This window comes from Gadus chalcogrammus, chromosome 6, assembly GCF_026213295.1.
Source record: "Gadus chalcogrammus isolate NIFS_2021 chromosome 6, NIFS_Gcha_1.0, whole genome shotgun sequence".
Taxonomy (NCBI): Eukaryota; Metazoa; Chordata; class Actinopteri; order Gadiformes; family Gadidae; genus Gadus; species Gadus chalcogrammus.
The window spans coordinates 9796619-9865597 of record NC_079417.1 but is presented as its reverse complement, the minus strand read 5'-3'; the positions used below and the strand labels follow the sequence as shown (position 1 = coordinate 9865597).

At 44.0% G+C, this 68979-nt stretch overlaps 2 protein-coding genes across 2 annotated transcripts; one reads left to right on the top strand and one right to left on the bottom strand.

Annotated features, from left to right (window-relative positions):
• The first annotated feature begins 17747 nt into the window (after positions 1-17747).
• On the top strand, positions 17748-22556 carry ccnh (cyclin H). Its single transcript, XM_056591561.1, has 9 exons — positions 17748-18000; positions 18111-18221; positions 18328-18401; positions 18683-18896; positions 19259-19422; positions 19678-19748; positions 19849-19954; positions 22189-22255; positions 22391-22556. Exons 1-9 carry the CDS (start codon positions 17884-17886, stop codon positions 22409-22411), a joined length of 945 nt encoding a protein of 314 aa, XP_056447536.1. The 5' UTR covers positions 17748-17883; the 3' UTR covers positions 22412-22556.
• On the bottom strand, positions 18706-50139 carry rasa1a (RAS p21 protein activator (GTPase activating protein) 1a). Its single transcript, XM_056591560.1, has 26 exons — positions 48909-50139; positions 33704-33856; positions 31955-32090; positions 31405-31475; positions 30603-30720; positions 30224-30255; positions 29527-29579; positions 29193-29343; positions 29020-29098; positions 28694-28817; positions 28397-28553; positions 28139-28226; positions 27966-28046; positions 27722-27879; positions 27510-27586; positions 27212-27384; positions 26463-26622; positions 25982-26124; positions 25396-25511; positions 24962-25048; positions 24739-24806; positions 24537-24625; positions 24233-24310; positions 24000-24134; positions 23603-23682; positions 18706-21759 (listed from the first exon to the last, which is right to left on the bottom strand). Exons 1-26 carry the CDS (start codon positions 49418-49420, stop codon positions 21711-21713), a joined length of 3168 nt encoding a protein of 1055 aa, XP_056447535.1. The 5' UTR covers positions 49421-50139; the 3' UTR covers positions 18706-21710.
• Between the last annotated feature and the right edge of the window lie 18840 nt (positions 50140-68979).

Genomic DNA, 68979 nt, shown 5'->3' with positions numbered 1-68979 from the left:
AGTTGGCCATTCCCATGTCACAACCGCTTGACCTAATCTGTTTGCTTAAGGCCCGTGACAAGGTCCCATTGTCGACCTCCTCCGGACAAGAGCGCACATGCCGGTCAAACCACTGTCGTCGCCAGGGGTCAAAGGGCACGGCCCTCCCCCCTTCCCCTGCCAGTCCCAGGAGGCTCATTCTGTCGGCTCTTAGCCAGGGAGTGGACATCGTTAATGGGTGAGACAGGGGTCACAGAGATACGGACACAGGACCAATAGCTCACGAACACACACGTACACTTGGGCGATTCATCACATAATATAATTTGATCGTGGAACTGTTTCGATGACATTTTTTTGGTGATAAAAAATAAATAGATGTTTTTATAAATATTTTTTTGGTAATTTGCATTAAGCAGGACTTAAGAACTAGCATGGATCGCTGCCAATGTCAACAGTGCAACAGCTTCCAAATGACCTTGATGTTCTAAAAACCCTGTAGGCTGATTCATTGAATTTTAATAAAGTACAATAATGTACAGGCCTAATAGCTATTCCCTGCTTTTCTGTTAAAAAAACGAAAAAGAACAGCTACTTACAAAACTCAACGTCATCAAGCACATTATGGAAAGGGGCCGGGGAAATGTGCATGGGGAGCGATTATGGATGCAGAAATGTAGGTTGAGGACGATAATTACCTCCGCAGAAGAGGCTTTTAGAGGGAAGGTCTTTGACTCTTGGGTTTAACTACTTTGCATGGAAAAACGAGGCTAGAAGTAGTACGTTTCTTGACAACATTTAAGTTTACCATATTAATGCATATGGTTTGCTACGTCTATTTTATGCATACAAAGAAATCATTCCATCTTGAGAACATAAGTCTCCCACTGCCTAACTTGGGACTCTCTCTTCCTTCCTACCGGTTTTCATTCCCGTTGTCAGTCACCATGTGCTCATCATCATCCTCTTGTGTTTCAGGGGCCATAGAGGATATGCTTGGCTGCACTCAGTGCCCTTGCCCCCTGACTCATAAATCTACATGCTGGGGAGGTTTAAAAGATCTTAGCATGAAGATCGCTCTCACAAACAATGCCCTTCATCTGCTAATGGAAGCCAAACATGAACATTGTGGATCAATGCAGGGTTTAACAAGGTGGGAGACTGTTCCCTACTGATTTGCATTTGACCCTTAGTGCAAAGAAAACTTACCAGTGATATAGTTCAACACTAAAATCCACTATACTATTAATACTACTACCATTATACATCATTACATCATTCGTTTTACTGACAATTGATTTGGCACATGTATTTTTTATTAAGATTTCAGTGATGACTCAACAAATGTAGACATTACATATTTCAGTGGGACCTAAGTTTATTAACATTGTTTTCCTTTAATATTTGAAACTATAGTCAGAAAGTTTAATTCAATTTTCTCTACAATAACTCTATTTGCAAAATTAGAGGTCAAGGGTTAAATGAGTGAGATCAGGGAGTCGAGGACCTCTGTCCTGGGACCACTCAGATCAATGAATGGGTGTTAAACATGTGTGCTTAATAGGGCATTGATTGGTTCGGAGACATATGTCAGATGGGTGGATTGGTGGTCAGTCCTGCTCGGGATCATTTTGCAATCATGCTAAAATTGAATAAAAACCACTGGTTTGCTTTTAAGATAGCAATAGACTGTTGTGGTTTGAGAATATTAACATACAAGAAATAGGGCGGCAAGAAATACAAACAAAGCAGATGCATAGCGAAGCATTCATAAGTCGATAACACTTTTAAAATTATACTTCAACTATATATTCTCTTTAAGACTATAAGATTCTTGTTTTCCTCTTCATCCCTATATTAACACCTTTCTAGCAGTTTTGGGCCACAAAAAAAAAGATCCAGGCTCTTTAAACCACTTGGATGTGAAACTATAGACGACACAGTCTTACCAACTAAACATGCCTGAGGTATGATTATAACCACTCCCAATTCTCCGGCCTCTTCGTACTGTTCCAGTGCACGGCCCTCACCGACGAACACAACCAGGTCCCCTTCAAAAAAAAAGACAGAAAAGAAAGGACAACAAGGGGTATGGATGCAAAGGATAGGAGGGGGGGGAAAAGAGTCAAGGGGGAAAAAGAGAAAAGCACTTTTGTGCTTTTCAAATGGATGGGAAATGATTCGCTGGGATTTGCTGACAATTATACGGTGGGGTTTAATCAATTCTGCCCATTCACAGTGTGGAGAGGGCTGATCCCCCGGCACAAAGGACCCAGCCGTGGGGGGGCGGTACCTGAGAAAGCGCCGTCCCGGTGTAAGTAGCATGGGGCGACACTCCCCTCCTCGCACATTGCTGCGGAGCATATGGCCCCTCTCTGAACTTATTAGCCTGCGGATTAAGGCCGATCGTAACGACCCAAGGGCCAGTGGCCGCCCCCCTCCTCGCCCTCCTCTTTACTTACCCGGCCAACCTCCCTCACACCGGGAACGCGATTGACTGACAAGGGGTATTGTGTTAGGCACCTAGATGGCCCCACCCCTCACTTACCCTGTCACATAGTTAAGTTTGATGAGGTTATTTAGCACTCTGACCACTGGACCCCGCGAGTCGCGCAACAAACTGTGGTGTCACGAAATAACGTGTAGCCGTGGTTTCCACTTAGCATAGGAAGCACACGAGCTCCCTTCAAAAGTGTCTAAATCATAATATTTCAAAGTCCAGCCTTATCGCTGAACCGATATGGTAATGCTACCTCGGCGTTGGCTAGCTGCTTTGCCGTGGAGTGGATTAAGTGCACCTGAATGCGATCATACAGATTAGACCTGTACATATGAAGTCTGATTAGCATCTCATTGCATCTTGACATGCAAGCCCCGCATGAGAGCAGACATACTGGGACCGAAACCTCCATTGGCCGTGGGTTGATTATAGGTCAATTATTCATCAGAGTACTTAGTGGTGGTCTGAGAGTAGGAATTAAGAGCTTGATGGCTACTGTGAAGGGACCTGGTGCTGAAATATGAGGGTGTTAGCAGCACTCAACAGGACCTTGGGTCTATGGGAGGTGAGGCCGAGGGAGGGTGGCGGACTCGAGCTCTCTGGCCTTCCTGTGCATTCATGGAGAGCGATTTGACAAGGAGGGGGGAGCCTTCCAATCAAAGCCCTCATTTGATCTTAAACGTGGCAGGTGATCATGGGCCTCTTTGTGTGTCGGGCCATAGGGGTCTGCCCCCCCTGGCCTAACGGGGCCATACCTGGCGCCCTTCAGGACGCCTCCTTTAGGAGGCTACGGAGGGAGGCGGATTCAGCCCGGGGTATCCAGCCCGTCACAGAGCCTCACCTGGGCCTCAAGGGGAGCGGGTGGCGGGGTCATCCCTGGCACCGCACTGCCGAGGATTCTCCACACCTGCTTGGCTAATCCCCTCACACAGTGTGAGGAGCACGAGGGCCCAAAGGTCAGAAGAGGGAGCGGAGAAGGCCATCCTTCTGGTTCTCTAAGACAGGATTAGAGGCACAGCAGGGGGGGTGGGGGGGGGGGGGGGGGGCTTTTCTTAAGGGGCCCTGGATCCCACACAAAGACGACACCGCAGAGGACATATCAGAGAGGACCAGATGAAGACGCAGAGCATCAAGCGTCGTTCCCGTGTCTCCTGGGCGTTGCGTGGGATCCGTGACCCGGTTCACATTACCCCATCAGCCGTCACCCTTCAGCCAGCTATGGCCAGCGGAGCCACACTGCTGAATATGGGAGTGGACTCTCTGCGATTTCCAAAAGGCTGTTCCTCTTGTTTCCAGACTTCAAGACTGGTTTGTTTGCTTTAAAGATGGAGGCCTCGTTATAGTGGAGGGCAGAGGCGGTTGATCTTTAATGAGAGGGGAATTCCTGTTCCTCCCCCAACCCCCTCTCTGCACTGCAGGATAGCTTTCTACACCTTATCTTTGACACCACCCCTGCCAGCGGGGGTGGTGTCAAATGTGTGTATGCCGTCATATGGGCGGAGGGATTGCTTCTCCTGAAGACTGTGCCATCGAGAAGGGCCGATGAAGGCTCTTGGAAGTGATGAGGCTGAAGCAAGTCAGCCCTAGCCTTATTAATATGGGAAGCAAAAGGACATCATTTCCACATGGAGCATGGTTGAGAGTAGGAAGCACAAACGGCATTTAAGATACAGGAATGGCTGTCCTAATATGAAGGTTTTTTTTCTTACATATTTCCTGAAAACTCCTAGGGAGGATCAATAATCCTTCTCTCTACAGCTCAGCATTTCTGACCCGTGATGGTCTCTGGGGAATAAAGAGGACCACATCAAAACCATTTCTCAGGGGAATGTGGATGATGGTATGGTGCTTTGAGAGCTATTTTAAGCGCAAGGAGATGGATGAATATGTAACAATAAATTGCATTTATAACCAAACCAAACCTAGCTGAGCATTGCAGGGATTGTTCAATTCAAGATATATTTAATTAATTGCGATACAAACACAAGAACTGCATACTGCAAAGAAAATATCCAAGACCATTAGGTTATAGCATTAGACGTCAAATACATCCAGGATTGGACAGTATTGGTGGATTATTTTTGCTGAATCCTCGTCCAGTTTTGATTAAGTATAGTTGGTGGAGGTCATTCTGTGAGGCTAATAGCATCTTGTTACCCCCACATACACAAACTCCACACACACACACACACACACACACACACACACACACACACACTCTCACACACACACACACACACACACACACACACACACACACACACACACACACACACACACACACACACACACACACACACACACACACACACACACACACACACACACACACACACACACACACTCACACACACACACACACACACTGTAGCACTCGGCTACCCCGCATCTCGGTGTGTGCCAACTCAAATCACGTTAGCCAGGCAAATCACGTTAGCTCCTCTTTAGCGTCAAGCACACTTTTAATTCAGAGCATCACTTCATCAACAGCAGCCTTGTTGGCAAGCCGCTGCTCCAGGTGTCAGTCCCTCTGCACTGATCCACATCCTCATGGGTCAGATGGAGCACACTACTCGCCAGCAAGCATGCGATGCGTCTGTGTGTGTGCGTGTGTGTGTTTGTGTGTGTGTGTGTGTGTGTGTATGGTGAATATGCCTCTGTGTGTATGAGTGTGTAGGAGCATGTGTGTGTGTGTGTGTCTGTGTGTGTTAGGTTGATATGTGTGTGTTTGTGGTCCATATGCATGTGTGTCTTCGTGGTGTGTGTGTGTGTGTGTGTGTGTGTGTGTGTGTGTGTGTGTGTGTGTGTGTGTGTGTGTGTGTGTGTGTGTGTGTGTGTGTGTGTGTGTGTGTGTGTGTGTGTGTGTGTGCGTGTGCATGTGTGTCTGTGTGCGCTGTCTGGGTCCGCAACGCCAATCTGGGATGACGGGGAACGGACGAGCTAGTGACAACCAGGCGTGCGGCCCCCCTCTCTGGCTCGTGTTGGAGGGTCCGTGCGCGCACTCAACCCCCTCTCCATGGCCCTGCGCTGTCAGCCAAGGTCGAGTGTATGACAACAGGCGGATGTTTGTGCTGTGAAGACCAGAGGATGGGCGTGGAGGGGTGGGGGGGGTGGGGGGGGCGTGGAGGTGAGGGGGGAGGGGGGTCAGATGGAGGAGGTGAATGGGAGGACAGGGGTGGTGTCATGGCTGCCAGTCTACTTCAGGCACACTGCGATTGGGCGAACATAACCACCGTGCGCTTTCATTTTCACCGCAATTTCACACTCGAAAAAAGGACATGGAATTGAAGAAAAGACAAATGCTATGTTTTTTTTTCTAGGTTTTGAGGTGTTATTGAAATATTTTTAATGTACCATTGAAGCAAGACCATTAAAAAATAGAGGTAATATGTACATTTTCCATGGAAAATAATATGTTAAATCTTACATGTGTAATAACATGAAAACCATCATGTTATGAGTCATTACCATAGATCACCATGTTCCATGCCCATATTCTCAGCCTCTGTCTTACCCTCACAAGCGTGTCTGAAAGATGGTACGGGTATTTGATCCTTCTAAGGAATAAAGGAGGTGACAGGAAATCAGAAGTTAGCCCAGTTGAACTCAGAGCTTTAAGAAAAGACCCCTGAAGCTCTGATCCTGGATTGGCCCTCGCTCCCATCCCACTCGCAGCCTGCTAGGGAAATGTAATGTCCATCTTGTAGGGAGAAAGGGAGACCAAAGGGCTAGGGAGTAGAACTAGATGCAAATAAAGGAAACAGAGATATGTGTTTGGTCCGAAGTGGTTTTTCCTCGGTTCTTGGGTTGCCTGAGGCTACCCTCACCTCGGCTAAGACCAAATAAGGCTTTCTGAGTATATTGGAAAGAGCACAGAGCCCATGCCAATGAAAGGGCCAGAGGGGATTTAGCCCGCAGGACAGAGATAAAAAGATAAAAAACACAACTATAACACAACATTATTCATTCTCTGTCACGGGATGAAGGGAATAAGAAAACTCAATCAATATGTAATCTTTGAAACACCTCAGATCAGTTATTTCATTTTATTCATTGAATATTTCATTGCTATCTTTCTAATGTTTTGCTGCTAGATTTCCACTTGAAGCCATGGCGGCAATTTCTAAGGCACATTATATAGGCGCTCTGTACGGTGATGTTCCCGAATATAGCCACGGCCATGGCTGACTCATAGAGGTGTGTGTGTGTGTGTGTGTGTGTGTGTGTGTGTGTGTGTGTGTGTGTGTGTGTGTGTGTGTGTGTGTGTGTGTGTGTGTGTGTGTGTGTGTGTGTGTGTGTGCGTGTGTGTGTGGGGGGGGGGGGGGTCTGATGGTTGGAGGCTAAGAACAGCAGAGTGGGAGGCAGAAGGAGCACAGGGGAGAAGTTAAAGAGGCAGGGAGGCTACGAGGCCCACAGTGTAGGCGGACGGCTGGGCCTAAAGTGTGTGTGTGTGTGTGTGTGTGTGTGTGTGTGTGTGTGTGTGTGTGTGTGTGTGTGTGTGTGTGTGTGTGTGTGTGTGTGTGTGTGTGTGTGTGCATGATAGGTTGTGTTTGTGTAGTTGCATGTGGGTTTGTGTGTGTGTAGATGTGTGCAAGGACACACGTGTGTAAGTGCCTTAGTGTGTGTGTGTGTGTGTGTGTGTGTGTGTGTGTGTGTGTGTGTGTGTGTGTGTGTGTGTGTGTGTGTGTGTGTGTGTGTGTGTGTGTGTGTGTGTGTGTGTGTGTGTGTGTGCGTGCACGCATGTGTGCGTGCACGCGTGTGTAACTGCATTGATGTGTGTGTCTGTGTTTGTGTGTTGGTAGTGTGTGTTTGTGTAATGGGCAGTTTAAGGTAGTTGGCGTGTTGTGATTACCTTCCACTAGATGAAGGAGTCAGTGCTCACAGGCACCAGCTGTAGCCTTCTGGCCTCCACTAATTTCTCCCTTTGGCTTTACCTGTCTAGAAAATGTATCACCTGATATTTGTAGGTTTAATTTGGGCCAAATAGAACGATTTTTGTTATGTTTGTTGGATTACGATTCAATATTAATATCCTTAAGTTTTCGATGAAAATACAAAGTAAATACAAAGAATCATAGTACAGATACAATATGTACTTTGTGTAGTGTCAAGTGGATGTTAATATAAATGAAAATAAAACAACATTATCTTTGAATAAATACCCCACGCAACTGTGCGATACAAATCTGTACCCTAAAAAGGTGAAGAATCATACTCACATTCAGGTCCACCATTTTCTTTACACTCTTTCCAAAGTGCACGAGGGCACGCCTGCCAGCGAGTGGACCACATGCCATTAAAACGAAACACACAATGCCCTCCTTCCTCTTGAAACAGTGAATTAGTGCCAGCATCAGCCACCAGCTAACTGCAGCAGCAGAAACCATTGAATGATCCAATGCTGAGTAATCCCTTGCATGTATCTCCTTTTATTTCCAACATGCCAAATAGAATTAAACAAACGTGACCAATGACCAGTATTGTAGTCACTTACCTCCTGCACCATGTTGCATTGTTGTCTGAAAGCACATTATAATTTGGCTATGGTAATTGCGCCTTGCATATTTATATCAAGCAATAGGGAGGCAGGTACTAAGCATGTATAGATTAAATCCTAACGTTCTCACAATGCGATAATGTGCTCTAACGACAACAATGAAAGTCCAACCTGATTGGGGGCCAGTGGCAAATAGATTCTGGCGAGAATCCAGCCGCCATTGACTAAACAGACAACCGTTAATCCTGACCACCATTTTGTTAATGATGTGGGCATTAAGAATAAGCAAACATAGCACAGCACCACTGGCCCTCGTCTTCACAGTAAACCGTGCCTCATCAACACAAATAGAGTACGAGAAAGAAAAAGGCTGGGGATATTCAGATGACACAGACAGTTTGTGAATACGATTTCCGCGTGCGGATTGAATGAGTGGCGCGATATGCAGGGGTGGAATCAAATGAAGACGGTACGCGGGGAAGACAAGTCACACAGAGGCAGGGTGGGAGGGGAGCCCGGCAGCACTCAGAATAAGGGGGTTTTGATCAGGAGTTTCTACGGGATAATTGTCAGGATCTGCTGTTTGGAAAATGACTGACAAAAGATAGAATATGACAGTGGAATTTGTTGAGGAAACATGAATATGTGTCAAACATCCGTCAAACAAAGAAATGCAATATTTATGGATTCATGAGGAGTGTTTATTTCTCTCGAGACACACAACGCATACAAACTCTCCCTCGCTCTCCCCCCTCTCTTTCTCTCTCACACACACACACACACACACACACACACACACACATACACACACACACACACACACACACACACACACACACACACACACACACACACACACACACACACAAGTCCACACTCTTTAGCGTTTCCCATGCCATCAACCACCTCACCACGCTATTCTAATACACGGATTAACATGTAGAAAAGGCAGTTTACTTGACAATATGGTGGAAAAACAATCCCTACAATAAAACCTGACCGCCTAACCCACATTAGTTGTTGTTTTTTCATATATTCCAATCATATGTTTTACAATTTCGAGCCCCCCCCCCCCCCCAAATAAAGGGATTCACACGAGCACATGCTGTTGAGTATTCAAGAGCTTTTGAAATGCGGGGCCGTACAACCCACCGGCCGCTTGGATCAAAGCCCGACTAGTAAATAGAACAACAACGGTACATTTGCACATGCTAACAAGCTTTTCTAAAGGATGCAAATTTAACACTACTTTTTGGGAGAACATCAAAGCCCCTCCATTGTGTAGATTAATGGTGTACAGTTTACACACACGCACACAAACACATAGACAAACACAGACAGGCACACACTGCAGAAAAACCACAAAACAAGTAGACAAAGAAAGAAAGAATGAAAGGAAGAAATCTATTTCATCATTTAGTTATTTCCCCTCCTTTTCAGCATGCCAAGCCACCTTATTTCCGCTAGTCCTCAATCTCTCTGTCTCCATCTCCCTCTCTCTGTCCCCCTCCCTCCCGCCCCCCCTCCTTCTCTATACGTCACTCTAGGACACCATGTCCTCCCACTATGAAAACAAAGGCGTGCTAATCATCCCAGATCCAGGGGGGGAGCTGCTGGCATTACCGCTGTTCTCCCCATTATCCGGCCCCAGCAGCGCTCAAGTTTTTGTTGGTTTTAGTTTTGCGCCTTCCATCAATGGTCAACAAGAGGAGCTTTAATCAGGGTCTTAATGTGGCCGTACAAGAGGTGGGCCGGGCGCCATTGTTCCGCCTCTGAAAAGGCCCCAATCGGAGGGGAGTCCTCCCGCGTTTCTTTACATTCACCTGCTGGGCCTTATTGGGTCTCTTTCAGCGAGGGGACAGGACAAGGGTGGCGGTGGGAGGTGGTGGTGGGGGAGGGGCTGAATGAAAGAGACCGGTCAAAGTGTGGCTCCCGTTCGAACAGATCCACGGGTTAATCAAGGGGGCTACTTGTCATCGCCATTGAGCCGCACAGTGCCGGTGGTGTGTAGGACTATTAAAGCTTTCCCAGGGCAATTCAGGCCTACTGAGAGGCCGGGACGGGGCGAACAACAGCCAGCCCATAATACATCCATGAGCTAATGAAGGGTGGTGGGGATGCAGGGGACAGGGGGCTGCTGCATGGCAAGGGGTGGTCGAGGCAGAGGAGGACATTAAAAATAGACGAGAGGGAGAGCGGAGTATAATGAGGAAGACTGTAAGACATGGGAATGCATGCAAGCGGAACACTGTTCCCAGTTACAGAGGTGCCATGATGATACTGTGTGAAAGACCTAATTGAACCCTCAAGAATACTTCCCAAAAAAAAATTGCTGCTAAAAATAAACTGCGGTTATTATTTGACTAATCTTAAATATCCCAACCCCTGAATGTATCTTTTGTCAGTGGGGCCACAAAACTACTGTTCCCCAGAATTGCAAAAAAAAGTAGCACCAGACACGTACGTAGACACGACCGCACTTACAGACATACATCAAACGCGGTGCTCTGTTTTCTTTTCTTTTATCTATTTATTATACATTTCTTGTGAAATATGTGTAAGACATTTCCAGTCTAACTCTTACACGACTCATACATCTATTTCTCATAGGCCTGTTTGATCAGATCAAAGACTCACCATTAATACAATAGAATGTGTTTCTCACAGATTTTTGATAACACTTGATCTATTACATTTTCATTTGAAAATGTGTACTTTGGGAGAATAAATGTGCTTTCTCGATGCATTTTTCAATCGGCAGTTTCTATCCAATAAGGATCTGGCCCCATCTAGTGAAAAGTAGGAGTAGTGTGTGTGTGTGTGTGTGTGTGTGTGTGTGTGTGTGTGTGTGTGTGTGTGTGTGTGTGTGTGTGTGTGTGTGTGTGTGTGTGTGTGTGTGTGTGTGTGTGTGTGTGTGTGTGTGTGTGTGTGTGTGTGTGTGTGTGTGTGTGTGTGTGTGTGTGTGTGTGTGTGTGTGTGTGTGTGTGTGTGTGTGTGTGTGTGTGTGTGTGTGTGTGTGTGCTTGTGTGCGTGTGTCTGTGTATCTGTGTCTGTGTGTGTGGAGATGTAGGAAATACAGTCTTCTTTTTTTCTCATTGATAGATCAATACTTCGATATATCTGAAACATATTAGATTGATTATGACTACATAAATGCTTACTGTATTTTATTATTTTACTATTTTATATATTTTTGATATTGTTCAGTGAAACTAAAGCAGATAAAGAAGAGACCCTATTTGGGTAGAATCAGTGGATGGAATATGATTGAACATAATGAGTATTTTTTGTTTTGCTGTTATGATTATTGCAATTCATATTCTTGCATTGATGCTGTTGTTTTCCTATTATATATATTAACAATTAATGATTGAAAAGCATTTAGTAGCACCACACAAATGTATTTAAAAAAATAACATACTCTTCTTATCAAAGTCTGACTCTGCATCATTATTAATAATAATATTGTATAAACGATTTCAGTACTTTACATTCCTGATACAAAGTGTATACATACAATTTTAAATTGGGATTATTCCAATATTCCGAAAAAAATGTCATTTTTTTGGCGCACAAAGATTGCTTTGAAATAATGAATGTACTTTAAACATCAGATTTATCAGACGGGGGATGTAGACTGAGGGCTAATGACTAAGCCCACTGACAAGGGTTTTTTGTTGGAGTCCACAGGAAGTCGACAGGTGGCCCCTAGTGAATCTCCAGCAGGAGGGTGGTCACACTTATCAGAGCTCTCTAACAAATAGCTCGGCAGCAATTAGGAAAACAAAAGAGGGGAGGGGGCCAGTCATTACGGCGCAAGCATGTCAGCAGCCGACACCCACTTCTCAGTTCTCACTCAACTACTCATTGTCCACAGAAGGAACAATGAGCAGTGTTGGAAAATACCTGGGTTGTTACTCGTTAATAAGAAGTATATTACCAAATAATTCATAATACAGGTTTTTAATGAAAAACATTGCATTGTATGAGGTGTGATAATTATTATTTTATTTTTTCAAATAAATATATTCAGAGGAATATGAGTGTGGTTTTATTTCTATGCATTCTGTCAAGGCTGTGCTGTTTCCTATCTGCATGCAAACTATTAATAATACAGTATTATAGGGAATCTGATTCTATGTTTTTAATGAATTATACAGTATGATGGTGGATCTCTGATTCTACGTTTCAAATTATTACAATTCTGAAACATGCAAGTGACCATTTGGATCATCTTCATTTGTGATACTAATAGAATCGGATTTCCGATTCTATTCTAGAATCGGATTTTCTCCAAGGAAAATATTTTATTGAATATGTGAGTCAAATGTATATATATTGCAGATTTTTTCCTATAGAATATTTTTTTTTATGGTTAGATTTAAACAACCTTTGTTTAGATAAAGAGGTTGTCGAGAGAAAAAACATTCAGATTAAAGAGTCTTCCCCTATAGCCTCATTTAAGGATGGTTGCAATTATGCATCCATTGTTCTATATTTAATGAGATTTAGAAAAAACTCTCTCTCTCTCTCTCTCTTTCTCTCTCACAAACACACCGGCCCACACACACACACACACACACACACACACACACACACACACACACACACACACACACACACACACACACACACACACACACACACACACACACACACACATATAAATAAATATATATACATATAATTCCTTACCTGTCAAGTAATAAAACTATTAATTTGCATGGTCTAATACCAAATATTCATCCAAATATCAATACACAAAAACACACACACAAAATCCCAAGTTTTTCACAATAGCAAGAGAAAGGACCCTTGGTTAACAAGCCATTTATTTTCAACCATAGGCAGATACAGTATGCACCCACTACCTTAGAAGTAGTAGAAGTAGTGCATAGGGGCATTTAGCAGAAATCGTCATGGTTGTGTCCTATGAAAGATACAATACATACTCTATGGCCCACTACCTATTGCTCTCTGAATGTAGATCAAGGTGGCATTTAATTGCAGAGTACAGAGACACACACACACACACACACACACACACACACACACACACACACACACACACACACACACACACACACACACACACACACACACACACACACACACACACACACACACACACACACACACACTAACATTGATCAAACCCATTGTACTCCAACCAACGAATCCCAGCACGTCTGTGTTGTTTGTGATTGGATTGAAGTGTCTTCATGGTAAAATGTAAAAATCGGTCATCTAATTTGACTTGGTTCTAACTAGTATTGCTGGGGAAGTTCAATGCATATAGGGAAGCAAGGACAGTGAGATTTGTAGCAGAGAGACCTCGCCATTTCTGCTCTCCCTTAAGCTATAGCTTTGATTGAATCCAGAATTGAGTTGAAATGTCACAAATCCTGCCAATATGTTGGAAATGAAAAGCTTGCCTTGGGGTTTAAAGGTTCCCATTAAGAAAGCGCTTAACCCATTCTGTGAATTATTGTGTGTGTGTGTGTGTGTGTGTGTGTGTGTGTGTGTGTGTGTGTGTGTGTGTGTGTGTGTGTGTGTGTGTGTGTGTGTGTGTGTGTTTGTGTGTGTTCAAAAATATGACTTTGTTCTGTGCCTCTGTGCACCAAACAAGCATCTCAAATGTTCTGAAATTCCCAAATATTCTCAAGTCTGGAGGACCCCAGGTAAGGTCCGAGACAATGACCAAAGCTAAAGGGAAATAGCATTCAAGTCATAACCAAGACTAATGCAATTCTAAACCTGCTTGAATCCTATGAGCATCCATGGGTAAATCGAGCAGCCATGAGTTGCAAACTGATTTGCCAACAAGAAATATAGAAATAGGGGAGAAATGATGCAGCAACGACAGAGTGCACATAACAATCAATATGCTCTCTGCGTTGGCCTTAAACTTGTGGCCAATAACCTCAAAGGAAAAGATACAACGTATTAGTGCAACTCTGATCTGCTCTACTTTGTAAATTGTGCCAATCTTACATCACCAACTATATTACTCTCGTACCTTTTCATGTCAATATTGCATTTCTTTGCTTTGGGAAAAAAACAATACACAGAAGAACAATATTAAGTCAAGCATCTTCCTTTTTGCACCAAATTATGCTTGCCAAGCTGTAATAAATATTTGGGGCAAACGAATGAAGGGATTTGATTCTGCCATCTTTTTACCCCCCTTCCTTTCCACCATATTTCCAGGGAAGAGAGAAAAAAAAAAGAAAAAGGGATGTCCATCCCTGGTGCAGGCCTGTTTAATATTCACAGCACGTAAAGTGGGTCTGTGTTCCTCATTTAGATCCATACTGTACAGCTGGGGAGCTGTCGGACGCACCACGGCAGTATGCAAATGAACGTGGATTTGAATGGAGATGGTGGTAGACACAAAGCTCAATTAGAGTGGTGGTGGTGGTGGTGGTGGGGGGGGGGGTCTGAGTCTGGAGGGGAGGGGGATGGGGGGCCTTGACTGCTTAATGCCAGCAAAAAAAATACATAGGCTATACACAATGTTCAGAGACATTCAAACACAAAAGGGAGGAGGGGGGGGGGGAGGGGGGGCACTGTTAAATGCATATAAACGGCCATAATCACATGCATATGCAACGTGCATCTTCTTTACACGTCCGGTGATTTCCACTGGCAGTAAAGGCGGTTGACATGTCATCTGCCCGACGTCGAACACACTCACAAATAACATTTACACTAGTAGGTGAGCCCTGGCCGTACGGCCGTAATGCTAGCGTTAGGGCGCGGGCTTGGCCAGACGTATCACCTGCCTCCCCCCCCCCCTCCCCCCCCGCCCTGCACTTCTGTCCTTGGTAGGAGCGCACTCACATCAGTCCTGCCATCCCCCTTGTAACCATGGCAACCAGTGTGCAAATGGGGGCCGGGCATTTACATGGGGGAAGAAGGGCAGGGTAATTAATATTCACATGGTGGGTGAATTCGGGATTTCAATTTGTTGGCTGCTGTGGTTTTTGGGAAGTCAACACATGGCGGTGGACGAGGGAGAACACATTGGTACAATCACTGACGTGGTGCACTGTAAGAGGGATGAGAGAATAACCCATAACATGAATTATCTAGGAGCACTGGATAGTGTTGAATGTGATCATTGTCATCCTCATGTTCGGTTTCACATCTTTTCACGCACGCCAAATACAGCACATTTGACAAATCCAACAAGCGAGTCATACTATGCAATCGTTTGTCATTTCCCGCAAACGCTTTCATATGTGACTACAATATACAGACTCTGGTGCTGAAGAAAATAAACCGCAGGCCAGTCTCGATTTTTGGGGATAAACCTAATTTGTTTAGGGAGGCATGCATCAGACTGATGGGAAGATGGCGCAAAGTCTGATTTCCCAGAACATACCCGGTGTCAGAATGCATAGGCGCAACCTTTAGTCACAGCAGCACAGACGCAGTGCCTGACATTATCCCCAGCAGGAAAAAACTGTACATCCACTATACAATATCTTTCTCTTGTCATCCCTCTCTCTCTCCTCCTCTCTCTCTCTCTCTCTCTCTCTCTCTCTCTCTCTCTCTCTCTCTCTCTCTCTCTCTCTCTCTATCTCTCTCTCTCTCTCTCTCTCTCTCTCTCTCTCTCTCTCTCTCCATCCCTCTCTCTCTCTCTCCATCCCTCCCTCTCTACACACAATCCTTTTTATCACTTTACCAGTCTATAGTCTTATCTATCTTTTGGACTTGATGATTTGCATCTCTCTGTCTCTCTCTCTGTCTCTCTCTCTCTCTCTCTCTCTCTCTCTCTCTCTCTCTCTCTCTCTCTCTCTCCATCCCTCTCTCTCCATCCCTCTCTCTCTCTCTCCATCCCTCCCTCTCTACACACAATCCTTTTTATCACTTTACCAGTCTATAGTCTTATCTATCTTTTGGACTTGATGATTTGCATCTCTCTGTCTCTCTCTCTCTCTCTCTCTCTCTCTCTCTCTCTCTCTCTCTCTCTCTCTCTCTCTCTCTCTCTCTCTCTCTCTCTCTCTCTCTCTCTCTCTCTCTCTCTCTCTCTCTCTCTCTCTCTCTCTCTCTCTGATATATTATGATTTATGATTTGCGTCACAGCCGTTATGCGTTTGTGAATATTTTAAATTAAATCTAGCAATCAAATGTTTGCGAAAAAAAATGGTTTTATTTTTTAATTAATTATATTATTATTTTTGACAAAAACGTCTAATTATTAGATGCTTCAGGCCGACTTGTTTCCCTGCATCACAACGCAATGGAAAGAGAAAAACACCACCCAGCTTACTGCGGCGTCATAAGAAAAAGAGTAGAAGAAAGGTTTTTTTGTCAAATTCACAAGGCAAGCACACATGAAGCACACATAAAGCGTGCACACATGCACGCTTTATGACACGCACAGCACTGCCCATGCCCTCGTGAGCGCGCACACACAGGCGTACATACAGTAAACGTTGCATTGGTCTCATCAATAATGCATTGGCACTTCATGTTTATGCAAGTTACAGGGCAAGACGAAGCGATGGATACCGAAGCCGCTCACACATGCAGCGACCCAGCGCATCACAGAAATCAGAGTCAAAACGTACACGATGAAATATTGTCAGATTTACCGAAAGATATTAAGATAAAAGTATTCAGCACATACCTGTTAAATCATTATTTCTTTGATGCGGGTGTATGCCTGGCTTGAATGTTTCATGATAACACCGCACTATGAAATAAAACTGTAGCTGTGGTGATATGCAAATTAACAGCTCCCACCAAATACACGGGCATTTATTATTCATAAATTACTCATGTTTATGCAAATGAGGGCATACGGAAAACCTGGCGGGGATGGGATGCTCTGTCTAAACATACAGTGTGATTCAATTCCGGTTAGCTTATTCAATCTAACAGCAAAAAGCTAGTGATTTTGCAGAATAAGCAGTTTACTAAAGTAGAGCTTGCCTAAAATAAAAGTATCTTTTTTTTACACCTTAGAACACTACACCTTAGAACATGGTTGCTTAATCTTTGGATTTTGAGAAGGGTAATGACTTTGCAGGCTCACAGAAGGCCTACAAAGCACAAATGTATATATTTTTTGTCACGTCTTTAGTGTTGCCAAATGACGTCTCAGATCATTGAAAGGCTGGTACGCTCTTTCCTAAATTATCAATAATTATGTATGTTTATACCTTTTATCTTTTATTATATTTTTGTAGATTTTCATGTAGACCTAGGCCATGCTTATATAATGCCATAGTCCTTCCTATTTATCTTGTTAATAATCAATTTTTTTTTTTTTTTAACAATTACAATCTTATTTATATACTGATGTATTTATTCAGTAATTTTATTTTCTCCGTACAAGCACCATTTAGATTAAAGCCATCCACACTGCAACCCTGTGGGCCAGCGGATCATAGCAAACGAAACGGAGGGCGGGCGGGGGGGGGGGACGACGACTAGGTTGTTATAAGGCCTAACTGTTAATAAACGACAGAATGGAACGACCGCACATCTCAGAGAGAACTTTGTCTTTTATGTAAATTCAAAATAGGTTTTTTATGTCACCTGATTATGTTATGTGCAGTTCGGCACGCCATTTGAATACGGGCTTACAAATGATTTGAATATAATGAATGTAGTCAAATTAAATATTATATAAGCTATACTATTGTGATATATGTGGCACTACTTTTAAAAAAAGATTTCTGATCACCCAAATCAACAATAATCAGCATTGCATTGGATTTCTTTTGCGCGCTCTCTATCAGAAGATACGGTAAATTCAACGTCATAACCAAGCGACGAGGCGACATGTTTTGAGTTAGTGGTGAGGCTGTTGTGTTGTGATCTTTGAAACTATATGACTACAAGTAATTGCTAAGTACGTTTTTTTTTGTTTGACAATTTCCAGGTACTCAATATGTATCATAATAGCTCACACAAAACGTTTTGGATATTTGACAATGAAGACGCTTTGGAGAAATTAAGATGCGAGGCGAACACAAAATGCTATAATAAGTTGTCAACGAGTGGGAAGGTAAGCCCCCCCACCCCCCTACAGACGACCTGAACACCATCCTTTACTATGTATCTGCTAACTGTTCTTTGACCATAACAGTAATATGTCTTTACCGTCATTACCTTAAGGAGTCCATGTTGTTGGGGCGGTACGAGGAACAGGTGTTGTTCAGATACTATGAGAAGAGACTTCTAGACTTTTGCAATGCGTTCAAGCCTACGATGCCAAAGGCCGTTGTGGTACGTTCATCATTATACCATATTGATGTAAAACAGATTGTTGTTACAGAACGTCATTATGTATTTAGACACTTCAAATAGAGACGCTGCACATCTGTCTCTACAGGGCACAGCCATCATGTTCTTCAGAAGGTTCTACCTTAACAACTCCCTAATGGAATACCACCCCAGGATTATCATGTGAGTTAGGGTTATTAGATGTTAAACTATTCCTTTAAAATCAAAGTGTTTAATTCCTTGCCATTGTTTTCTTTTAACATCTGATGGAGACTCTCTGTACATTGATTTACATTTGATTAACTGTAGTGGCCCTTCTAATGGCCCTTTGTGGAAGCGTATGACGATCTGGTTGAAATCGTTCATCTCATATCATAGGAATTGGCCTAGCAGCAGTGAAATGCATGAAATAGCTTCCAATCCTCAATTAAAATGATGGATCCCCCCCTCTCTCTCTCCCCCAGGCTGACCTGTGCTTACTTGTCCTGTAAAGTGGACGAGTTCAACGTCTCCAGCACTCAGTTTGTAGGCAACTTGCTGCAGGAGACGCCTGCCGGCCAGGAGAGGGTGCTGGAGCAGATCCTGGAGTTCGAGCTCCTGCTCATCCAACAGCTCAACTTTCACCTGGTGGTCCACACTCCGTACAGGCCAATGGAGGGGCTGCTGATAGACATCAAGGTGGGGTGGATCACTGGGAGAAGCTTGTTGTTTACCCCCCCACCACCACCATCACCACCTTCTCCCATCTTCATTCCTAGGAATAGCTGCTCTCTCACCAACAGAATTATATTGGATCATGGACTGCTTTTATATCATTCAACCAATCAGACACTCTAGTATAAGTACGAATACATTATACAATATATAGGACAGCACGATCATAGTATACTCTTTTCTTTGGCTAGGGAATTTATCTAAATCTATTCATGTTGTGGTTGATATTCTCCACCCCATCACAACGATGTCAGTCCATTAGGTGGAGGTTTTTTTATATTATTTCCTCAGTGGATAACATGCACATGACCCCTGTCTGTGAACAGACCCGGTACCCCCCGCTGGAGAACCCGGAGTCGCTGAGGAAAAGTGCCGATGACTTCCTGACCAGAGCCAACACGACGGACGCTGGGCTGCTTTTCGCCCCGTCTCAGATCGCCCTGATTGCCATCCTGAACAGCGCCTCGCGGGCAGGCCTCAACATGGACAGGTGGGTCATCCCCCTGGCACCGCGGACCACATAGCATGTGCCGGACTGTCTATGTTTACATTGTGATGGATTAGTTAGATTTTCCTTCCAACTCTTTCCAGCAGGTTATCTTACAACGAACTGTACAATAAGCAGTTTTTGCTTACTTTTTAAGGTGCATGTGACTGCTACACACATTAGTAAATGTAGGGCATGGTGGTAGGGTGAAGGTATAAAACATGGAGATAATGAGCTGCATTATATTTTCGATCCCAGTTACCTCAGCGAGTGCATGGGGATGAAGGACAACAGAGAGTATATCGTCAAACTTAATGAATCCATGAGACGTGAGTAAACTTCAGATACAACTTTCCACCACAAGATGGCACTAGCATAGTTTCTGTCCAAACTACGCATTGTTTAAGGGCATGTCTTTTTCTAATCCAGGGATGAAGAAGCTTATAAAGGATTATGAACTTCCTAAAGCAGAAGAAGTTAGTGCCTACAAAGAGAAGCTGGAGAGGGTCCACTTGGAGTTTAACACGTCAACAAAGTAAGTGGACAGTTTTTATGATATATCAAGGATTAAAAAGATCATGCATATTAAGTAGCATTGCACATAAAGCAGCATTTTGTAGTTCTGATTTCAGATTTTAGCAACGTTTATATCAATCAGGCATTATTCACAGGCCATAACAAAGAATACACAGTTGCAAGATGTTAGTAAAAAAGGGGATAAAAGCACAACGATTCACACAGTTCTACGTACTAACGTTTTTTATTCAGCCAGGTTGTATCTAAGATGCAAAAGATTGAGGTTCGGTATCAGGTAGAAAAATAAAAAAAGGAACACATCATTGGCTAATATGAAATACAATAAGGAAATACAACAGCACATCGCACACCCCTACCCTACAACAACCAAGACTATGCTGCTTATCGCGGGGTACTGGGAGGAGGAGACTTTGACTTAGGCTCAATCTCCCCGTCGCCCCCTCCCCCGGTCATCCTCCTTGACACCCGGTCGAGGTCTGTGGTAGCGATAGTGCATCAACGGTAAACAGTTTGGTAAACTCTTGTTCTGGCAGGCACAGATTCAAAGGGATTACTAGCTGTGAGGGACGGATCCCTGGCGGCAGTCATAACAGTTGCGTACAGTCACAGGTTTCAACGCAGAGAAGTCCCGCACGCATTAACCATATGGTTATGGTTGTGACTGTAAACACATGAAAGCAGTTTTGTTTTCTCTCCGGTCTTAGCGGAAGCTTTTAGTGAAGTTTCTAAAGAGCAGCATATATGTAGGCCCATACACTTTTAACAAGTCTTCATCTATGGTTATTAATAACATGCACAGGACAGCTTAGATATCCTCTACACACATCATTTGTTAGCACGTCATACAACTTCGTTATGGTTCAACCCATTTCAGCTACCTTTACACAAACCCCCTCAGCACAAGCCTATGTGGATAATACTAACAAGCGAAAAGCGGCATATAAAATGATGTTGGGTTCCGGCTTAGCATGTTTCCCCCGACACATGGACGAATACTTGAGCTTGTGTGGTGAAGTCCCGCGTAGAAGGGTTAGAGGTTGCTGTGCAGAAAGGTTAAGGGAGTTAAGGCTTGTTTTGTTTGTCAGAGAGAGAGGTTCTAAGTTAGAATTCCCTGATGATGGCAGACGGTGCTACTTTTTAATGCTTTGGATCGCCTCTCTGTCCCGACTCGGTTTCCTCGTCAAAGTGTTTGTTTAGGGAGAGGCATAGAAAAAAAAGAAGTGAAGGAGTCCCAAACCATGGTTTTCCAGGTCACCTACATACTTGCCTTCTGTGTCGTACTGCATTGTAAAGGTGAAATAACGGCTGTGTCCATGTAGCCGAAGGTAAAATAAAGAAGCGGGAGATATAAACTGTTCAGGAGAACTTCTGGGGAGGCCTCTACAGTGAATGATTCAAAATGTATCTCAGGTCCATCTTCAGAGATCCACATCTCCTTTCAGAAGCTTCACCGTAGTCCCCCCCCCAGCCCCAGCCCCCATACACAAACACGAAAGTATCTGAAGTAAACTTGTCGCGGATAGGCTTTGGAAGGTTTTCAAAATTTGCAGGCGTCATCCCCAGAGAAAGTGAGTTCCTGCAGCAGTGTTGCATTTAAAACGGCCAATAAGGGCTTTGCACATGGCTACATGCTTAGCAAAATCATATTCAGTTTAGATCTTCTGTCCCTTCACGCCGAACCAGAATGTGTAGCTGACTGGCCAGTCGTTCCGAGCATTGTCTTTGTCTCTCCCTCTCTGGTGGCACTTGCTAATTCACATTACCTGGATGGCAGCGGCCAGTGACATAATGGTACACTCCGTCCTGCAAGATAGTAAGCGGACATGTTTGAAAAGCATTTGAAGAGCTGTTCAATTGAAAATAAGATATTACAGTTCAGGATTAACTTTGTTTAAAAGACTTAAAATAACTACAAAATTATTTAGTAGTTTTAAGTTCAAGCAATTGTCTAATGGAACTACAACTACCATGATATGATGGTCATGAGAACGTAGATGGGAACGTACTGTACCTAAGTGACCACATGACAATGGGCTTGAAGGTATGGGGGGGAGGTGGGATTGATGCAAGGAGACGGTAGATGTCGGTTTAGAGTTCGTAAAAACGACAGCTTGCCAAGACAACCTTGAGCCACAGCCATCACTGAGTACAGTACAAAACGTTATTTTATCTGACCTTACCCACTGATTTATAGTAACCAGTATGCCGTCTCTTGCTTTCTCTGTACTGCAGCAAGAGAAAACGAGGCTACGAGGAGGATGGCCATGTCGCAAAAATACAGTGTCGTACTGAAGACGAGGTAAGCAACCGGTCGCTTAACACGAGAACATCTGCCACAGGGTTTTCCTCTGGCAGAAATACTTTACGATAATGCACAAGTGTCTATAAATCAGAGGTAATGGCAATTATAACAAACGTTTTTTTTTACTTTTAGGAATGGACCGATGAAGACTGATTTTTAAGCCAAATTATGTGTTATTTAAGGAGATCCGTTTGCCACAGATTCTTCTTTAAATTAATGCCATACCCTCCCAGTTTCTCCTCTTGAGTTTTGTAAAATAATAAAAATATTTTCTACATGTCTTTTTATTAGCGTCTTATATTCTCTGTGCACACAATTCACCATTTCTTTCTGGGGACAATGACACTGTTTATATACTTAAACTAAAACAAGTTTAATAAGTGCATGCAGGTCTGATACAATCTGTATGTTACTGCTGTAAACACGTCCATTAGCTTGGTTTCTGATTGTCTTGTCCGTTGATAACAAGTTTCAAGGGAGTCTGAGCCAACCAATCAAAGGAACATTTTGGAAAAAAGGAATTAACTCATCTCATTTATATACTCATGATTCCAGCAAGAGAATTTATTCTTAATATAAAATAACCACTTTCTGAAAGATTTCTCCAAATCTAAAAAAAAACAAAAAACATGAATAGGCAAAGAGAACAAAAAGGACAGAGGCTAGCTTCAGCACTTGAGCAGATACTGTCACAACAGACAAATAAATTGGTCACTAATTACAGTATAAAAAGCATAATCGCTCATAATCCAGTTATAAGTAAAGAGGAGAAGTAGCTTCTTAGCGTCAGTCAACTATCCTCAACGGGGAGGGGGGGGACACTTTGGCAACCTGTGCTATCAAAACAAAACATTGTTGGCACAACAGACGCTCGCTTTCCGTCACTCCTAACCGTTGGCCCTTGTAGTGATGGGAATCACGTGTACCCGAGTCATCAAACCACAGAACACAGCTTATTTAGCAAGGAACACAAGCAACAAAAACGCCCTCCCCATGTGCATACAGCAGTCAGAGTCACTGGTGCGAGTGTTTAGTTTTTGTTTACAGCTACTGTGTTGGTTGTTGCATTTGGCCGCTGTTGTTGCATAGCTCTTATTTTTGAGGAGAGGGGATGGGGACGAGATGGCAGGCAGTTGAGGATGGGCGGTGGCTATTGGAGGAGGAGATGGAGGAGGAGGAGGAGGGTGGTGGAGGAAGAGGAGGGGGTTGCCATGGTGATGAAGGGTCGAGCATGCTAGGTCCCCCCCTTTCTCTCTCTCTCTCTCTCTCCATGTGTGTCCCCTTCCGGTGGGAGAGCCGGGTTGGCGGAGGGATGGAAGGAGGAGGCGAGGAGGGCAGTACTACCTGTTGCTATTGGACATGGCATAGTGATCCTGCCTCTGCTGCAGGAGCTCTGTGATGGCCAGCAGCTTTTTCAACACGTGCTGCATGGGACACAGAACAAACGCAAGGGACGTTGAGACGCGATGTGTGGCAAACTTTACAAATGAGTAGTACACGTACTCTGATGGACAGGACACGGTAGCAAGCCCTGGGGAGGAGTTTCTGGCTAGAGCAGGACTTGCCGAACAAGGTATACTAAACACAAGTGGTATAGAGTAGAATTCAAGCTAATCAAGAGGCACGGGAACGATGCCACTGATAAAGGTGTCAAACTACAGGGTGAGGGAGATAAATAGGACGTCATTGAACAAGAAAAATTAACGGGGAGATATGGGGGGGGGCGGGGGGTCTGTCTGACCTGCTGAGCTCCCCGCTGGTTGCTCCGGATGCGCAGTTCGTCTGAGTGGGCGGCGCAGAGCTCGTGCAGTGCCGCTAGGTCCCGGGACAGGTCTGTCCTAAAGTGCTCAGTCGTCTCGGGGAGGTCTGGAACGTTCTGCAGCACAGGTTATTGATCAGCTATTGATATCTGAGCCCACGACAGGCTGGGATGAGACGCGTGGCACACGTAACACAGACACGGATGTAACTCACCCCCAATTCGTCCAGAAACATGATCATCCTATGTTTGTTGTTCTTAATGAAGGGGTTCACTCCTTCCATGTAGGGCTCCTGAGGTAGAAGAATACAAAGAACTGGTCAATTAGGGATTGCTTAAATTGCTGTCATAGCCTTGACTTCCAGCCTCCTCAAAGAATTGTCCACAGAACCATAAACTGTTGGCAAATTAAACTATGAAATAAATCATTATCTTTTAGCGCCGTAATTGACTGCTGATTGTTGTATGATTGGGCGTTTGGAAACCAATCAAAGGGTTGGGGTGAACAGCGGCCTCTACCTTGGCACCAAACTCCACCAGGTTGGCCAGGTTCTGGACCGACTTGGCCACCAGAGTCAGCGTCCTGCCGGCTATTGAGGACGGAGGGTCTGCAGCACAAAACAAGCCCCGAGTCACCACCCTGATCTGACTCCAACACAGCTGGGTGCCAATGGCAGGTTATACCTCCATTACGTTTGTGCGTTTGTGTGTGTTTGCTCACCAGCAATGATGTTGAACATTCTGGGGTTGAGGATGGCAGGGCAGATCAGCCGTAGGAACACAAAGCCACTGTGGGAGCAGAAGGTAGGTCAGCCTCAACTGAACCAGCACTTTAATGCTATCCTAAATACAGAATCACAAATTACAATACCTAGTTTTCATTCAATAGAAGTGTTCCACTTCACTTCAGGGGATATATTGGCGAGCGTCGCTGCATGTTTTACCTGACGACCCTGGTCCTCATGGTGGTGTTGGCCGGCCATTTCTGCTGTACTGACTGCTGCAGGCAGCCATAGATGTACCGCAGTGTCCTATCATCGATCAGAGCAACAGTAACGTTAGGTCAGGTTCACATGTTAATGGCAGTGACTTATTTAGCAATGGGTCTTCATCATCGCAAACAAAACAATCAATGTGCTACTCCAATGTCACTGTGGCTGGATGCGTCAGAGCAAGGCACTTTGCTCCAATTAAAACCAAGCATCTGTGCCGCCCTGATTGGTTATGTTTGCATTAGAAACATCCATGTAAACATATTGAGTTGATCGAGATGACACTGATGCATAATGCAGGAGGGGGGGTGTTGGTGTATGTGAACTACCACCTCTCACGTGGACACAACAATACAATACCGATCCAGAAAGAGCAAAGTGCTTACGGTGGCAGGATCTCGGCGGCCATGAAGATCTTCTCCACCAGTTCAGATAGGATGTTGAGGAGGTGCGCCAAGTTCAGGTTCACATCGTCGTTCTTGTCCAACTTGGAAGGGTTTAGCTGAGGACACGGAGGGTTGGAGTAAAGGGGTCAATGTGCCGGCGATAAGAGTTTGGTACAATGAAACGAGAGAGAGGGATGGCCATGGGTCAGACACACTGGATCCCGTACCTCATCCACATGAAGGTTAATTGCACAGTTTCCATCATCATTTATATCTGCTGATCAACGCCAATGCTCTGTCCTTTGTCATTTCAGTTCAAATTTGACAGGCGCTACGCCCCATTTCCATGTATGCTGTCAGGACAATTATTATAGTCGTAAACAAAGTAATATATAGCTCCGCCACTGGATGTGCATTGAAAAATAGAGTTGTTTTTGTTATTGTTGTGGTCTACATGGGAGGCACGCAGTTGTACCTTGAAGGTCGGTGGTGGTGTATAACAAAAGCTCCTGTGTCTGACACAGTGTACATACACACAGCAGTAAAAAAAAAAGAGAACCATCCATAACAACACTCGCGGTCCTACCTCGCAGGACTGCTTGCTCTCCATGATCTTGAGGATGGCTTCTTTGAGGGCGTGGTGGACAAAGGGCGTGGCGGTGGCCTTCATGTACTGCTCCATCAGCGTGCTGGCCAGCGTGGTCGCTCTGAACAGCGTGGTCGCCTCGTCTACAGGAACAAGGCATCACATCAGTACTTCATTCATCCAGCGAGGGGGAGATGGAGATTGCGGAACGGCAGCACCCACGTCAATCGGAAAGCGATGTAATAAAAGGATACGAGACGATGTCGACGATAAAATACTGATATGTATCAATAATGCATCAATTAATATAACTAGACTCTAGCGGAACCGGAATCCATGCATGAGTAAGTGAATATAAATCGCTGATTTGCTAAATGAGGAGCATATAAATTGCAACAAGTAAAAGGAAATTAGGAGACAATTGTACCCCACAACACATAATCGTTTAGACTTAAGCTTCTTGGCTAGTGTTGGCTCTTACCCTCCATATTGATCTCCCTGTCGTTGAGTGTCCTCAGTAGGGGGGCCTCTGTCTTCTCGTGCCTGAAGATCCGGAGCAGCAGGCTGGCCAGCAGGGTGCGGTCTTGGCCGCACACATGGGCCAGGTCGTAGATAACATGAAACTCCTTGTGGAGTATCATCTACAAAGAGGAAGAAAACACCACACCGCATGACCTTTCCCACACAGATGGAGAGCCGGTGTGATTCTCCCTGGAGACTTCCAGAGGGGGCCAGTTAAGCTGATTTCAAAGCAAGGATCCACGCCGTGACTTGGAGACATGAGGTGGATCTGCGCTGAACTGCCAGCATTTAGTCCATGTCACGCGTCACATGTACACAAGGGGGCAGCATAGCGCTTTTGACCTGCAATGTGCATGAACCGATGGTTAATTCTGGAAATGGAATCACGAGACTGAGAAAACATGTTGAGAAAATACATCCATGTAAATAGGATGTTGTAAAACCATTCTCTAAAACCAGCACTACTGAAATGAGTTGGTGCATCCCGACCACCTGAAAATGTAGTTCTTGGATGTTTCAAAGTGAATTCTATGTATTCTCGTATCCATCTGTCGAAAACAAAACACTACGGCCGTTGGCTGCTGGACTAATCCGCACTCACTTGACGCAAACCTCCACAGAGAAGGGCGACCCACTCCTGCGCTTTAACCCGGTGCGCTACTGGGGCGCCCCGGTGGCCCACACTTTTAAATCATACAACGAACCGACCTCTTTGAACTCGCTGTACTCCTCCTCTGGCATGATCTTCTCCATGGAGTAGCGGGCACGGACACGCAGCGACCCCGGCTCGATGCCCTTCAGGGGGACGTGGGAGCTGAGCGGGAACCACTCATCGATCATCTGGCCCTTCTGCAGGCGGTTCAGCTGGCAGCGCATGAACACTGTGGGGGGGGGGGGGGGGGGAGAGGCGGGAGATGTGAGGCCGGGTCAGTGGGGGGTGGCGTATGTTGGTGGAAGGATTAGGCGGTCTGTTGGGCCTGTTTCCCAAGACCCAAGGCACACGTACAAATGTCACTTTCTTTGCTCTTTTTCGTCTTGTTGCTCAGGCTGATTTCGAATCGGTTGATTTCGCACGACAAGTCACTGAAGAGAAAAACAAACAAAGACGCGGTCAACCGTGAGAAACAAGCACTGTCGAGATCTGTGCAGAACGACAGCTTAGATAGAGCCGGCTGTTATTGTTCAGGGCAGGGTGCGGCGAGGGGTTGGTGTACGCACTCGAAGATGAACTCCTCCGTGAAGACGGGGTTCTGACCCTCCCTGGGGTGTGTCTTGGCCACCTGCACGCTGTTCAGGTAGATGTTACAGTAGGGCTGGTTGAAGTGCTTCACGGGCAGCTTGTGGGCCTCCTCCACGTAGAGGACCAGACTGCTCACCTGGCAGGAGTCCCACACACCACGGGTCAGCAGTCACACAGTTATTAGTGGTACACGAGCAGGCCGTCTCACCTCTTGGTCCTTACCTGTCTCAGTCTCTTGTTGATCGTCTGCTGTGTGGGTTTCCTTAGGTTACTGCAGAAGGTTTGAAGGCATTTCATCCAGTCCTGCAAAACAGATGAGCAAGGCAATCAGCAAGTGAAAATGCTTCACACGCATCCAACCCCCCCCCCCCCCCTTCCAAAGCCCTGACACGTACCTGTGCGTGCTCTGGAGCTTCCCCTGCAAAGTAAAATATGTACTGCTCCTCGCTAAAGTGCTGGACCACAACCTGGAAACAATTTGGCCTAGGAGGGAAAAAAAATGAAGAAAAAGGGAGCAGAAAACCCCATGTTAGGGTAAAGCCAATGACAGATATACAATCTTGCAACAACTTCTGCCATTAAGCGTCTCAATAAGTGATCACACTAGAAGCAAACAGTCAGCCTTTTGGATCAATGCAAAGAGGAGTGTTCACCTGCCAAACAGACTGTCATGCACTCCGTAAACAGAGCACACGCTGAGGTCGATTAGCCCTTTGGGTTTGGTGGCTCTCTTCTCACTCTCAAAGTAGATGAGCTGCGCGTCGTTCCCCTCCAGGATGAAGTAAAGGTTCTTCCACCGCTTGCCTTTACCTGTGCGTGTGAGGAGCAGACATAATGGAGGTCATTATGGAGCTGCAGACAGCGGCGACGGGCTTGTTGAAAGTACGACAATCATGAGGTGCATCTAGCAGTGTCACTCCGAGGAGACGAGGCCCGGGGTGATGATGTACCTTTGTTGAATAGGAGGTAGCCTTTTTTGACTATGTTCTTGTAGAAGGCGTCTTTCGTCTTCCGTTTGATGGTGTTGTAGATTTCCTTTCCGTCCACGATGTCAGAGAGGACTTGTTCTTGATGCTACGGCAGAATTTAATTTACAGGAAATCCAAATACCACTACCTATATGATTTTATCTGGGCAACACATTTTTTAATTTCTCTAAAGCCAAAACCATCCCAGAAGATACCGGTAGTCTGGCACTGAGCACAAAATTGTGGATCAGTGTGTATTAAATTGATGTTGTAACATCAGCCATATTGTAAGACCACCACAGACATACCTGAACTGAAACCGCCTCGTTCAGGTTGTAGCCTTCAACAATCTGCTCTTTCTTGTAATGGTCAACGATGTCGTCAACACTGCAAGAGGGGATGAAGAATCAATGAGCTGACCGCATGAGGACATCATGAGATGTGGGGTAACGTTATATTAACCACGACGAGTCCTACATACCTGTAGTAGTACCTACCCCCCATCATGTACTGATTGTTGGGGGTAGGGGAGATTTTAAACCTTTGGATGTTTTCATTGGTGCGAAAAAACAGGGAGTAGTCACCCGGCGTGTTATCAGAGGGCCGGACGAGGAAACTGCACACCTGGCCCACTGCACGAAAGGGAAGAGAGGGTTAGAGATATTGGGCCAAAGAGTTTGGGTGTGCATGCTCAGCATTTGTTTAATGATGAATGGATTTGTAAGTTCAAAACCTTGCGTTGGCATAAAGAATGTGGGGTAAGGCCACGAATGATTCATATCATGGGCCTGATGCAAGGAAGGGAGGGATGGTACCTGTCATCAGCAGGTTGTAGGCCTCCTGCTTGCTGATCTTGCCGTGATACCAGCTGCACGGGGGTCACGCCGTAAGCAGCATCCAGAGGAAAGAGGCCCAACACACATACACTCCCATCAAAAACATGCTGGATGTTTTAAAAAGCCAATCACCAATTTTAGATCCACTCTATGCTGCATATTCACATGGCACCAGATCATTTTTGTATGCAAATTATAATATTAGTCCCTAACTGACTGATGGACATCTGCTGAATAAAAAGTGTGTAGAAGACTGTATGGCAAACAGAAACGTCAACATGAGCGGATCGTTTGGCTTCGCTGGCTGATGTAGTCATTTGAGGATCGCTGAGATGAGCCAACCCGATATGTCAGCCGTCTGCACAGGAGTCTAACTCCTTTGCTTGCTCAGGCGGAACATAAAAACATCACTAAGAGCTACAGGAGATGATGGCGGGTTGCGTGTAAAGAGGCGACCAGCGAGGCCGTTCTGCCGGGGATCGCTGTAAGCCTATAATGATAGGTTGTCTAGAAAGTCGGCACTCATTCACCACTAGGGCTTACTGTTAAGAGAGGGCGCACTATAACTGTGGTTCATCCCACGGGATTTGACTCTAGAATGCATTTGACACACAACCACACAAACCATTGATTACCGGTTTCAAAACAACCAATCAAATCATGTATTGGAACTTACACTTTGCCCTCATGTGGATCCTCTTCACGGCCCTAAAAAAAACCACAAGACACAATCATCAGTGGACAAGCCCCTCACAGCTCCCACACAAACGGTTGCTTTACTTTAATTACTGAGAAGGACCGGAACGCAATGAACCATGCAGATAGAGTTCCAATCGGAGAACCGACGTGCACTGTTGCACCCTGCACGTGTAAGCTTTGAAGATAGTGAGCAGACGTGACAACTGAGGGGCCTGACCTGAGTTTTTGTGTGTAGAAATCTAAAGAGAGAAGTTCTTCCTGAATTATTGATGGTGATCTTTGCAAGTGGCCTGTGAAGGAACGATGACACAGAGCCCCGGGGACCGAGCGTCTCCTCGCCAGTGGGTAGTACTCACCACCTCCTCCACCAGGTCTTCCACGATGAGGCCCTGCTCCTCAGTCCGGACGTTGGTCACCCACAGCCAGCCGTCGTCCAATTCATTGTGAACGATAAACATGTCCCCTTTCAGGAAGCTTGGGATACAAAGAAGTAAAAACACATTATGAACCTCATGAACTGTCCTAGGATACATTTCGTTGAACTCCTGTTTAATGTTGGTCTTCAGCCCTAGAAAAACTTGTTTCAGACAAGATTTTTGATTGTATATTATGGATTGTATTTCTTATATTGGGTAGCAGTATCACTTAACGACCAGTAGGGGTCTCTTGTGAGACACTAAACATGTGGGGCGAAGTGTGTAGGCTCTGCTTCAAGCTAAGCCTGTTAGTGGACAGACACAGAGTCATGTTTCTGAATGAGGGTTTGGATCCAGACAGATGTTTATCAGATTTAGGAGATCAGGCTTAGGATAGCTAGGTTTACCAGTAAGTGTACCTTGCTCAGGTAATTTGACATGGACGTGAAATTTTTCCCATTGAGAAGAAGTCTGAAGATAGAACCCGCTACTATCTAGCTAGAACAACAACAGCAGGTTAACTTGCCATGTTTGTGTTTGGAAATGATCAGAAACACTATGATCTTACTAAATAGTGCAGTAGTAATGCACGCCATGTTGCTCGCTGCTGAGCTTCTCTGTGACTGCAAATATTCAGCCCTACTGTGTGTTTAACTGTGTGAAGATAAAGATAAAATAAGATAAGAAGATAAAATGGCCACAAAGGGAGACAAATGAGCAACACAGGAAGAGTAGCACCCACCTGATTTCATCTGTATCTGGCACTTTGGTGTATGGAAGAATAGCCCTCACTCGTCGCCGGTCTTCTACAGGCTATGGGCACATTCAAAAGGGGAGGATTTAGAAACACATCATAATAGAAAGACATACTCAGCAATCAGCACCCCCCCCCCCCTCCAAAAAATAATATATATAAAAATATAAAGCTAAACCCCCAATTACTCCCGTCTGGGAAAGCTCCCTCTGGAAGGTTTGACATGCAACACTGCGCATTTGCATTAGACGGAGCCCTAAGCAGCCCTGACTTTACTGCCTGGAGGCACGAGATGAGAGGCAAAGGGAGACACAGGAGGACATGAAAATCAGCACTTGTGAACACATCGGCTGGGTAAAGAGAGAAATAGGGAATGCCCTCGAGTCATCCCAAAAAGTTCATTCCTCTGTTCCGTTTTTCCCGTCAACTACTGGGGGAAGTTGTCAGGGGAGCTTGGAACAAATCCCTACAGAGAAACGTCAGGACCTCGACCTGTTGCAAGGTCGTGTTTCTGCTGGGGCAGAGGAGCCGGCCTCACCTCTGGGGGCGCCACTGGGGACAGCAGCTTCTCCTCCTTCAGCAGACAGGACACATAGCTGTAGTAGCCAATCAGGTCAGACAGGGAGGAGAACCTCCGGCCTCCAATGTAGTAGTCCCCACACATGGCAATAATCCTGTTGAGAACGCGCTCGCACACACACGTACACACACACACACACACAAGCACACACACGTTAAAACGGCTACTGTTACACACAACCTTGCAGGACGTTTTCAGGCCTCATTACTCAATAAAATGAACTAGGGCGGGGTAGTGCACACTGCTCATTCAGCACTGCACCGAAGCAAGGGCTTACGTGGGAGAAGATGAATCCACAACCGTGTGAACAAAGCAGACTTGATGAATGGCTGGGAAATTGGGAAATCAATTGAAAAGTAAGAGCATGGAGTTTCCCTGGTGAATTACACCGCCCTGGCCCAGCAAAGGGCCACTAGAAGTTACGTCAGTAAATGATGAATATAGTTAAGTTCTAAAATGTATGGGTCTGTACAAATTCTGATTGGACAGACGGACAGGGAGCATAATTCTCTACGGATGTGCTGTTGAGTGGGCCCCTCGTTGTAGGGAATTGATATGCATGTTTTTGCGTGTTGCCTGTTATAAGAAAGAAACAGTTAGCCAAGACGGGAGACTGATGGTTTGTCTGTCTGTAGATTTATTTGATGGGGGCTAATGGAACAAATTACATAGTTAATACGACCATTTCCGGAAAGGCATACGCATCTATCTTAGTACATTTGAACGAAAACATTAGCCAACATTAACCGCATTGGTGTGATCGCACTTAATTAACCCTGTTTACATTATTCACCCACAGAATGACTCTTATCTCCACCGAACAGAGATATCCTTTTCCTACATAGGACCAGCGTGAGGAAGGGATCCAGTTATTTATATGTTGCATAATTAGCTATAGACGCAGTTTAATGAGGCGACTTAGGGGGCTTAGACTTGAGAACACAATCCTAATGTATAGCGGCTAGCAGTAGAGTAACTTGATCTGGGAACCTAATGCACTGTTACAGGCATTTTATTATTGGTCTAAGCAAGAAGGAGACAAGACTCTTGCTGACACCGTCAAACTGATCCCTTATACTCTGAAACCATTGAGTGAGAGCGAGAGAGTGAGGGAATGAAAGAGGGCAAGAGACAGAGGGAGAGTGAGAGACAGTCAGTGAAGGGGAAAAAGAGAAATAAAGAGAGGGAGAAAGAGAGTGAGCCGTACAGTTGGAGGAGATGGATGTTATCACCAGGGAGGTACGACCAGGGGGTCTGCTGGGATATAATACAGCTAGTGAGGGGTGGACAGGTTGTGAGGCGCAGCCTGTCCGGTCCGACTGACTTCACCGTCATAAGATACTACACTGCATTGTTGCCAGACTGCTGTCCTCCATCTCTCGTTTCAGCACCGCCCACGCTACTTCCGTCCCTCTGCAGTCTTCAGAGCACTAGCGAACTAACACACCATCTCATATTTCTACCCCGGCCGGATAAATGGCGACGAGGCCACTTGTGTCTATTGGCATGACTTGTGAAACTTGCCTGCAAATTTGCAAATGCTGAAACCCAACCAAATATTCTGTGTGGCTGAAAGACTAGGACCATTTGCAAGGCAGTGTTAACCTTTAAAGTTCAGCAGACAATGTCCAACCTCAACCGTTTCTTAGTTCCTACTGGCCGGGGGAAGTGGTGAGGGCTGGTCGCGTCTTTGTGCTGGGAACACACCTGAAATGGTTGACCACGCCCGTCATGCTGAGGAAGGACAAGACGAAGGAGCCGGGCCGGCGGTCGCTCTCCCTGATGAGGTAGCTGCCGGGCGTCTTGGCCTGGCGCAGCCGCTCCTCTGCGATGGTCCGATCCAGCTTGCCATGGTACCACCTGGAGTGAAGGGATGAGCGGAGGGGGGACGAAGTTAGAGAGAGAGGGTGAGACCGAATGTATGTTTGTGGAGGGAAGCAGAAGGATCACACCGCCACATCCCCAGTGCTATGAATACCAGGATGGTTTGAGAGGGGGAAATTTAGGATGAATGCTGCTTTGAGCTCAAATGTTTTTTTCTGTGTTTGTTTCCTGCGTGCCCAAACAACTTGTGTACACCAACTGCCTCTTAATCTAGGCCACCGCGGTGTAAATTAATGACAGTGGTCCGGTCAGGGCCCAGGGTCCCCTTAAAATTAATAGAGACATGATTCTGCATGTATTTGTAAGCGACACTGGCTATGGCCACGCCCCCGTCAGCTTGGTAAGCCGGGAAGTGTCGATCTGCGTCGTCATGCTGAAGGCAGTCCGGGGCTTATTCCGGTTTTTTAATGAGTTAATGGAGCCTTGTGCCGAGATCCTGTAATCCTGATCTCCCTAATCCTGTATGGAAAGTCATTTGAAGAGCAATTTAACCCAAAACCGTATTGTTTTTAGCGTGGTCATATGTCTGATACGATCTGCAACGTAGTATTTTATGCCGTTTTATAACTTTTTTTATCACTGAAATAATACCTGATTTAGAGAGGGTTGAGCTACTCAGACACCTAGAGTATAACCCCACGGTGTGTGGTTGTGTGGGTGTGTGGAGCTCGTTCTGGGAATATGTTGGCTGTTTTGCGTCCTAGAGAGGGCTTGGCTTCCCGGACACCTATAGTATTACTCTGTGGTGTGTCGCATTTCATAAACAACATCGCTCATTTTAACGCTGATAAAAAATGAAGTAACAAAACAATACAGATTGCTATTCATTTCTGCACAGAGACTGGCTCTATGATGGTGAAATATCAACAACAACTCATCTGTGCACACAAATTACTATTGAGGATGCTTTTAATGCACTCGCACTGCAGTAATCCTCAATAACATAGCCTACGAGGAGCAAATCATTCATTGAGGGTGCCCATATAGTGAAACGGCAATACAGCACCCAACTGAAACACCGTTGCCGGACAAGTCCAAACACCTCTTGAGGTGCTTGGATGACTTCATGGGGTGGAACACCATCAAGCTCACACTTAACCAAGAGTCTGCTTAAGAGCTGACGGGAGCTGAATAATAAAGCATAGTGTAACACCTCAGACAATTTGCTGTTATCTAAACAATCGACGATCATCAGGCCCGCTAAACCTCGGCCTGAGCCTTAGGATCAGCAGTATTTGAGTGTATAGAATATTAATAGACTAAGAAATAAGCATAAAAATGCTGATAAGGACGGAAGAAAGAGGCAGTAAGTGCAGTAATAGTGCTCAAAATAATAACGTGTGCACGGATGTGTTTTTTTTTTTTTTTTTTGCATAAAAAGTTATTTCAGCAAACAATTTTGGGAGGCCGTCAGACTGAGTCATTACTATTTATAGAATCTTCCCTACCTGTGAGGGACAAGAACATTGTCTAACCGAATCACATATCACCGGCAGATTTATGCATTTAGGTCTGGAATTGCCAAAAGGAGGGTTATGCAAGATGTACGAAACAACCATGCACTAGACAGAACTTCTCCCTCCTGGCAGAGAGAAAAACAGGTTAAGAAAACATGAGTCTAGCACACTCTACACTCAAGCCACGGAAGTAGACGGCAATATTTTACCTACAACCCGTCTCCAAAAAGAGAAAGTGCACCCCTTCTCTGAAACAAGAAAACGCAGGAGGGGGTAGAAGCACTGAGGGATTTTGCACATCTGACACATCCACTACTGGTTAAGGTTTCAGCACGTCGGGCTCACTTGGGGGGGGGGCGCACTTGCCAGACGGGTGAAGCATTAACACACTTATCCAAACAGAGACAAACGGCATCACTGAGTGACAGGGAGTAGCAGGGAGAAGATGAAAGAGGGGTTCTTGTGGTGCTGCCGTACTCAGCAGACCCTAAGACAAATCAACACTGCTCTGGATCCACAGAGGACTCACTGACACTGAAGAAGATGAAGGAGGAGGAGAAGAGAGAAAAACGTAAATAAATAAAAAGCGAGGAAGTGTGTGAGTGTTTGTGCGGCGAGGGGTCAGGAGGGAGACTCTCTGGGAGGTAGAGGAGGAGAGACTGAGACGGGGGTATGTGATGGGCCTTGGGGAAGCGGAGGGAAGAGAGAGTATTGTGGAGCACAGACGAGTGGCACTGGCCACTGTGTGATTAAGAGAGGCCGCGGAGCGGGGACAAGTGATGCTCCAGGGGGAGAGTGAAGGGTACACACACACACACACACACACACACACACACACACACACACACACACACACACACACACACACACACACACACACACACACACACACACACACACACACACACACACACACACACACACACACACACAATGCCGTAATGCATGACATATGGGTTATAATTACGGTGGTACAGAATAATTTGATTAAAATAGGTCAGCCCACAGGAGAGGAATAGAGTAGTAGGGGTATGATGAATGATAGATGGGCAAGATAATTTTGTAAGGGTCAGATTCAAGCAACCCGCAATTTGAAAACAAAGTGGGGCCAGTTTAAGGCTGGTGAAGTGACTAAATACTCTAAATAGTCTATACTCAGGTGCCAGTGGCATCAGACTTATATAGGATGGCTTCTTTGTGCCTCGGATCACTAGAGGCTCAAAATTCTTTGAGAGATCCACCCACACAAATCCATAAATAGCAGGTCCTTAGGCAAGAAAAATATGATTAGTCATTCTTACAAACCAAGTAGCAGTGTTTATAAACAGCTGTCTGTACCACATAGGGAAAGCTGGAGTGGACCATTCACGCCCTTGTCTTAAGAGGCTGTTCACGTTTGTTTTGTGTGCTATGAAGTGCCTGCTGTAACGTGTCCACTCACTTTGCTGTGCTCGTTCACCTTGCGCTCTCATAAAAAATTGACTTTGCAAATTATGTTGAGCTCCCACGATTGCAGCTGTGCATTAAGAATAGGGTATATTATAGCAAACTATATATCTGGCAAATTGTTTGGTCTAATTGTAGGACCTTGACATGGTTTTGAATATAACATTGTTTTCATTCACAATAAAGTTGCTATTGAGAAAGTCAGTTAACACAAAGAAGGAAAACAAAAACACTCAAGATAATTTTTTACAATGCACCACTACAAAAGAGCAATCAAATCTTGAAGATGTACCATTTCATTGGAAAAGGGATGCATGTTTAGAGCTTTATTGACCCAAAAAATACACTGTAGATCTGTGTAATATAGTGAGGAGTGGATAGAATACCAGATGAAAGTCAAGCGCTAAGACTTAATCAGGCTCTGTCTGAAAGTAAGAACGGGTGCATGCCGATATCCCTTCAAAACACAATATACAAAAGACAACAATTATACTAGTTGGGGTCCAAGTTTAAAGACACCATATAATAAAAAAAATAAAACAATATTTGAGCAGTCAGGAGGGGGGTGTGACGCGGTCCAGCGGTGTGTATTTATAGAGGATGAAGTGTCCTCACTTGTAAAGCACTTTGGATTGCATCATCTGCCAAATGAATAAACGTGAATGTGGCCATAAAGCACTTTTATGTGTCTTCCCCAAACAGGTCCGGTTACGAGCAGCAGAACGCCTCGCTAACATACCACCAAATTATACAGATTGCGCCTACGTCCAGAGAAAAGTCAACAGTCCACTGCTGTGACTATGAGGTGAAGCGTGTGCATCACACAGGAAGTTATGCAGGTTTACACAGGAAGAAAGTGCTAATGCAGCTAGAGACAGCTTTCTATAGAGGAAGCCCCTGAGGCTGTTTCTTCCTGGGATGTGTTGTAAAGATAGTCTGCTGTGGCAGCAGTTAGAAGCCGGCTGAGACAAGCCACACATGTCCCGGAACTTAACTGGCGGGCCGACCCTGTGCTTCTAACTTAGTAACGCAAGACCGTAAGGCAGGGATCTTAACGTGTTGTGTTGCCAAAGCATATTGTAATATTATAGTCATGTTGCTTAAAAAGGGAAGGGAATTTTGATTCAAACATGCTTTCCTCGCCATGTAATGAGTCACACTTGCATGCTTACATGTTAGTGTGAATAAATCCTGGAAAGTGTTAATGAATTATAGAAGTGAAACATAACACACTTGTACCGTTAAGAGCACTTGAAAAGCATGCTAAAATTAATATTTTACTGACCCCAGCAGAATATTTGTGACCATGTCTCTGGTTACTTATCAAGCCAAGCGTTCTGGGTCACATTTGAGAATCACATCGGAATTTTCTATGGAAAATGTTCCATGGGAAACGGACAACTAAATATATTTAAACAAACGGCATATCTCATCTAGTGCTTGAGATCACATTCCAAACCAAGTAAATTGGCATCAGGTTTAATTTAGAGATTATCGGTCATTGTAATTTCAATAACGATGATAAATTAAACAGGATTATCTAATGCCGTGCTCGGATCAGTCCAGGTCTCGGGACAGGATTTTGCCAGGCTACTATCAGATTAGCACACAGTGGGGCTTCGAGCAGTTTCCAATTCCCTAGAGGTCGTAATCATGAATATGTTAATCATAGAATCAGAGAAAAGGGACACATAATCATCAAGCAGACGTCATCGCCGTGCTATAATTACACTGCTGACTTCCAGCTCAATCAATGTGACCTCCAAGACACCATTTATGTACGGTCTGGGGATGGTCGCCGGGGCCTGATGGAGAGAGAGAGAGCGAGTGAAGCCGGTAGGCTTGCTGTGATAAAAGGGCTGGTTACACCAGGCACTGCAGCGGCGATAAGACGTGTTGCTTCCAACAGCCAGAGGAATGCCCTGTCGTGTCGGTGCACGAACCAACACACTTAGCTCTAATGTTCTACTCACTAGAGTAGCGCGGCTCTCTGGGCTAGCAAGCCAAATACTCCAAGTGTTGGAATGCAGGCATCAGAAGAATGAGTCCAAATTGATCAGGGCATGAAAAGTCACATCTCTCATGTTCTACACAGAGGCGGATATAGCGGCTGTGTGTTCAGCTGTTTTAAGCACAACTGAAATTGTTAACCCTAAAAGGGATGTCATCAGAGCTGCAACTTTTGACTTCAATAGCAGGAGGCTGTGGTATGGACTCGGAAGTCAGAATGTGGTTTTGCCTTTCTTTGCCGCTTCAATTGCTTTCCTGTTTCAATATCGGTTCACCAAAGGTAAATAGATGTATAAAAAGGACTGTGTGCACTGTGCAGTGCACAAAGCTTCAGTAGTTAATCTCACAAGAATGAGCCCCAAACAAAGCAACATATCAATGTCCAAATCACTTTATCCTGTGCACTAGCTGTACAAATGCAGAGCTAATTGTAAAAGCCCTCACCATCAGCATCATCTAAAACGTATAACAGCGACCAAATTAGGGCCCGCCCGATATTGATCTTTGAGTGCCGATGCCGATGCCGATTATTTTCAGAAAAAAATTACGATTATGATTTAATCGGCCGATTAAAAACAAAACAAAAAAAAGCATATAAAACGTAGTTTTAGATATCTTAAAGGTTGGGTACGCGATTTGCGAAACGCCAGCAGATTTTGAAAATACACAACTCAAATGGTCCTACCCCCTCCCCTTCAACGCTGACTCTGACTCCACCCATTCCAAGTACCTGGACGCGCAATCATGCACGAGCGCGAACAGAGATGCGCGAGAGCGAGCCAGGCTAGCGTAGGTTTTCGTTTAACAACATGGCACTACATTCAGCTGTAAATTGCACCCAGTACAGCGGGAAGTAGGGGTTTTGGGGGTGCTGCAACACCCCCTGTCCGAGGCCCTGTCTTATCACAGAAAACGATCATTTCTAAAAACCAAAGTGGAGATTTCTGAAAACGCCGGTTATGTGTTGTCGTATCAACGGGGAGAAACGGGATTTTAGGTTCTGAAGCGACACATTATGCACCAGGAAATGCTTAACGTCATGTGAGCATCCGCTGTACCGTATTGGTCCGAATATAAACACAAACCCCATTGTAATACGACCTATATTTGGAAAAAAGATTTGAAGCCCAGATCTTGATTTCATGAATAAATAAATTGTATTAATTGAAATAATATAGGAAAATAAAAAGGCATAGAATAAAACACTGCATTGCCACTAAACAGTAGTGCAAATAGGCCGTACTGATGTGTACACCAAAGACTTCCTGACACTCCTCTGCCCCGCTGTGTTCGCTCTGGCTGTGGTCGCTCCGAACTGTTTCGGCCCGTGGCAAAGCGAGTCATCCTCGCTGCTGTCCAAGGCATGTTGAGACGCAGCATTTATTTAATGCTCATATGTCCTAGTGCTGAAAAAAGGTTATATGAAAAAGTGTGAGGGTAGCGGTGGTGCGCTAAACTTGTTCTGTGAGCAGCTGGATGTGAACCATGGTGTGAAGGAAGTGAACACAACGATCGATTTTCAACTGTGCGCGCATGCACTGGTGTAATTGAGCTGCGCTGCTATATATCTTTTTTATCAATGTGACGAGTTGCGAGTCTAGTGCAGGCCGGGGTTTTTTTTCCAGCACCCCCTGCTGAGAATACGTTCTCGCGGCTATGGTTGCACCAGATGTTATAAACATTAAACGGTCACATAAATCAATACTATTTTTAGAAAATGTATGTTTGTTTCATATAATTGTATTGGAAGTCCTGGTTTTCACTAGGGTTGCCGCGGTGTGGACATTTTCACACCGAGTAATAGCCTACACTCGTCTCAACACCGGTATTACCGAGTATAAACGGTATAAACTTTGAAACTAGGTCAACCGCCACACAAGCATCGGTTTAGACCCTTCTCGTCCTTCAGTTGCCGCCAACGTTCAAAAGCAGCGCCTAGGATTATTCTTGATTTCAGTTTTTCTCTTTCAGCGTTTTTATTATCAATTACTCTCTGAAAAAGAGTTTTCCTTCTCTTTGCTGGTGGTGGTGGTGGTGGTGGGGATTGTGGCGTCTTGTCTGCCATGGAAATTGTCTTCTACTGCTAGGTCCAAATGTGGATTAACTAGTTCCAGTAGATACCGCAGGATAACAACAAACAGGAGCTTGCTCTGGGTCACGAGCTCTGGGTCACGAGTACTGCACGAAGGGGTCGCGCGCGGGGAGGGGGGGAGGGGGAGTGCAGTACGACCGTTTGATTGACGTACTTACTGTCCAATGAAACTCGGTGGCAATGGATATGATTGGCTGGAGTTTTTCGAGCCCTGCACGTTCCACAGATGATTGACAAGTTTAATTTTCATGTCAGTACTTCTAACTCAGTGGCTGTAAGCGGGTTATGATAAGGATTTCAAGTAATTTTGCAAAAATGGCCAAAAAAGCAAATCACCTATGCAACCTTTAAATATACTTTAAACACTTTTGACGAATATGTGAATTGAATGCAGAGTGTTTTAGAATACATTTACAGTAAAAAATGAGTGTAATGTAAAATGTAAAATAAATAAATAACTCCCAATGTGCTGCGCTCGTGGGCAGTGACTAACACGTGCGTGCTGAGCAGTATGGTCTCACCGTTAGAGTCTACAGTATAACAAATTAACATGGCCTGGGACCTAAAGAAAAACAGGCACAACATGCTCAAACAACGCTTCTTGTGTACATTGGTGAGGTGAGCGCGCAGCTGCCTGAGCGAGCGTGCTTTCATGTTGTACGGTAAAATTAAATCTCCTCTTTTTTACTCCAGCTAAAGTTGTTAGTTAGCAAGGCGAGTAGGAGCGCAATCTGCAGGATACTAAGCGCAATAACATTTCTAAAAAATAAATAATAATAAATAACAATAATCGGTTGTAATCGGCGTCTTTTTGGCAGATGTTGATTATTTTCAAAAAGGCTATAATCGGCCGATTAAATCGGCAGGCCGATGCATCGGTCGGGCCCTAGACCAAATCAATAGCTTGATAAACAGGCATGTTATTTCAGCATGTATAAATCGGGAATGGACCTTTCTGCTCCGTTTTGTTCAGATTAAAAAAGGTTTCAATCAAGAGGCAGGTGTGGGGAGGGGGCTGGGGTAGAAGTTACGAGAGAAGCAGGGATCTGAAAGAGACGCCAGGGATCTGAAAGAGACGCCAGGTCTCAGAGGCAGAGGGCCGAAGACATTATTTGCTCTGAATAGACTGAGATGAACAGCGGCTCTCAATTTCTATCTTAACCTCTGTCTAGCCCTCTCATTAAGCTGCCCTGTGCACTGCTTTGCTCCCTTTTTTTTTTTTCATTATTTTCTGTCTCGAACATAACCATAGACCTGTCAGATCTCAGAGTCAATGGGTAATGGAATTACATTACTTTACATTAGTCTTGTGCATGTTTTCTTCGGATCAATGGCCATCTTTACCAATCCTGGTAAGGGGAATGACGGATAAATCAATATAGTTTTGGTGTGCAGTTTTAGTTGTGTAGGTTCGTCCTGTGCGATGCAATTGCGATGAAGAAAATGTCACTAGAATCTCCACTGTCAATACAATTTTAACCCATTCTAAAACAAAATGTAACCAAAAAGCCACCAGCAGAATTGTGCCTTTTGAAGAACACAGAGGACTTAAAAGATCTATACATACCAATAAAATAACCCAATATGCAAAACGTAAAAACAGATACAATGGATTTGAGAGTGTCAAACTGCTTCCGCCAGCTTCTCAGTCAGCAAGAAGCAGGGAAGGGTAAATTACCAGGGAAGTGGAGACAGGGGCAGGATGCCCCACTTACTCAGACTTTGCCCTGCGCTGCATCTCCTTTGTGCACGTTCGGCAATCTCACAGGAGGCGGCCGCACCACTGATGCTGATGCTGCTGTTGCTAGTGATGCTGGTCGGGTTGAAAGTAAGTTGGAGTTTGCGGAATAACGTCAGAACTCTGGTTCAGAAAACAAAGCGGTCTTGAGCTTAGATCCTTCCAGGGCATGTTGCTTTGAACGAGCTGTGGTGGCCCTAACGCAACCATCTCCGTGTGCTAGTGAGCGGAATGGGACCGAACGAGACAGTGGACGGGAGGGATGTGAGACATCACATATGTTGGGAGGAGCCTTATCAGTGAAGTCAGGCCAACCGGATGGCCACAAATCTGCTTCTCTCATCCTCCTTCTGTTCCCATTTGAAAGAAGACTTCTGTACCTCTTCCTCCCTCTCTCTCTCTGTCTCTCCCACCCAACATTTTATGTACCTAAGCATAAGTTAGTTATATATACGGAAAGAGGTAAAAGGTATGAACAGTGACCAGAATTGACTTGGTAGCGCTCATCAATTTCAACAAATCGATGAGTCACATAAAATATCCAAATTTACCACACACGAATAAAGTAAGAAAAGCATATTGACGACAAAATTAGATATGGATTTAAACATCAGATTGTTGCATTAGATATGGTAATCCTGCTAAGCTTTTGTTTGAGTAGGCACATTTTTTTCTATGCATTAAATAGAAGCTTGCAACGCTGATATAATCCAATTTTGCTTGACATCATTGTTTGCATTTTCTCACATTAGCAATTCTTAAATTACGCATTTCCTGGACCAACATAGATTGCGGTCCAGAAGCCTGTACATAGATGGGTTTAAGAGAACAAGAAAAACATTTTTACATGTTGTTATAGCAATAGTGGTCTCATAAATACTGTTGGCATTCATGCCTCATTGAATAGTTTACAATTTAGACTAGAGCCCAGCTACTGCCACCTGTGTAGACCCACGTCCAAAGAAAATATCAAGACCAGGTTTGTTATTTTGAAGAATCGTACAAAGATTCATTCTTTTGGCTGTAAATTAATAAATGAGGTCCTCTAATGTAAATACAACAAAGGCTTAGCAAAAACCTACCGAGCAATCATTATGCAAATAGTTTTTCCTTAACTACTAAGCTAAGTTTGTGTGTTAGAGATTCCACAGAGGAAAGAAAGAAAGAAGAAGGGGGCGGACTATGGCATGGTGTGGCAGCAGCTGAAACACTGTTGTGCTTTTACACATGACAACCCTCAACAGTGTGTTACCTGAGTCAGGCTGCAGAGTGACAGCAAACAGGGACCTGGCTGACACACACAAATGGGGAAGGAAATGGGACAAGACCCTTCATGCATCTCAAGCATTGGTTAGTCTGAATGCGAAGATACCTGCCCAGGGTGGCAGCCAAGCACAATGCCATTGAAGCAGATCATAGCTATATGGCCTCACTTTAGTCTGAATTAATTAAGAATTGAAGTCAACAGTCAGCAAATCAGGGGGAGTGATGTAAATAGAAAGCATGTTTCCTTCAGACGCAACAATGACAAAGTAACTGAAATGAAAACACAGCAAAATCAGACGTTGGAATTCCTTCATTCAATTTAATTGAATATTAAAATGAGTATGGTATATATTTGTAGTCTTTGGGCGCTGTCAAAGTCAAGTACAAATGCTTGTGAGGATTCGGCAAAGGCCACAATGTGTGGCCCAGAAGTATGGAAAACAGGATGCAGTAGAGAAAAGACAAGGGGTGGTGGGTATTGCAGGGGCATGACAGGACATTGCGTAACATGTTGGAAATGCATGGAAAACATAGTCTAGGCCTTATCAATGCACAAACCAGAGCTCTCCATGAACATGCCTAGATTAACAGGTCCACAAGATAAATAGCCCATGTAATAAAGCTTGATATGAAAACATAACATCGGCCAAAAGGTTTTACTAGTGAGGCCACCATGTGACCATTGTACCATTAAGATCCAAAATACTACACATTTTCCAAAAGCAGCAGTAGTCTGTATTTTAGTTCTGACTATTCAAGGAATCTCAAAGGCTTAGGGCAGTAAAAGACAGTCCTGCTGAGCTCACATGTCATCAAATCGGTGCAATGACTTAGTCCATGCCAAGGCCAAAAATACCTTTACATTTATATTTATTATCCTGACATTGACGTGCTGTTGACAAGAAATTTTGTCGGTGGTCTTCTTAGCTAGGGGTTTTCTTCTTAGCTTGGAAATAGTCACAAACAATGTAGCCCATACACACATAAGTTAGGCTATGTGCCTTGATCCATGTTTTGTAAAAAAACAATAAACTGTATTTGCCTCACATGACAAATAGCAATAATGAAGTGTGTGTGCTCTAGCAGGTTCCAAAGATGTTTCAACAGTTAGGCCTAATCCACAAAATCGAGCAAATGCATTCACACAGCTTCAACTTCAAAATTCAACTGCGCACGCACGCACGCGCACACGCACACACACACACACACACACACACACACACACACACACACACACACACACACACACACCCTTAAGGGAAGCCACTTAGGATTGAAAATCCTCTATAATCTTCGTGGAAACTCAAAATCAACTACTTGTTTCCCAGCAGGTTGTTTGTTTTAGATTAGGCGGTAGACCATCGATTTCTATTCGGGAAAGAGAAAAACTCCATACAGCAACCTGGAATTCACTCTCACCTCTTTGTTAAGCTATTTATAGCATGAATAATATTGCAACAGCCATTGTGTATTTTAAAGTGTTGTGAATAGTCTTCCAAGCTCAACGGAATAAACACACACACAAACAGATACACAACATTCTCCCAGTGGCGTCACACAAAAGTGCTAAGCCCAGGACCATACAATATATCAAACTGATATTTGGAACAATAACAAATTGCCATTTTGAGATTCATATAGGCATTGCATAATACAGCCTTTAAAGCCAAGCGTTTTTAAACCACTTTAATATAACTGGCTCATTAGTAATAATAATAATAATAATAAATGAAATTTATATAGCGCTTAATATGGTACTCTAAGACGCTTAGTAGCCGGTGTGTTATAGGGGTTCCATAAAGGAGGGGATGAGGCACTGCCTTCCCTGGACATTAAGCTTCCAATTTATAATAGTGCTGCTGGTCCACACAGGATATATGATTACCATCAACCATAGATGTGATAATAACTGTATGCATGCAATTGTCTACGTCCAAGCAAGAGGCCTTAAGAAGACAATTGTGTAATGGTGTATGTGAAAGAAGTCCTGCATAATCCATCTTCATAACTAATTCCTGCATCATATTATTCCCTAAAGGCAGGCTGATGTACGTGCAAGGATACTGGACATGGATAGGTTCACTCTCTTCAAGAGGACCAAATTTAAATGGGAATTATACCTCAGGTAGTTACATCATCCAGGCTAAAACACCATGATACACTTTGGTATGCAGCTATAGCTTAGGCTAGAAAGTTTACGCTCAAAGTAAAAAAGAGGAGTATATCGCTGGCTGGCTGACTGGTCCGGGACAGTATGTTGAAACCTAGATGCATCCACGATATCTGTGCTCTCTGCCGCCAGAACAGACTAAATCGGCCAGGTTAACTGTAACTACCATGCTGTTTCCTGCTAGAACAAGGCTATGGATCGGTAGCTGCAGGGATGACCACACCCCTCTCCTACAAAGCCGAAGTGCATTCTGATTTACAAGGCTGCTGGCCCAGCAAAAATGTGTGCGTACTCTTACAAAATTTCTGATTTCTTGTCATAGGAAAATACATGTCTGATACTTGGTTGACGCTAGAATGATTTGAAGAAATCCTCTCCTATTAAACCCCATCGTAACTACTGCATTAATGTCTCTGTGTGACGTATTAGCGTCTACAGAATTTGTGTAAAGCCGTGTCTTAAAGTGAAATACTACACAAAAATATAAAATAAGGCCTACGGTGGGGGCATTGCACATCACCATTAGACATAGCTTAACAATATCAGATGTGTTTTAGCCTGTAGCATGACTTTAATCGTACATGTTCATTTGAGTCATTTTACTGAGGAATCCTAAAATAGGCTAGTAAATAATCACTCAGTTAGCAAATAATCACATGGAAATGATGATTAAACATCACTGGACTATGATATTATACATTTGTATTTATAATACAACGTTGGACGTTTGAAAACCGATTTTGCATTCTGAAAGTTTTTTAAAGAGGAAACATCACAATATTTAGAAACAGATTGACGGAAATTGACAAAAAAAATTGAAAAGTGTTTTGTAATTACAATATCCTAGTACATCTCAGATGCCTTACATCCTGTCACTCTGTATAGAAGACGTCTATGTTGAATAGATTATGCGTAATATATTGCCCAAGAGCACTGGGTTCCTATGTAACCCTGCAGAGAAGAAGGCTTGGCTGTCAGAATAGATCATTTGGGACATGCAGAAGGCTGGGAGACCCTTGGCTAAACTAGGTCGAGATTATACAGCGAAGGCCCGTAAAACCGGATATCCCTTTCAGAAGACCCCGCGGTCTGGCCAAACGGGCAAATGAATGAGGGCAGTGTGCCATTTCTAGCAACAGGAGACGCTGTACCTGTCTTTATGGCTTCTTCCAATCGCATTTGTTATCATCACAAAAGGTTGAACATTATGTAGGCCTAAAAGGTATCTAGGAGGGGCATCTTAGGGCTACAATGCATCATATTTAGAATATCCGTCCGAAAAAGAACAGGGTAGATACAGCAAATGTGATGTAATCATTTGTTTGACTGTAATGTCGCCCTAACCCGAATTGGCTGATAAGTGTCAAGTTTGTCAGTGCCATGCCTTGTTGTGTTGAAAATGTCAAGTGACATGATAAGGAACAAATTGTGTTTGTTACCCTTTTTGTCCCTGTGGTTTGATTTTAGCGCTTGCATGAAGGTTCGCTAGTTTATTTGGACAATATTTAGTTAACTTGGAACTAATGCTCAATAAGCCAGCGGAAATTTGGTCAATACAATGTTGAAAAATAATTAACCAGAAAAAAAAAATTACAGGACCTAGCAATCAAACTTTTTAATACTAGCAGATTATCCAATAATTATGTATTGTCAAAATAGCACTGGTATGCTCCTTAACATGTATTTGTAGTTTTGCTGCAGTTGGGAGGAAACATACTGATTGGGACATCCCTATAATCTAATTTCTGACAATTTTCTGACTAATTTCTGTAAAACACGACTAAGCTACTTTCTACAATCAGTTCCTGAGGGAAACTGAGTGGACTTACTTGACCCTTCCAAAAGTATGAAGTGCTTAGTGTGAGGATGTATGTGGCTGATAAACATCGGACCACAAGACAAAACAAGTACTATCCTTGCCCAAGTGACAACTGAGGTACTGTGTTGGTGTCAACCTTGCAGAAGCAAAAACAAGATTCTTAAGGCTTTCAGACACTTGTATCATAATGTAATTTTCGAAGAGGTACTACTCTCGAAGACATTGATTCAAAGACCCAGCCCTTAAAAAAAGGTTATTCATTCGAATAAAACATTTTGAAGTGCTTCCCTTACTCTTCCTCTGTAATCTGACAGGGTGATATAGGGTTGCTCCTAAAATAAAAGCTGAATCCACACTCCTCCTCCAGCCACTTCCATATCTCACAGTATGTGGGCCAGAAATGACACACTCAGCACTTCTCTAATGAGACTGTAACAAATGGGAGGACCATTTAGCCAGCTTATAGACACACACAATTGTACAATAGCCTAAAATACATGAATGTTCAATACAACGTTGACTTGATAACAAAATTATGACAAATGTTCACAATGTGCTTGCTATGCTCTACAACTATCTAGCAGGTCTTGAGTGTAGTCAACTTCTTTAAAATAATAATGTATACGATGTATAACATTTAGAATTAAAGCAAGGCACATGATATGTTATCCCTGTGTAATAAATAAAAATATCGAAATGAAAAGATAAAATAAAAAAATATTTGTGTTTTGGTAAAGTCTCCCAGCAGTCCCATTTTAGCATTTTCCTAGAGTTTATAACAATAACAAGATAACAATAGAGGACACTTAATTTGCAAAAAAACAAATTAGTGTACATTTTGTGTGAGCAAAGGAAGCATCTTGGCTGTCAGTGAAAGAGAGATATGGAGCAAACTAGAGAATAAATTCGGGGCAGCAGAGCAGGCCAAACTGGGAAGGGGGTGTAACCACCACGCTTCTTTAAAACAACATAGCACTGTGGATGTGAATGAAAAGGATTTAATGTGACGTTTCCATTGATATATTCTTACTGGTTCGTGGGTGGCGCTGACAGGGGGAACACCACCTCCTCTTCCTCGTATTCTGGTCCATCTTGCATGTCACTCTCATCCACCGTTCCGAGTACCCCGCAGCCTGGAGGAGGTGGAGGAGGGGGTGGCAGTGGGGGAAAGAGATTCGGCCCATCCGGGCATGAAGATGTGGGTGACATCCGGCAACTTGGGTCATCCGAAGTGGGAGAACACATGCCGCCCACGGTTCCTGAGCTTGTTCCAAGAATAATTGAATGCCCACCACTCCCTGTTGCGGACATTTCTCCCCTTGAAACGGGATATATTATGCTCATATCGGGAGGAGAGTCTGGAGAGGTGTTGGAATTCTGGCGCATGGCTGGCTCCACTACTGGTCCCAGATCAGTGACTCGCACTCTGGTGGACTTAGAGTAGTACGGGAAATGGGCCGTGTCGGGCCCTCCGCTGCCTGCCACCCCTGTCCCTGTTGACACTGATCCCGTCTCCTCGCTGCCGACCTCCGCAGCCATCATGTTCACGAAATGTGGCGAGGGAGGAGGGAAAGAAAGTCCAGAAGGGAACCTGCCCTTCCCCTCTTAAACGCTGCAGCGCACCCTCCCCGTCTGGGGGACAAAAACACGAAACCAAAAGTTTCTTGAAAACACGTTTAGCTTACTAGCCCAAGTAGCCAATCCGCTAGCGTCTCTTATTTCCCCCTTTAGCGGGCGCTAGCTTTAGCCACACAGGCGCTAGCTACCGGATAGCCGAGCTAGCGGAATTGCTAGCAGTCCTCAAAACACTTGATGAGTTCTCGCTTTGCTAGGTCTTCATTGTTTCCTGAGTTTAAAGTTCACTCGAAAATAGTATTACAACACTTCAACTTAAATACCGAGAGAGGCTAGTCGGGAGCATATCAAGTTTTCCCGTTGTTTCAGTCCTCTCCTTGAGTCACCCAAGTCCACTTGTACTGGAGGAGTGTTGTTTTATTGTCACGGTTGTAGTAGTATATTCCCGTTGTTTTTTCACCCCCACTCTTGTTTTGTTTCGCTTTAGTTCCGACCGATCCGTGTTGCGTCCGCAACTAATCCACACGCGTAATGTTAAAGCGCGGAGGTGGCGGGTTCTGCTGACAACATAGACCCCTCCAGGTTGGTTCAGAGGAAGAAGACGTGTTTGGTTATTGCGTACACACAAGCTGTTCGCCCTTGTTCCTCGGCTCCGGGGCTGGTGGCTCCGCTGCTCCTCTGCTCTCTCCCCTCCCTCCCTTCCCCACGCCGCTTCACAGGCGCGTGCTCGGTGCGCACGCCGAGGCAGCCCTGAGCATGTTGCGCTCACCAGCACACAATACCATTATTATGAAATTGGTTATTAACTAAATTTGTTTGTGTTATATATATAGATGTAAAGATATATATACATATATATATATATATATATATATATATATATATATATATATATATATATATATATATATATATATATATATATTATACGTATCCCCAATTCCCCTTTACTATGATAGAACGGCAAACATGCAGGCATTTCCTTCAATCACCAATAGCATAATTAATTCAATGTAGTCATGGGAACGAAAACGGACTGCCCATACAGGCATGTGTGCGTTTGCGTGTGTGTTATCTCTTTCTATCAATGCTTTTAATCTAATGACATCAGGAAAGCACCCTCTAACCATTTTTCAAATGACCATTTTCCCGTTACCCACATGTCTGATTACCATGTTGATCGTGTCCAGCATGACGCTTGTAGAAATAGCCTACACCAGGGGTGCCCAACCAGTCGATCGCGGTCTACCAGTAGATCGCCGAAAGATCCCAAGTCGATCGCGAGGGGTGAAGAAAAAAAAAAAAAAAAAAATTTTTTTTTTTTTTTTTTTTTAAATAAAATTAAATTTGCGCGGGACATATACGTGCGGTAGCGCATGTGCTGTTAACAGCAGTTGAAAGCCGTCAACAGTAGTTACACACTCCTAAACGTTGGCATGGCTGAGGGGAAACAAGCTAAGACCTACCATTTTCACCCTGAGTGGGAGGAAGATTATTGATTATCGTTGAGAAGGTGCCGTGCGCAGACGGAATGAAACCCCCACTGAAGTCCGTAGGTTCACGATACAAGCCCCCCCCCCCCCCCCCCCCCCCCCCCCGTCAACAATTGTTCTCTACCCCCCCCCCCCCCCCCCCCCCCGTCAACAATTGTTCTCTACCCCCCCCCCCCCCTCCCCACTTGAAGGTAGGTTTGCTGGTAGATCTCGGGAGGTTGGCTACTTGAAAAGTAGATCTTGGGTCAAAAAAGGTTGGGCACCCCTGGCCTACACGAAGTGTGTACACGGCAGCATAGCAGATATATCAATATGTCAGCTCAAGAAGCTTCACAGAATACATCACTTTTATTTGGTTTTATACAATACTGTATTATTTAAAGTTTAATAAACAATATTAACGAATACAAAATGTATACAATAGTTTTATTTTTATTTTATGTGTCCCTGATCATCTATTTCAAGCTTGTCGCCGCAAGTGTTAAATACTTCAATGTATGAAAGCTAATAATCTCTGTTATCATATTTCAATAATTTGTAATATTACTTTATAGGTTACACAAGTTGCACATAATGACTAATCAGGATGAACGCATTCTTTACTCTTTACTACTTACATGTTAATGTATGTATTTTCTTCTGACATACAGACTCTAATCAAGTAATTGTTGAGGACATTGATGTCAATACTAAGGATGGGAGGTGCACATTTCCCATTCATCAAGCTAGGAACTCAGCCTCCTTATGTAAAATCCTGGTTGCCCTCATTTCCTGTGGCACAGAAGTTCAGTGAACCGTGCAAATCCTAGGCTGACACAAGTTGACATTAAGACATGCGGTCGCCACTTTGCATGCGCAAATACACACTTTGCGGTAAAGACCCAAAAACCATTGGCACGCACCTAAGTTTGCATATTAAACCGTGGTATGCACTTCCATGTAAATGCATGACGATAAGCAATTTGATTATCTGCAATGTCACAATACACTATAGCATTTCACTACCTGCCTGCCAACATACATAGATATATATGTATTGCCATGTACTGTATGGTCCATCTATGAACTCCAAGCTCTTTCGCTGCATAACTACTATTTATGTGTTCCCGTATTTATGTATTTTCAAGCTCCCTTTGCCAGGTGATGACTTTGCTCCCGATTTCCTACAATGAGGAAGAGCATCATTTCACATGTAGCCTCAAACATCCTTTATTTAGGTTTTAAAGGATCAACATACACCCTGATGCAAAGAACCGTAATAGAACATTGTTCATGCATCATACCATTGAACGCACCACAAAACAGCAGAGCAAATCACTTATTTTTGAAATATTATAGGATCTTTAGTCAAATAGGATGACTGCCTTCAATTGATCCACATAATCCTAATCTCCTTGAAGGGTTTGAGCCCACTAACCCCCATGATGTCTTATTTATGTGTGTGAATAGCAAAGAGTGCCTCAGGTAGAATACACATATTTACACTTATAATCCCTGGCCGCTGAACCTCGCATGCCCATTTGCCTTTTCCCTCTTGGTGCGCACCGGGGGGGACTTGTAGTCACTTTAGGAGTGGCAGTGAATAATAATTCACCGGAATAACATGAACGTTTTACCAAGGGAGTGAGTGCCACACTACTGGATGGTGTGAGTTGAGGTTATGTAGAAAAAAACATAAGCTCCAACCCTAATATTGAGTTAATGATACAAATGTATCAATGACATGCATCTGATATTGGGTACACAGTATGGGAAAGTAACACTGTGCACAAAAAGAAGACAAAGAGGAAGTTAGAAGAGAAGGAAGTTAGATAGATGTTCATTGTTTTGTGGTATTATGTGCTATGTGCGCTTGCTCCAGCTTGCCTTATGCAGAAGGCAATTCTGTTGCAAAAAACTGAATGGTATGCTGCTCGCCTGATATGATTGGTTTTAGTTGAGGAGTTTGTGGCGCAGGCGGCTATGCCCAACACCTCCTCTAACCCGGGAGTGAATTACAACAAACCAGATGTTGGGATTGAATTTTATGCTTTGTTAGCGCCACTTGTGCGAATGTGTTGGTTTTACGAGGGTTAAAAAGAACACAAAACGTCTACTGTATTTCCCAGAGGGGCAGGAAAAAGTAGCATGTTGTGTGTTCACCTAAATTGACATTAAGAAGTAGAAAGAGTAGCCAGAAGCAGAAAGACTATCCAGAGAGAAGTGGGTTGACTATTCCTGTTGTGGTTTGTCTTTTTCTTTTTTTGATCGAGTGGGGGAGCGTGCAGCTGCCACTTGATGGCACATATGGACAGAGAGCTCTGGTGATTAGAGAGGGGGTTGGGTGTAAGTGCACATGGCCCCCTCAGTCACCCTTTAGGAAATAACAGTGGAAGAAAAGTGTGCCTTTTCACAAGTGCAAGTGAGGTTTGCTATGAGCAGAAAGCAGCTGTGGTTGAAGAGAAGTGAGCACTTGATGGACATTGCAAATGTCTACGACAGAATCAGGATCTGAACTATGACATATTGTGTGGATGACTCTATCAATATGTTTATTCCACTGTTTAAAAAGTAGAATAAAAAGTGATTATTATTATTATTATTATTATTATTATTATAATAACAATTTTAAGGAAAAAAGTTGTGCAAAATCAATTCCATTGTATCTCTGTCTCTTAAATGTCATGTGTGGTTTTTTATACAGCAGGTGGCCAGACAGTAAAATTAAATTTACCCCGACTCATGTTTGCTTTCAAAACAAGAGGAAGGAAGTTTGTATTTAGAATAAACAACCCTTTGTTTTAACATAATTTGAATATCTTGACCCTTTATTAGGAAGTGACAGCTTACTTCTTTGAGTATTCATTGCAACCGACTAACAATGTTTTGCCTATGGTAAATGTAACTTACAAGCATTATCAATGACAACAGAAGAAAAACTGAATACTTTATATGCATTGCAAAATTACTTTCTATACTACTACTACTATACTATATTGCAGTTATATGGTTTCTAACTGGATATACTTTGCATTACATAATATAAAGCATCGCTCTTCCATTCTATGGATATTTAAGATCCACATATCAATGTATATTCATATTTATGAAGGATGTGTTTGTATAAAGAGATCCCTGTATTTACATCAATACATTCATACACAACAAACATAGTATTGTGTTTTGAAAGTGTGTTTGAAATACATAAGGGATGTTTAACAATATAAATATACATCAAAGAGCAACCAAAATATCCATATGCATAGAACATGTGTAGTATGCTTGTCAAGTGTGCACGGGTAACAATTTTGCACAGCAAAAGCATTCTTGTCATCTTGTTCAGGAAGAGGAGGGGGGGAGGGGATGCTTGTCCATATGGACCCTGGTGGGAATAAAGAGCACTCAAGCACAAACAGAATGGCATCTGATACTCCACACGTTATTCCATCTAACTAAGAGCATCAATACGAGGCCCGAGCTACATGCAGACCAAGATGAGGCTGCCACAGACTCAGACGGATTCGTGTTAATAAGCCTGATTTACTTGGCACACGCTCAGAGCAAAAATAATAAAACCTCATTTTATATGGCAACCTCATTGCACTTGTTCTATGGGATCAATATTACTGGGGGGAAAAGCACGATATCAAATGGGCAAAAGGTTTGGAGTATGCAGGGAACTGATGAAGTCGTTGATTATTTCTGGGTCCAAATGCGCAGTGTGGCTTGGCGCAGTGCATTTTATTCTGGTGAACAGATGATATCACCCTGGCACCGCTCGTCTGGGCGGCTCCATTCCCATCCGGGGAGGGAGCCATGAGAGATGGACGACAAGCCTCTAGGGGCCAATGAGTGAGGCTGTCATTAGAGGCACTTCCTGTTAAAAGTTACTCGGAAATATAGGCCTCCAAAATGTAAGTATGTGTGTGTAATTCTATGCGAGAGAGACAGACGGACGTGAAAGTGTGTCGGAGATAGGAGATACAAAAAAGCTTTTAAAGCTTTCAAGTTACTGGATTCAAATTATGACACAGAAATATGTCCCTGCCAAGGATCATTCCTGGTAAGATGTGGATCCTGTTGCCAAGACAGTGAATACAACCAAGGTCGTGCTGCATCGCACTGTTTTATGAAAACCGCCCAAAAGCATTACTCATGAAACGTAGAGTAAATAATATATCATGTATATCATTTGGTCAAGTGGGTGGGGGGCTCATTGCTTAATCATGCCTGCTGACCTGTATCGATTCCCTGCATGAGGTGATGAGTCATTGCGGTCACACTCTAAATGGGGCAATGTCACCCATGCAGTAGAGGTGACTCCAAGTTGAGCTCAGCTCCCATAATGCTTTAGGATCGCGCCTGTCCTCCCGAAACAATGTTCTGTGGTGTGTTACGCAGCAGTGAGCAACAGCTGGGGCCTCACACCTTAAAACCTCACGGTCCCAATTCAGTTAACTCTTGTTGCCTCAACTGACATGTTGCATTTTCTCTCTCTAATGAATCTCCTTGGTTCTGTTTTTCTCTTTTGCATCTCATTTTCCACGTTTCTGTTCCTGTCCTTGACTCTCAATCTATCCATTGCTCGCCCTCTCCCATTTTTCTCCTCATCTTCATGCACACCTTTTTCTCTTGCTACAAACACACACAAACAGACACACACACCTACACACACACCTACAAACACACCAACACAAACACACACACACACACACACACACACACACACACACACACACACACACACACACACACACACACACACACACACACACACACACACACACCCCTCCCCTTTTGCTTTTAGGCTTCTCTGGGTTATTCATGAGCTTCCTTTGGTGCTGTCAGTTCTCATCGGGGCCAGAGAAGACCGCACAAATAATGGAGCGTCCCCACAGACGGGTATTTAGGGTGGACAGCGGTAGGGCCAGGCTCTCCCATGGAGAAACCACATTTGAGGTCTCTGTTTTACTGACACTATGGCAGATATGTCAGCCATTTTGCATTCAGTTTTCCATATGGATCGCAGAAAGCAACGAACCATGACTTACTGTCTCTCAAGGAATTTGTTGGAAGGGCCAACTAAACCAAGAAGTGTTGAGGGAATAAATTACTAAAATTGACTGAACGTAGCTTGGGTTTTGTGTTTGAAGCAAAATAATAATTCAAAAAAGTACACCGTACCTTTGCTCATTAAGTGGTATACTTATATTTATTTATATTTGCAACAATTGATCAGCAAACATCAACATAATAGCTGAGGCCCAGATTAAAAAAATCGTTCATCCTTAAAATCTTTCCGTCTTTCAATATTTCATTGTATTGACGCCATACGCCAAAGGTTGTGTGAGTGAATTTCCAGAATCAATAATCTTGTGTGGTATCCTTCCTTCAATTCAATAGTAGGAGTCCCCAATCAATATTACTGCGTGAGAACGAGAATCCATGCCAATAGCATGGAGGCAAAATCCCCAAAGAGCTCTCACAAGGTCTTCCTTCCTTGCACGCTGCCTCCTCTGTTTGTATAATAATGCTATAATGTGATCCCTCTGACACACCCAACACAAACCCTAGACAATATTATCTTTTTTTTTTTTACAGCATACTGTTCTGTGTCTAACAAAAGTAAGATATGGATCTGGGGAAAGTTGGTGCTGTAAAGCTCATTGTGCCGAATATGCCTTTTCCCTCATCATTCCCCGCATTTCTTTGGAAACATCACTCTTCTCCACAGTCAGTTTGCCGGCCATCAGGCATTTTTACGACACACCATAAATTGAAGGGAGAGGGTGTTGATGTGCAGAGGAATGATACGTCTGCTATGGAATAAAATAATAACCTGCCGACACGGAGCACTCCCCAAAGAGTGGAAGTCCCTGTCAAAGCCTTTGCAATGCATATGATTGACCATCTCTCTCTCTCTTTCTCTCTCTCCTTCTTTCACCTCAACCTAGCTCTCCCTATCCTCCAGCGATCTCTCTCTCCATCTCCCTCTCAAACACCCTCTCCCATCTCCTTCTTTCCACCCCGGTCCCTGTCTATAGATCATAATAGAAATGACATCATCTGTGGTTATGAATGTAATGGCCAATTTTAATTACACTTTACATGCAGTGCATGTACCTGAAGTGAGGACATGTCATACAATGTCATCCCATCAGGTGTGTGTGCGTGTGTGTGTGTGTGTGTGTGTGTGTGGGGGGGGGGGATGGGTGGGTGTGTGTGTGTGTGTGTGTGTGTGTGTGTGTGTGTGTGTGTGTGTGTGTGTGTGTGTGTGTGTGTGTGTGTGTGTGTGTGTGTAGCAGGCTCTTTTTGCAGATAGATTGATTCTATCATAACGTATATACAAAAAAAAGGAAGACAAATAGATAAGTGGTAAGCAACAAAGAAGGGAAGGAAAACACAGAAGAGGGAAGTAGTGGCGTGTGTATGTGGGGGGGGGGGGGGGGGGGATGGGGCCTGGGAGGGGACAATGTTTGTCACAGCAGTTTAATCAGTTCAATGTGGGAAAGCTCTTAGGATAACGACCTGGCAATACACATTGTGTTTATTGATTTTCAGCATGCTAAGCAAACCCGGGCAAACACTTACACTGGCTGTGTTTAACATGCACCTGTGGAACACCCTGCTGCTCATTGAACCCCCTGCTGCTCAGAGCCGGGGTACATCCCTCCTGTGTTCCCCTTGATCCGTGCCCCCCGTCGCTGTACCCATCCAGCCCACCGGGGATGCATTACGTGTTTGGAAAATTAATTGCTCTTCATACACAATGGAAAATGTGCACGTCGCTCCGATCACTCTAGTAGATTGAAGCAGAGAGTTACGCCCTTTTGAGCTCTAACATCTAGTTGATTTAGGAGCAAACTATAGCGCGTGCAGGGCAGTAAAGGAGACTGTCTAAACGAGTTTCAGCACACGTTTTATGAGGAACGCTTTTCTGCTATTTGAGGTTGTCCTGTTTAACCGTCAGACGGTAACACAACTTAGTGATGAATCAAGAGGATGAGTGGTTCATGTTTTTCTTTTGTCTTTGCCCTGCAATTTTGTTAGAAGATTTGTAATTTAACTCTTGAATACCAGAATAAAATAAGTTTGACTTCTTAGTTATCAAGCAATTAGGTCCTTCTGCAGATCACTGGTTTAGGGATGTCTCGCTTGTACCAAGAGAGCCAGTGTTACAGGGCTGGATGGGGACTTTGTGACTGTTATTGTGACTGCACTCAAAGAGCTAATCTTTCACCTGACAGCCATGTATCACCGCCTTTTTTCTTTTTTTTCTTCTTTGTTCATCAATTCAACTGTGGTATGAAAGAAAATAATGTAATAGCTGCAGAGAGCAAGAGCGTGTTTGTGTGTGTGTGTGTGTGTGTGTGTGTGTGTGTGTGTGTGTGTGTGTGTGTGTGTGTGTGTGTGTGTGTGTGTGTGTGTGTGTGTGTGTGTGTGTGTGTGTTTGTGTGTCCCTCGCAGGGGTTCACACATCATGCTGCTGCTTGATAACAAGTAATTTATCCCTCGGAAAAAGAAAAGTGCATTGAAGTCTGAATAATGCAAAAAATAAATTTAGATTACTGGACAGATTGCTTTTTAATCAAACGCTCGGAGCTTAGAGGTGAGAGTTATCTTCCCTCCAGAGTGTACGCGATAAAATGTGTTACTTACAAAGTGATGAAGTTGCATCTCACCAGAACAGCTCCCACGGGTGGGGGGGGGGGGGACAAGAGGGGTGTCTGGTTTGGTGTTAAGTGGAAGAGTGATGGTGTGTTCGAAACTTACACCAGAAACTAGGGCACCACAGGTGGGAGATTCTAGGACAAGCGATTAAAACAAGAGAGTGCATATTCATTGAGAACTGAGTAAACTCTGGCAAAAAATAATGAGTGTAGAAATAAAGCAAAACGCCTTCTTCAATGGATACAGCAAATATAAATGATGCAGAATCTGCCTAATGATGCATTATCCTAATGATGTTAAAATGCTCTTCATTTTAATTGGATGGGAATAGATTTCACTTTTATTGCCCTAAATGGAAATGAATATATTTCTGAAATAGGACTAGTGATGCAGTGAAGGAATACCAGAGTAACAGGTCAATGATAAAGTAGTCATACAAGCCTGATTATGTTGACACAGATACACTGTAATTTGTCTGGAAGAAGCCATAGCATCTCTGCACACTGTATTATTACTCGACCCTTGCTCTCATAATTACACACACAGACAAAATCACACACAAACACAGAAACACACACACACACACACACATACACACACACACTTTCACATACATAAACACGCACGCACGCACGCACGCACGCACGCACGCACGCACGCACGCACGCACGCACGCACGCACGCACGCACGCACGCACGCACGCACGCACGCACGCAACGCACGCACGCAACGCACGCACGCACGCACGCACGCACGCACGCACGCACGCACGCACGCACGCACGCACGCACGCACGCACGCACGCACGCACCACACACACCACACACACACACACACACACCACACACACACACACACACACACACACACACACACACACACACACACACACACACACACACACACACACACAGAGTCCCATCTGCTCATCAGCTTGATTTCATCCCCGGATTATCTCCCAGTGCGACAGACTAAAATACTAAAATACTACTCTAATAAACTATTATATCTTCAAAAGCATTCCACTTTCAGTGCAGAGTAAAAATATTCAAAGACAATGACAAACACATTTAGGGCCCTTCTTTAGATCTTAGCAGTACGGTTTGATCATGACTGGATCGGACAGTAGCCATCTCACGTCCCTCTTGGCTTTCGGGCCTTTAAAGCAGATGTAGGTTTGCTTCCGGATCAGCAGGTATGGTTTTGTCATCACTGGCTAGACAGGGACTATTTTTACCCGTGCTTTCCTTCATTACCTTTCAGAACATTGTCACATTTCCAGACAAAGAGACTGTTTTCAGAGCTATGGAGCCTGTTTTGCTCAAAGCAATATTCTCGTCTGTGTTGTTTACCCTTTTCTTTTTTTCAACCAAATCCAGGCCTCTTTTCAATACAAAGCTGTCAGATAGCTTACAGTACACGAGCAGCACACACCTTGCCTTCTCCTGTGTCTGGAAAAGCTGACAGAGATAAATGCACACTCAGAATCCAGACTGTTAAGGAGCATACTTATTCATACAATCTGCATGACTACCTTCATGGTCAAATCATGTGTATTTTGTGTATGTGTGTGTATATGTGTGTGTGTGTGTGTGTGTGTGTGTGTGTGTGTGTGTGTGTGTGTGTGTGTGTGTGTGTGTGTGTGTGTGTGTGTGTGTGTGTGTGTGTGTGTGTGTGTGTGTGTGTGTGTGTGTGTGTCTGTTTGTGTGCGTGTGTGCATGCTTGTGTGTGTGTTTTGCTGATAAGCATGAATCTAAATGACAGATGCCCATCTGTGATGGATGTCCACATGCCAAAGCCCTAAGAGATGACACTCAGAGATGGCCCTGAGTCTCTGCTCTGCATATGTCTACGACAGACAGACAGAAAGACATATAGACAGACAGATAGAAAGACACATAGACGGATAGATAGGCAGATGGACACATAGACAGATGGATGGACAGACAGATAGATGGATGGCTGGATAAATGACAACTAAAGAGAGACAGAGAGACAGACGGACGGGTCGGGCTGGAAGGCAGGCAGGCAGACAGAGAGACAGACAGATAGGCAGACAGATGATGAATTATACAGTTGCTCTCAATGCAATCTTCAATTCAGGCCCCTACAAAAGCTTCCCTATAGACTCTTACAGCAGCTCATGCGGGACAGAGGAGTAGAAGGGGAAGGGTGTGGGAGCTGCCCCCTCTCCTGGTTGGATTTAGAAGCTCTCCCGGCGCGATAATAACACAAGGGCAAGGCAAACCATTCACGATGTATGTCGTATGAAAGTATCATAGATACTGCACTGAAATAGGGGTTGAAACCACAACAAACCTCAATAGTGAATTATACTGTTTGTTTTTGGAGGGGAAACGCAAACAAACCGCCTGGTGTGCATGGAGGCACAACCCACAGTGAACATTAGCGCGTGACTCTTAATTACAATGAATTCGCTGATGAGAATCGTCCACCAGGGTCTCTCAGAACGACAATAGGGACAGTGTGTGCTTATTGTGTGTGTGTGTGTGTGTGTGTGTGTGTGTGTGTGTGTGTGTGTGTGTGTGTGTGTGTGTGTGTGTGTGTGTGTGTGTGTGTGTGTGTGTGTGTGTGTGTATCCCGGCCTAACCACAAAAACACACACTCACAAACACACACTTACGTACCGCGCATTACCGTCCACTATATTACTCTCCAGTAGAGGTCACTGTAGCATCAGAGCAGATTGTGAGCTCTACAACAATTAATATTACTCAAAGGCTCTAACAACTTTAAAGAAGAAAAAGCAATATGACAGACACTTCGATGAACTTACAAACTACATACATAATATAAAAAATCCAAACATTTGTTTTCATTTTAAATTTAACAAATTGAAATGAATCATACTTTCCAGACGCATCAAGCCAAGTGATAGGGCTCCAGAAAAGAGTTACTTACTTATTCCCTTAACGGGTAAGTGCAGGAATCATGCTTCCTTATGAATATAAATATGATCCTCAAGCCTCAATATGGTCTAGCAAGCGCTGTTGTGGACACTCTCAGGAGCCTTGTTCTGATATCTGGGGAACAATGTGGAGTAAAGGACACAAATAATGGCCCCTCTGCTCTGCTCTTTCTGCCATGTGATCGCCATTGCCAGCCTTATGCAGCTGTAAATAAAGGCAATTGTGCAAAAGCTTAATTAAATTACATAAATCTTTTTTATGATGTCTGGGTTTTACACAGCTACTGATTTGTGCAGCAGAGGCGGTTAGAAGGTTGTCCAGCGTGTTGGCAGTAGTCATGTTTGTTAGTGTGCCGAGGTGTGTGTTTGTGTTTGTGTTTGTGTGTGCACTCTCTTTTCCTCATCCAAACTATGAGCAAGTTTTAATCCTATTTTTCCCGGCCATGCACACACATATACACACACCCTCACAAACACACACATGCACTCACCCAGCAACACACGCGAAAAGAAAAACTCATACACCAACATTCGCATTTAAACTATAAAGCAATTTCCGTTTTTCATATGGACGTGCACAGACAAACACACACACACACACACACACACACACACACACACACACACACACACACACACACACACACACACACACACACACACACACACACACACACACACACACACACACACACACACAGACACACATAATCAAATGGAACACATGGTTCCATTCAACACACAATAGACTAACCAAACCAATACACAAAATACAAATAGATAAACCAACACAATACACAAGAGACACACACAGTAAATGTGCTTCCAATGGACACAGACGCCTCATGTATTTTTTAAATCGCTCTAATGTGGATTGTACCATGCTGAGGTCAATGCCTGTGAAGAACCGTGAACTTAGAGAAAAATAACTGATTTCATTAGGACAGAGTGTGCAGGGAGCGGGGTATTGCAGGAGATAAACCACAGGCACACAATGTCCGTGTGCTGCCTCTGCCCACGACCCATGACCCCTTCTAGCCCCTGGGCGCACCAGAGCAAGCAAGGGTATGTCATGTGCACACAGGAGGAAGGCTTGTGCTAACCCACAGCTCACAAGGGCCATCCCAGATGCACCGGACCGGGCTACACAAAACTAAGGACACAAACAAGAGGGTGCACACTTAGTTTGTTGTCCTTTTGCGGTTCTGATGAAAATTATACAGAGACAGAGACTTGTTTGTGTGTGTGTGTGTGTGTGTGTGTCTGTGTGTGTGTGTGTGTGTGTGTGTGTGTGTGCGTGTGTGCGTGTGCATGTGTGTGTGTGTGTGTGTGTGTGTGTGTGTGTGTGTGTGTGTGTGTTTGGGTTAAGTCATTATTATAAACGTCTCTGAGATCACCAGTTAATATCCATCCGATCTGTCTCAATATCGTTGACTCTATCGTGTAGACGCTCCGCCCACAACGAGGAGAGGGGGTTGGGGGGTCACTATGTTCTTACCCCCCCTCTAATCCACTGTGCATGAGGCCCTTTCTGATTGATCGATATTAGGGTTGAATTGGTTATTTCAGCGCCATTTGCTGCGGCAAAAGTCAAAGCCTGAGATTACAACGCTGATTGGATTTACATTTTTAATGAAAAGCGTTGGATTTCGTAAAGTAGTGTCCTGTTCGAGATCACAGAGCGCACTTCATGCCACTACCAAGCCTGGGCAAGATAAATCGGTTGCATTACCAACTGCCTAATGCTCATTTGTTATGTGTATAATAAAGTGGCATGTATTTGTGCAGCACTGAAATTGATTATGTTGTACGGCACACCATTCACGAAAGGGAAGAATGCTCTCTTTCACAACCTCATAAGTCATTACTGAGTCTCGAGGCAGTTATTAATGTCGTCGTGTGTGTGTGTGTATGTCTATGTGTGTATGTGCAAACGTACATTTGTCTGTGTGTGTGTATGTGTATGTGCGTGTGTGTGCATGCTGTGTGTGTGTGTGTGTGTGTGTGTGTGTGTGTGTGTGTGTGTGTGTGTGTGTTGTGTGTGTGTGTGTGTGTGTGTGTGTGTGTGTGTGTGTGTGTGTGCGTGCGATGATGATGATGACCCGCTGTTGGATCAACCGGGGCCTTGGCTGGCTGGGCCATGTCTCCCGGCTGCAGCGAACAGCCTCCACTCTGGCGAGCACAGCACTGCTCCTGCCCAATCAACTGTAGACCATTAGACAGGCATTCAGGGCGGAACTGATCAGGGTTTCCCCCACATACTGAGCCGCCCTACGTGCCGGGGATTATGATTAGGACATGATACATGGGTGGAGAAAACAGGTGAAATTTCTAGGCCATGATGTCTGCCGCAGTCACCAGGGACGGAGGGACTGTCGTCCGTCAAGTGCTCTGACACTTGCAATCGGCCAGGCAGGAGAGTGAGGAAGGGGGGGGGGAAAGGAAAAAGGCGTGGATGGATGGATTTCACGTGGTGGCCAAAACGACAATATTTTTGCTCCGATAAGCCTACGGTACACAACGTGAGAATGGGTAATGGGAGCGTGACACACACACAGTGCAAGAAACGACTTATGATTATAATAACCGAATGACGACGAAATACAAGATGACAGCCACAGTGATTGGACAACCCGTACACTTCGGCCCAAGTCAAAACACGAAATGCGTCACATGACATGGGTGGATGTGAGGTCTGCGCTATTTAAAAGTTATCCTCCTAAAAAAGGAAATGGAAAGAGACTCAAATAATTTCTCCAGTAATACCACAGATGAATAATTCACGGGGAATAATGGTATTGTTCACATCTGATGTATGTCCAGCTCTCCCTCTTTGGCAGGGGAGTGCAGCAGCCCATAATTGCTAGGGGCGTGCGGCAGGTACTTAAAGTCCAGACCGATGTAGATCATAGGCCACTGCACACCACACTGACAGGCGTCGCCAGTAACCAGTGTTTAATGCCAACTCCGCTCCAGTGGTAGAGGAAGGGAAAAGATTACAGCCGGCCATACGATGGAAGTGCTCTGCTGAGCCTTACAACGGGCTATAATTCAGATCCATGCATACAATAACAGAAAATTGCCCTTTGAATCAAATAGAGAAGAATTATGACACTAATAGGAAGTTCATAAAGGTGCACCTGCCAATGCAATACATGGCGGCGAGAACAAGCTCCTCCACAATTCATATCGGAATGGGAAACAAGTCAAGTAAGTATTGAGGAGCATACGATTGAAGGACAATGCTTGGGTACTGTATTTGGTCTTCGTAATAATAAATGTGGGGAGAAAAGTACAGGCATGATCAGTACTTGCTCGGCTGCACATCACTGCACCCGAACCCTACGCCTTTATACATAAGTAAAGGAGTAAGGGAAGACTTCCAGAGGAAAGTATAGGTCTTAACGAAAGTGCAAATCACCTCTAGGTGGATCATTATGTATCTATTCTCATAAAGGTCAAGAAAAGCTATTTTCTTTCCCCCCTATATCCTTTCATCGCTGGATTCTTCATAATAGTAAAAAAAAAAACAGCTACAAGTGAGCAACTGATTAACTCACTAACTTACTTACTGGCTCGTATGCTCACCCATCACAAAATTATCAAAATATAACGAACATTGGTCAAGCATTTTTTTCTAAACTCCATCGAACAACATCATTCTTTGTGGTATAATTGTCTGGGCCTCATTATCTATGTTGCAGTTTTCTCACATCAACAAACCTTTTCCATCTTCCACGGATTAGCCATTTTCTTTCTCTAATATGTTCTATCTCTCAAAGCCACCGCCATCTTTCGCTATTTTTCCTGTCCTCCCGCAGCTGCTCGGGTTGATTTGATTCAGCAGATTTGATTCCAGCGACCTTTCGCTCCCCACTGATTATTCTCTCTGCTTCATTCACAGATGGCTGCAGAGCAGGCCCTCGGGATTGCTCACTTGCGTGGAATGGTTTTGGCCAGATACACATCGCCGGCATACATTTACAGAACTCCTCCGCCACCACACTCTCCTGCCGCGTCTTGTCAATGTCTCCAACGGTGCTTCCTCTTCCTCAAGCTGGGTGAAGGAGGGTGACGTTGTTGACTCACTCAATGATTCGATATTCAACGCGATAACTACCTCAAGGCCGGTTGTCTAGCAGGGGACACACGATTGTCCATCTGCATGTCATGTTTTGCAACATTTAATGGAGAAGCAAACATGTCCCTCTTATATTTTTGGGAAAGTGATCGGTCATGTTTACTGGTGGCATGAACCCTGGGCTCTCCCACAAGGCTGACAATAAAGCATAACTGCCGGTGCTGTGCGTTAGTGTGGAAAAGGTTAGATGGAAATGGATATTTTTTCAATGTCAGTTATTAAATCAAAGGAGGGCTTGGTAAATGCAGGAAGGGATCATCTAGCTGGTGCAAAATATTTTTTCTTAAAAAGCTGTATGTTCAGAAACTTGCCATTCACCTATTAAGAGACAATGTAAGAATCGCACAAAGGAAATTAATTGAACCAAATGCTCAGATGGGAAGTGAGTAAAATAGGAGTTCATGCAAGTGGGTCACCCATATGAAACCAATTGAAGAAATCCAACATAAATGTAATTAGCAAAAAGACTACTTTCTAAGTAACCGATCATCCTCCACATACTCTTTTTTAATTTTTTTCTCACAATAGAAATCCACTTTATATAATGTGGCCTTTGACAAGGGGACCCCTCATAGCAGAAATAAGATAGATGTTATAAATGCCCATTCTGCATTGGTGAATTCAGGTTTTTCTTTTAATCCAATTAACTTTGAAGATCAAAAAATCAAAGGAAAGACATTCAAGGAAAACCACATTAAAGTTGAAATAATGGAACTTTATGGATTGAGAAATTGATAAGCCTTTGAAGGTATGTAATTCACTTTTAAAGATTAAAATACCGTAGTTCCACCAATTGAAGTCTTCATACTGTAGCAATGTTCTGAAAGTATTTGATATTACGACATAGCCAAGGGGGAAAGATTTCCATGGTTAGATAAAGACATTTGTTCAGAATGAAGACACTAATATGATGTTATTGCGTCAAGATAATACTGGTGAGAATGCATTCTTTAATATGTTGGATTCTTCACTGGAAATGATGCAACAAAAGTGAAATTCTGGTAATCTGTGATAAAGTTTCATGATGTAAATTATTTTAGTGTAACCAAGAAAAAAAGTAATCTGACAATTTTAACCTTCCCTTCTCTTGTATTCTCTTTCAAGAAAATAATTTCAATGAAAGATACACGCATCCTTTTTCTTAGGTTTTGAAAACTCACTAGCACATATTTAGTTCACAAACCATTTTCGGAAAGATCCGTCATTCGTTTTTAAAGGTCTCTGTGTGCCAACAGTTTGGATTCAAAAACAAAAGTGTAACAGATATGAGGGGTATATTGAGATGCAGAAGGAGTAAGGCTGAGGGAGAGAAAGAGAGAGGTGAGAAAGGCATACACCTTTTTTGCTGCAGCAACAAATCCCATTGTGAATGGAAATACATTCTTGAGTGAGTGTGGTGCTTGAGGTCATAGTTACCATTATGACATAGTTGTCATAAGGGAATAAAAGTAGCCATTGTGTATGATAGAGCATGTATACAACATATATCAGTCTAATTTGAAAGCAGGCAAAACAAAGAGAATTACACAAGAGTGACAGATTTTCTTCTTCACGTAGAGTAAAGGATGTGTTCAAATCTTCATCCTGGATATTATGCACTGAAATAGGGAAGAGCAAGATCTCCTACAACAATGACTTCCTCCTATTCTGCTGGGGCACAGATGCAGATGGGAGTCATAGTTGCGGCAACACTGTTGGTGAACGTATGTCATTACTATTTAATACAATTAAATATGGCAGACGCGTAGATGAGAAACGACATCGGTTCCACAGGCGTCGAGACACAGGCACAGAAACCAATTCCTTTGAGGCACTCTCACTGAGCCAGCACAGCTGCAGTTCAGCTTGAGAAAGTTCTGATACACTTCTTGGTTTCTCCGGTCGTCCGAGTCGGTCCAGTCGTCCGGCCACAATCACCACACGCTATTAAACATGCGGTAAATGTTGTTTTTTTTCACCCCGCTCGTTCTCATTTGCCATGCAAGCAGCGTCGTAATGGGGTGAGGGTTGGGTGGGGATAAGGGGCGGGGAGCAGAGGGTTGGGTGCTGCGTTCTATACTTCAGCCCTTATCAGCCCTGCTCTCATCCGTTTGTTCTCCCCCCCCTCCCTCTCCCCTCTCCTCCCCTCTGCATCCCCCGGTCCAGCAGCCTTGGCTTTGTTCAACAAAAGATGCACCGGGCAACCTGTGTTGCTGTGGTTGGTGGAAACAAGGGTGGTTTGGGGAGTACTGATAATTGAATGCGTTGGCCTTGCTTATCACAGCAGATGGTATGAAATAAAGCCGAGGCGCAGACTTTTGATCTGTTGAGAATCAACGGTTGTTAAAGGTCTGAGAAAGAAAGTTGGTTGAAATTTATTTTCATTGCGTTTTTTTTTTTTTTAAAGGACATGGTTTCTCAGAATGCTGAAAAAGCAGTGGGTCTTTATACTATTTGGATAAAAAACGCACATAAAATCTAATCTCTGTAAGCAATTTCTTTTTTTTCATATTGTGCAGAGCATTAAATGGATTTAATGAGGCCTCACCGTTTGAGTTATGGGCACCATTTTGGTCCATCAAACTTTGAAAAGGACCATTTAGCTACAACACTTGATTTGTTAGAACACCCTGGAAGAGAATAAACTACAGAAAAACAAGCTGTGTCTTACAATAATTTCAATCATTCTTCTATGAAGCTACGTTTTTATTCACATTGGCCTCAATGCGGTCTTTATGTGTATTGTACTCATCATTTGGCATGAATTCCTCTGTTGAAAGGAAACACCCCAATGTCTGATAGAAATGCTTTCAACCTCAGCTGCCAGACTAAAGTAGACTCACATATCATTGTTCCCTAAAGCCTCAATATTGTACTGTTAGCCTTTGTCGTTTTCAAACAACATTGACAGGAGGATATGATGATTTTGTACACAACTCTGAGTTAGAGGACAACATAGCTTGCTACATCCTTTCCACCAGGTACATACAGTATGTTTGGAGAACATATAAAAAAGTACACTCCCGGCTGCCTATGCCCAGCTGGGGGTGCTATCAGGCTAACCATCCCTCCCGGTCCTGCGGGCCCTATACAACTTTTGGCTCTCAGATAGCTTATGTATTTTGTTATCCATACTCTGCTGCCATGGGTTCTCATGGAGAATAACGGAGAGCTATGAGTGAATACCTTGCGGATATGGTAAACAGCATTCCAACATCTATACAGTGCTGACGCCGGTGACACCCCCAGGGGAAACAAATAACACAGAGGCGGGATCAACCTGACAGCCACCTGTACTTCACTTGGATTTCTTTCTTCTATTCCAACGGTGAA

Excerpts from the sequence above, each read along its gene's own strand:
- ccnh (XM_056591561.1), top strand. The coding sequence starts at position 17,884 with ATGTATCATAATAGCTCACACAAAACGTTTTGGATATTTGACAATGAA. Across the intron at positions 18,402-18,682 it reads TACCACCCCAGGATTATCAT|GCTGACCTGTGCTTACTTGT; the intron begins GTGAGTTAGGGT and ends TCTCTCCCCCAG. Across the intron at positions 19,423-19,677 it reads GCAGGCCTCAACATGGACAG|TTACCTCAGCGAGTGCATGG; the intron begins GTGGGTCATCCC and ends TTTCGATCCCAG.
- rasa1a (XM_056591560.1), bottom strand. The coding sequence starts at position 49,420 with ATGATGGCTGCGGAGGTCGGCAGCGAGGAGACGGGATCAGTGTCAACA. Across the intron at positions 30,721-31,404 it reads CCAGATACAGATGAAATCAG|CTTCCTGAAAGGGGACATGT; the intron begins GTGGGTGCTACT and ends TTGTATCCCAAG. Across the intron at positions 27,880-27,965 it reads TCAACAAGAGACTGAGACAG|GTGAGCAGTCTGGTCCTCTA; the intron begins GTAAGGACCAAG and ends GACTCCTGCCAG.